We start from the raw sequence: 56,925 nt of genomic DNA on the forward strand, positions 1-56,925 counted from the left end.
AGTGCATCTAACGGTTTCCGTGTGTTTCTTAAATGGCTTATAAACACCTTCCACGCTGCAATTGTTTTCGCTCCAGCACACGATCTCAGATCAGGTCACTTGCTATGCAAGTACATCTCCGTAACTCTTACTATTGTTTCATGCAAAATCTCAGGCAAAATGCTTAGTGGCATTACGTCCGTCTTTACGTTCTAAGTTTAAATTCTGCTGAGGTCGACTTTGCTCTTCATCTTTTCGGGGTCGATGAATCAGATAGTAGTTGACTACTGGGGGTCGATGTAATCGACTATTCCCTTCTCCCAAACTTTTCAGGCTTTGTGCCTTTATTAGAAATGATTATTGTTATGCAGCACGGAATTTTGTCAGTGAACAGGTCTCAGTCTCAAAGCGACGAAAATATTTTCAGAAATTAAATTTAAATGTTGAAGTGAATCTAACGGTTTTTGTGTGTTTCTTAAATGGCATATAAACACCTTCCACGCTGCAATTGTTTTCGTTCCAGCATACGATCTCAGATCAGGTCACTTGCTATGCAAGTACATCTCCGTAACTCTTACTATTGTTTCATGCAAAATGCTTAGTGGCATTACATTTGTCATTACATTGTGAGTTCTAATTCCACCAATCAACTTTGCCTTTCCTTCTTTCAGGGTTGATAAAATAAGTACCAGTCATGCACTGGGGATCAACGTAACTGACTCATCCACCTCCTCCAAAGTTGCTCACCACATGTCAAAATTTCAAATCGAATTGAACCAGCCAGGATCCCTGGTCTGGTGGTACGTAAAAAGCACTATGCGACTCGTGGCCGATGCCAGCGCCGCCTCGACTGGCTTCCGTGCCGATGGCACATAAAATACACCAATCCGACCATGGCCGTTGCCAGCCTCGCCTGGCACCAGTGCAGGTGGCACGTAAAAAGCACCCACTACACTCACGGAGTGGTTGGCGTTAGGAAGGGCATCCAGCTGTAGAAACATTGCCAGATAAGACTGGAGCCTGGTGCTGCCTCCTGGCTTCCCAGATCCCCGGTCGAACCGTCCAACCCATACTAGCATGGAGAACGGACGTTAATGATGATGATGATGAAGATTGATGCCATTTTAATAATAAGCACACAGGAAGATGTATTATTACTCATGCTCATTACTAACATCCCTTTTTATAATTTATTTTTTACTGTATCAGTTTTTAGTTATTATGTAATTAATCAACAATCACATACTCTTTACTTGTTTCAGTCATTTGATTGCGGCCATGCTGGAGCAGCGCCTTTTTTTTTTTTTTAATAGAGCAACTCGACCCCGGGACTTATTCTTTTGTAAGCCCAGTACTTATTCTATCGATCTCTTTTGCCGAACCGCTAAGGAACAGGGACATAAACACACCAGCATCGGTTGTCAAGCAATGCTAGGGGGACAAACACAAACACATACACACACACTTATATATATATACATATATACGACAGGCTTCTTTCAGTTTCCGTCTACCAAATCCACTCACAAGGCTTTGGTCGGCCCGGGGCTATAGCAGAAGACACTTGCCCAAGATGTCACGCAGTGGGACTGAACCCAGAACCATGTGGTTGGTTAGCAAGCTACTTACCACACAGCCACTCCTGTGCCTATGTTTATCATTATCAACTTTATTTTAGTGCAAATTACTATTTTCACTAAAATAAATGGGGGTTTTTTTTCCCTGCAATACCCTTTTACTCTTTTATTTGTTTCAGTCATTTGACTGCGGCCATGCTGGAGCACCGCCCTTAGTCAAGCAAATCAACCCCAGGACTTATACTGTGTAAGCCTAGTACCTATTCTATCGGTCTCTTTTGCTGAACCGCTAAGTTACGGAGATGTAAACACACCATCATTGGTTGTCAAGCAATGTTGGAGGGACAAACACAGACACACAAACATATACACACACACGCATATATATATATATATACATAAATTACAAAATAAGAGCAAAAGAAATTGGACCAATACGGTAATAACAAATTTTTTAGAGATTTCTATCGGTTTGTTTCGGGACGCATAAATTATAATGGTTATTGAAAAGTTTTGTTTTTTCCAGCATATTTGGCATTAGAATTTTTCTTTTGCCCTTATCTTGTAAACTATTTATAAATTTAACCTTTACAGGTATTTTTTCATATGCTGGCCATTGACAAAATTTTTTTCCTGAAAAAAATTTTATCCTACATTAAGTTACATATATATAGTGTGGTAAGTAGCTTGCTAACCAACCACATGGTTCCGGATTCAGTCCCACTGCGTGGCATCTTGGGCAAGAGTCTTCTGCTATAGCCTCGGGCCGACCAAAGCCTTGTGAGTGGATTTGGTAGACGGAAACTGAAAGAAGCCTGTCGTATATATGTATATATATATATGTGTGTGTGTGTGTGTGTGTTTGTGTTTGTCCCCCAGCATTGCTTGACAACCAATGCTGGTGTGTCTACGTCCCCGTTACTTAGCAGTTCAGCAAAAGAGACCGATAGAATAAGTACTGGGCTTACAAAGAATAAGTCCCGGGGTCGATTTGCTCGACTAAAGGCGGTGCTCCAGCATGGCTGCAGTCAAATGACTGAAACAAGTAAAAGGGTAAAAGAGAGAGTGTATATATATATATATATATATATATATATACATATATATATACATATATATACACATATATATACACATATATACATACATATATATACACATATATACAACTGGCTTCTTTCAGTTTCCGTCTACCAAATCTACTCAAAGAACGAGAGAATCCGGAAGTGAACACCGAGGCTATAGTAGAAGACACTTGCCTAAGTTGCCACACAGCGGGACTGAACCTGAAACCATGTGGTTGGTAAGCAAGCTACTTACCACACAGCCATTGAAGCATCCGGGATGCTTCAAGTATATACACAATAAACAAACCTATTTTTAGGTACTTTTATATTTTATGTGTTTCAGAGTTATTAGACTGCCGCCATGCTGGAGCACTGCCTTAAATGGTTTAGGTGAACAAGTCACACCCATTATTTATGGGCTTTTTTCAAGCCTATCAGTCTCTTTTGCCAAACCACTAAGTTACAGGGATGTAAACACACCAACACCAGTTGTCAAGCAACGGTAATGGCACACACACACACACACATAGACACACAAATACTCACATGATGGGCTTCTTTAAGTTTCCATCAACCAAATCTCTTTACTCTTACTCTTTTACTTGTTTCAGTCATTTGACTGCGGCCATGCTGGAGCACCACCTTTAGTCGAGCAAATCGACCCCGGGACTTATTCTTTGTAAGCCCAGTACTTATTCTATTGGTCTCTTTTTGCCAAACCGCTAAGTGACAGGGACGTAAACACACCAGCATCGGTTGTCAAGCAATGCTAGGGGGACAAACACACATACACAAACACTCACACACACATCCACTCACAAGGCATTGGTCGGCCCGGGGCTATAGCAGAAGACACTTGCCCAAGATGCCACGCAGTGGGACTGAACCCGGAACCATGTTGTTGGTTAGCAAGCTACTTACCACACAGCCACTCCTGCGCCTAAATCTACTCACAATGCTTTAGTAAGTCTGGGTCTGTAGACGCCACTTGTCCAAGGTAACCCAGAGTGGGACGACTAAACTTGGAACCAAGTGGTTGGGTAGCTAAATTTTTACCAAACAGCCATTGCCAGTACCGCCTGACTGGCCCTCAAACCGGTGACACCTTGACCCTTTAGTGTTTGCATAATTCTACCCAAATTAATCCTTTTTTATCCGCTTTGTTTTGAACTAATCATGTATTATCTTGTAGCTTTGAGAATTTGATGAGGTATCTGTTAATTTTTAAAATGATATTGTAGGGTTGGTGTGAGAGACCAGATCTGGCCAGTTTGAACATAAAACAAGCAGAATCATCATCATCATTGTTGTTCGACCGTGGTCGAGACAATGGAATTTACTATTTTACGCCAGACTTCACGGTCCATCATAGCATTACAGAGGTCCTGTTGCTGGATGCCTGTATCCCTGGAGATTACATCAGGGTAGGAGAGTGTGCGCCCTCTGGTATTGCAAGTAGATGGCTTCCAGAGGAGAAGAGTAGAAATTACTTCTTTTTCAGCTCTACAACAATGTCCAGCAAACTGGACTCTCCTACCTTTCACAAGAGATGACACAGGTGGTAGTTTCCCATATATTTGCATTTTGGTTGGATGGCGCTTCCACGAGAGATTTTGAGCTCTCATAAGGAGGCGAGTGTAGGTTCCATCCAACCGCCTCTCAAGCTTCTTTGATAACGTCCAGGTTTCTGAGCCATATAGTAGAATTGGTTCGACTGTGGCTTTGAAGATTTCAAGTTTGAAATCTCTACTTAGGTTTGATGACCAGATCTTATGCATGTCATTACAGGCTGACCAGGCCATACCCTTTCTAGTTAGAAAGTCTTTTCCAGATGATGATATGTATGACCCAAGATATTTATAATCAGAATACTTTTGGCCGGATATGGCTGGTTTAAATGCTAAAGGGTTAAAAGCATCAGATTGTAACCCAGAAAATTGCCAACAAAATCTTAAGAATTAACAGTGTAAAAAGGATTAATAGGAAAAAAAAATGCTGACAAACTCAGAGTTTAAGAAATCAATGGCTTTTATTATTTAATCCTTCATACATACTGAGAATAATCACTAAACATAGAATCATCTTGTTAGAAAATCTCACACACACACACACACAATTTTTTTTTTTTTTTTCATAAATATTTAATGTTGTTCCCTGTTGCTAACCTTCTAAACCTTTCCTTGGTTTTTGAAACAAGGGGTCTCTTATTCCATGCAGCTTCAAAGATATGAAATAAGGGAGATAATTTGTCGACCAAAGAACTAATAACAACATTGGCATCACCTATTACATCACCTACTGTACAAGTGATCATGGATGTAAACAAACAAACACACACACACACACACACACACACGGACATGATGGTCTTTCAGCTTTTGTCCACCAAATCCACTCACAAAGCTTTGGTCAGCCCAGCCTATAGTAAAAGACACTTGCCCAATGTGCCACATGGTGGCACTGAAACAAAAACCACACAGGCAAATGAACCTCTGTCAATTCCCCCAAAGAATATTCAGTCAGGTGATCAAATGAATTAGCATAAAAGTGGCTGAGTATTCCACAGTTATGTATGATCTTAATGTATTTATCCATGGTGGAGGAGTGCGGCTTAATGGTTAGGGTGTTAGGCTCATGATAATAAGATTATGGTTTAAATTCCTGGACTGGGTGACATTTTGTGTTTTTCAGCAAAACACTTCATTTCATGTTGTTCCAGTCCACTCAGCTGGCAAAAATGAGTATTCGCGCAACAGACTGACATCCTATCCAGGGGGAATATATACACCACAGAAACTGTACAATTCAATGCATAACAAAACCGAGCCATTTTGAATTACAGATACAATCCATGAGCTGGGATTCCACACAGTTTCCTTCTATTGGCCCAAGAATCTGCAAACTGGAACCAAATGCACGATCTCATTGTTTGCAAACTTATCAACCATTCAGCCATGCATTATGTCCACACACCCAAATATTTAGCCAGGCTGTGTTCATACACTCAGAGATACTCAACCATCTGGTCACATTGTATCAACACACATAGCGACATACACTGAATTATGTCATACCGTTCCCCCCAGAGACATATGGCTATGTTGTATGTCCACACAGCCAGAGATGCACTCTCAAAAATTTGACACCAGCATCGGTTGTCAAGCGATGTTGGGGGGACAAACACACACACACACATATATATATATATATATACTTATACATATATACGACGGGTTTCTTTCAGTTTCCGTCTACCAAATCCACTCACAAGGCTTTGGTCAGCCCGAGCCTTTAGTAGAAGACACTTGCCCAAAGTGCCATGCAGTGGGACTGAACCCGGAACCATGTGGTTCGTAAGAAAGCTACTTACCACACAGCCACTCCTGCGCCTGTAAATTTTTTTACCGGCATTTTTCTCCTTGAGGTAGAGACAGCTATTCTGAAGGTCTGTCAATCCCCTAATAGACCAGTCTAGTGTAGCAGTTTATTTATTAATCCTTTAGTAGATAAAAAAAAATAATTAGAAAGTACCCCCCCCCCACCGGTCATTTGGTTACGCTGTTTCCACACACCTAGAGATACACAAATAGCAATACAAATACACACACACACACACACACACACACCCTGGTTCTCCGTCAGTTATGACAAGTGTTCCAGTAGCCCCAATCAACAGAACAGCCTGTTTGTGAAATTGACGTGCAAGTGGCTGAGTACTCCACAGACATGTGTACTCTTAAGGTGTTTCTCAGAGAGATTCAGTGTGACACAGAGGGTGACAAGGCTGGCCCTATGAATTACACATACAACTCACTTTTGCCAGCTGAGTGGACTGGAGCAAAATGGAATAAAAAGTCTTGCTCAAGGACACAATGTACGGCCAAGAATCGAACTCACAACCTTATGATTGTGAGCCAAATGACGTAACTGCTAAGCCACACGCCTGCACAACACACACACACGCAAAGGGGACACTTAACACAGCCATACAAACCTACAAAAATAACTACATTTAGTTAAGATGGTCTACATTTGAGATCTGTGTCAGGAAGAACTGGTTTCTTGCGCTGGAAAATAAAAGAAAGAACAGAAGCCATGAAGATCTGTGAAGACAGGCATGATTGTCATTACATCTACATGAAACATTTTACATATCATCATCATCATCATCATTTAGCGTCTGCTTTCCATGCTAGCATGGGTTGGACGGTTCAACTGGGGTCTGGGAAGCCAGAAGGCTGCACCAGGCCCAGTCTGATCTGGCAATGTTTCTACGGCTGGATGCCCTTCCTAATGCCAACCACTCCATGGTTTCAAAATCAAATTCGATGACTGGCATCCGTGCTAGTGGAGCACTAAGAGCACCATCTGAGTGTGATCGTTGCCAGAGCGGCCGAGTGGCGTTCGTGCCGATGGCACATAAAAGGCACCATTCGAGCGTGGTCGTTACCAGCGTTGCCTTACTGGCAATTGAGCCAGTGTGCAGGTGACATGTAAAAAAAAAGATTCGAGTGAGGTCATTGCCAGTACTGCCTGACTGGCCCTCGTGCCACCGGCACGTAAAAGCACCCACGACACTCTCGGAGTGGTTGGCATTAGGAAGGACACCCAGCTGTAGAAACTCTGCCAGATCAAGATTGGAGCCTGGTGCAGCCATCTGGTTCACCAGCCCTTAGTCATACGTCCAACCCATGCTAGCATGGAAAATGGACGTTAAACGATGATGATGATGAATATACAACAACTTAGCTGGTAGAAATGTTAGCATGCCAGACAAAATGCTTAGCAGCATTTCATCTGACTCTGCGTCTGCCTCTATGGGCGGTCAATGAAATAAGTACCAGTTACGCACTGAGGTTGATGTATAATCCACTATCCTCTTCCCCTGAAAAATTTCAGGCCTTGTGCCTATAACCGAAACGATTAATTACTCTTTTACTTGTTTCAGTCATATGACTGTGGCCATGCTGGAGCACCGCCTTTAGTTGAGCAGATCGACCCCAGGACTTATTCTTTGTAAGCCTAGTACTTATTCTATTGGTCTCTTTTGCCGAACTGTTAAGTTACGGGGATGTAAACACACAAGCATCGGTTGTCAAGCGACGTTGGGGGGACAAACACAGACACACAAACATAAACACACACATACATATATATATATATATATATATATATATACATATATACAAAGGGCTTCTTTCGGTTTCCGTCTACCAAATCCACTCACAAGGCTTTGGTCGGCCCGAGGCTATAGTAGAAGACACTTGCCCAAGTTGCCACGCAGTGGGACTGAACCCTGAACCGTGTGGCTCGGAAGCAAGCTACTTACTACACAGCCATTCCTACGCTTAAATTGCATACCAAAATCATATTCAGGCTGTACATGACTACCCACAAACTACCCAGAGCTGTCTATGCACAGAGTAGCTATTATAATAGCTATGATTGATAATCTGTGGCCTGGACAGAAGAGCAAGAAACATTTTGTTAGTTCTCCATATCCTTTACTGGGTTTTGTCATGAGATTGCAGCCAAGCTGGGGCACCGCCTTGAAGTTTTAGTCAAATGAATCAACCCCCAAGCTTTTATTTTAAAGCCAGGTACTTATTCTATCAGTCACTTTTGCCAAACTGCTAAGTTATGGGAACATAAAGAGACCAACACCAATTGCTAAGCAGTGGTGATGGTAACAATCACATACACACACTGGGATTCATTCAGTTTCCGTCTATCAAATCCAATCACAAGGCTTTGGTCAACCCTAGGCTATAATCGAAGATACTTGCCCAAGGGACCACATAGGGGTCTGTACTAATTCTTGTCCTCTCTTTTACTCTTTTACTTGTTTCAGTCATTTGACTGCGGCCATGCTGGAGCACCGCCTTTAATCGAACAACTCGACCCTGGGACTTATTCTTTTGTAAGCCCAGTACTTATTCTATTGGTCTTTTTTGCCAAACCACTAAGTAACGGGGACACAAACACACCAGCATCGGTTGTCAAGCAATTCTAGGGGAACAAACACAGACACACAAACATATACACGCATATATATATACATATATACGACAGGCTTCTTTCAGTTCCCGTCTACCAAATCCACTCACAAGGCTTTGGTTGGCCCGAGGCTATAGTAGAAGACACTTGCCCAAGGTGCCACGCAGTGGGACTGAACCCGGAACCATGTGGTTGGTAAACAAGTTACTTACCACACAGCCACTCCTGTGCCTATCCTCGTGCATTTTTTGGGGGGAGTTAGTTTTTTCTTCAAAGAATTTAAGCAAACGGCAAGATTCTTTTGCTTAAGTTAAGACAGCTCTTTGTGTTTGTGGTTACCTAAATTGTGATGTGAATATATGCACATGAATTGGTGTGTAAATATCTCTCTATATATAAACGGCAGTTTGTCTGTGTGTGTGTCTGGCAGGTTGTACCCTCACCCTGACCACGGCTTTCAACCGATTCTGATGAAACTTGACACACTCATAGCCCAATGTCATAATTCAAGACTAACGCAGCGAAAATTTTGAAAAGTTCCCCCAGTTCTGAAAAAAATCGATAAATTCGACATGGGGTCGAGAATCTAAGCTTTTTATATGCAACACATTTTCTGTTGTAGTTTTCGCAACTTGCAATCAATTTTCACCAAACTCATTGTGAAGCTTAATGTTACCCTAAGAAACTTAATTCTGATGTTAGTTTTCCATGCAATACCTTACCATCAGAAAAAATCAATAAAATCATGCCATTTTGGGAAATCGCATTCAAATTCAAGATGACATATTTTCAACAATATCTTTCACAAATTGGCAGGAATTTTTTAAAAATTCACAGCGAGCATCATGTCTGCTCCAGGGGCTCTTACATACCCAGGAAAAGCCGGGCTATGCTGCTAGTCTATGCATAAATTGATGTTTGAATATGGATGCATGTTGTGCACGTGTGTGCAAAGTTGACTTCAGCGGAATTTGAACTCAGGACATAAAGACAGACAAGATACTGCTAAGCATTTTGCCCAGCATGCTAACGACTCTGCCAGCTCACCACCATAATAATAATTATAATAATAATAATAATTGCAAATTTTGGAACAAGGTCAGTATTTCCAGGGGAGGGAACAAGTCAGTTACATCAGCCCCCAGTACTCGACTGGTACTTATTTTATTGACCCAGCACACTAATGATTCTATTATAATTATTATTGATGATGATGACGATGAGGAGGAGGAAGGGCAGCAGCAGCAGAAGAAGGCAGAGGAGGAGGGGAGGAGGGGGAAGAAGAATGAAGAAGGAGGGGGGAGAAGAAGAATAATGAAGATGAAGAAAAAGAAGAAGGCGGAGGAGGGGGATGAGGAGGAGAAGAATGAAGAGGAGGGGAGGGGGGAAGAAGAAGGAGGAGGAGGAGGCGAAAAGGAAGAAGGTGGAGGAGTGGGATGAGAAGAAGAATGAGGGGGAGGAGGAGGAAGCGAAAAGGAAGAAGAAGAAGAAGAAGAAGAAGAATCTGAGACATAATAAATTAGAAATTACCTTCAGATGCCACTCTGTTGGCGCATTCATTAAATCTCTCCAACTGCGCAGAACACTTCTGCACGTGGATAGGGTTTGAAACTAGACACTTTTCGTATTCCTCGTATTTTTCAGTGCATTGTTCCTTCACTCTTGTAACAATTGGGCTGCAGGTTCAAATAGAATGCAGGGAGAGAGAATAAAAGAAGAACATCTTATATTTAAGAAACAGAAATCACAACTTCAACAAGAATTTATTGTTTTGCTATATATAAGGGAATATATTTGTACAGGGTGTGTGTGTGTGTGTCAACTGCTCATCATCAGTCTGGAGTAGCATGGCCTGAAGGACACAGGAAATGTGTCAAGGCTGACAGGAAGCGTTGATGCTTCCTAGGGCTAAATAGCAGTAGTGTGATTCCCTTTATGGGACTGTCACGTTAAGTTGACAGTATACAACTACTCTATCATACCACCACTGCTTATATCTCTCTGAGATATTTAGAAATGTATTATTTCAATTTTTGTAATCAGTGGATTTATTTCACTGGAATTCTTATATGTTTATAAAGGCTAGATAGGCATCTTCAGCTAGCAGGCCATGCTACTCCAGACTGATGACGGGCAAGACTCAGAAACTAATCTCTGGATGCAGGCTTAGCTGGGTGGAGGTGCTTATCTCCCCTTTGTAAACATAAGGACACAGGAAAAGTGTGTCAAGGCCGACAGGAAGTTTGATGCTTCCTAGGGCTAAATAGCAGTAGTGTGATTCCCTTCATGGAACTGTCACATTAACCCCTTACCCAACAATTATTTTGAAAATAAATGTATTTTTTCAGACATATTTTTTAATTGTTTTATTTTACTATGTTTTGAATGGTGATTTCGAGGTATATTTCAAACCTTATTTATTATGAATTTTAATTCAATAATATTGATTCTAAATTACCGCTTTGGGCAGAAACGAGTTAACCCGTTTTTTTCATAAATCATATTACTTTTACAAAAAAATCATGTTATTATATTTGGTTATCGACATGGTGGGGTTATAATATCTCTCTCTATATAAACGGCAGTTTGTCTGTCAGGTTGTACCCTCACCCTGACCACGGCTTTCAACCGATTCTGATGAAACTTGACACACACATAGCCCAATGTCATAATTCAAAACTAACGCAGCGAAAATTTTGAGAAGTTCCCCCAGTTCTGAAAAAAATCGATAAATTCGACATGGGGTCGAGAATCAGAAACACAAACCACAGACTGTCTAGGGGACGCAACTCGACCTTTTTAACTCATTTTGCTATTTTTTGGCTATAACTCTCTAAAAATGCTTTATAGTTATTTCCCTTACAAACCCGAGCAACGCCGGGCGATACTGCTAGTAAAGGTATAAAAAAAAAACAACGTAAAAACAAAGTGAATACTTCTATTCATAAAATGTGCCTTCCAACCCTTCGACTGTCTCCAGGTGACTAAATCATACTCGGTCTTCAATGCCTTACTCAAGCGAAAGGTGGCAGAAATCGTCACTGCCAGACGTATAAAGTGAGCGAATATACTCGTATATCTCAAAAAAGAGTTTATAATAGACGAAGGAACTCGTTTGCTGTCGATTTTGGCGAGTCTATCTTTTGACGAGTTAACTCGCCAGAGATAGAAAAAAACGATTTCAGTCAAAACGCATATATTCGTTACTGCCGGGTAAGGGGTTAAGTTGACAGTATACAACTGCTCTTTTAATAATGATTTCTCCCATGCTACTCCAGACTGATGATGAGCAAAAACTCAGAAACTAGTCTCTGGAAGCAGGCTTAGCTGGGTGAAGGTGCTTATCTCCCCCTTGTAAACATAAGGCCACAGGGAATGTGTCCTTATGTTTACAACCAAGAATACACTACTCACTGAGTAACACAATAAAAAAGTGTGTGTGTGTGTGAGCAAGATGATCATTATCTTTTAATGTCAATGTTGCATGCTGGCAAGATCTGCATGATTTGACGGGGTCAAAAATGTCCAAAAACTATGTCATATTCCACTGTCTGATTTGGCAAGGTTTTGCATGGCTGGATGCCATTCCCAAAGACAACCACTACCACAGATTGTACTAGGTGCTTTTTTCTTTTTCTTCATGTCACCATCACTTGGAGTTGCCATGCAGCTTGCAATTCTAAGACCTGCCTTTGACTGAGAAGAGGGCTCAATTCGGAGGGAGGTGGTTTTCAGCAAGGAGATACGAACCTAATATATGAAAGAAGGGACCAAAACAGAAAAACAGGGGGTATATATATATAATATATATTATATATATATATATATATATATATATATATACTAGCAGTATCGCCTGGCATTGCTCGGGTTTGTAAGGGAAATAACTATAAAAGCATTTTTAGAGAGTTACTTCCCTTATAGATGCCAATTTGGGCTTTCTTAGCCATTTCTGTTTTGGTGTCTTCAAGCCATGAAGTCGTTGTTCTAAAAGAACGCTGGTCTCCTTGACAACGCATTACGACGTTGATTTCCTTACACTCCCTTCCCCACAGCTTCACGAGGGAGGGAAGAAGGGGGAGAAGCAAACAGGTGCAGGTGTGACCATGGACGCCAACTCCGCCGCCATCGACACACGAAAAAATATGCATTAAAATGGAATAAAAAATGATGTTAAATTATTTTTAAAATCGTAGACTCATCGTAGACGCGCGCTAATAGCCAGACAGGCTCGATATGAATCACGACTATAAGATACCCGAATTTGTTGTTAAACTGTGCACGCAAAATGTGGGAGTAGTAGGAATCTAAATCGAAGGGGACAGACACTCACACAACTACAGTTTTATATATAATATATATATTATATATATATATATATATATATATAGGCACAGGAGTGGCTGTGTGGTAAGTAGCTTGTTTACCAGCCACATGGCTCTGGGTTCAGTCCCACTGCGTGGCACCTTGGGCAAGTGTCTTCTACTATAGCCTCGGGTCGACCAAAGCCTTGTGAGTGGATTTGGTAGACGGAAACTGAAAGAAGCCCGTCGTATATATGTATATATTATATATATATATATATATATATATATGCGTGTGTGTGTTTGTGTGTCTGTGTTTGTCCCCCTAGCATTGCTTGACAACCGATGTTGGTGTGTTTATGTCCCCGTTACTTAGAGGTTCAGCAAAAAGAGACCGATAGAATAAGTACTAGGCTTACAAAAGAATAAGTCCCGGGGGTCGAGTTGCTCGATTAAAGGCGGTGCTCCAGCATGGCCGCAGTCAAATGACTGAAACAAGTAAAAGAGTAAAAGAGTATATATATATATATATATATATATACACATATATATACATATACATATATATATATACATATATATATATATGCCCCTGGGAGCTCCTCTATGCTGATGACCTTGCTCTAATTGCTGAGTCACTATCAAAACTGGAGGAGAAGTTTCAGGTGTGGAAGCAAGGATTAGAATCGAAGGGCCTTAGAATTAACCTAGCCAAAACCAAAGTCCTAATAAGTAGGAAGGTAGACCAATCACAAACGCCTTCAGGTAGATGGCCCTGCTCGATCTGTAAAAAAGGTGTAGGTAGAAACTCTATAAGGTGCACCAAGTGTAAGCTATGGACGCATAAGAGGTGCAGCAATGTCAAAGGAAGGCTAACTAGGAAAATAGTTTTTGTCTGTGGCAATAAACACTGAAAATGTGCAGAGACCAACTTCTACCAAGTTCCAGGGAGACAAACTAGAAGTAGTTGATAGCTTCCGCTACCTAGGTGACCAAGTCAGTAGCAGGGGTGGGTGTGCTGAAAGTGTAACTGCTAGAGTAAGAATAGCCTGGGCAAAGTTTAGAGAGCACTTACCCCTGCTGGTGACAAAAGGCCTCTCGCTCAGAGTAAAAGGCAGACTGTATGATGCATGTGTACGTACAGCCATGCTACATGTGTTATGTGTAGTTTGGGTTCTAACGGGATAGACAACCAAATGAAAACCATTGTTATTGTTTACGTGTTTATTGACTTTTGATGTTACACGGACTCGACATTCAGCGTAGTGATACATAATATACTTTACACACAGTTGTACTGTTCACTAACAAAATAGTGCCAAGAGTGGGGATGTAGTTTGGCATACGTAAACACATTTGGTTGTCTATCCCATTAGAACCCAATCTACACATAACATGGTGGCAGCAGTAAATAATTAATCAGGAACTGTGCCTTTACAACGAAACAGAAACACAACGAACAAGGAATTAACAAACAAAACATCGCTTCGTCTTAGGACAACAAACACGACGATCCAAGATGGTGACCCCCGTCGCTGTACAGATGAATCTACATCCGATTATGAACTGGGACTCCGATGATATCGTGGAAGCATTCAAGAAATTTAAACAAAAAACTCAACTGGCTTTCAAAAGTTTCCTGAAAGGCACAACTGACGATGAGAAGGTAAGCTATATCCTTTTATGGTCAGGTAATAAAGGAATAGACCTATTCAATAGCTGGGATATGTCAGAATAGGACTGCAATAATCCAGACACACTTCTTGAGAAATTTGAAAGGCACCTAGAGCCCAGGTCGAATCATAGAATTCACAGATACGAATTCCAGGGCCTGAAACAAGACCCACAAGAAACGATTGACAATTTCCTGTGCAGACTGAAGAATGTTGCCGAAAAATGCAAATTCAAAGATAAGAACGAAAGAATTGTTGATCAGTTACTATGGGGGTGTGCTCATAAAGAAGTTCAGAAATCCCTCATAGGTAAGGACGCTCTCCAGTTGATAGAAGCAGTAGACACTGCAAGAGCATTCGAAGCCACTACCAAACAAATGGCCTCACTTACCTTACAAACAAGCTCACTAGGCAGCAGTGTAGATATTGTATCTAGGCACAGGACGAAACATACCCGCAAACAAAGAACATGCCAGTACTGTGGTACAGAGCATGAGTTCGACAACCGGAAGAAATGTCCTGCATTCGGTACACACTGCAAAGCATGTGGAAAACCTAACCACTGGGGGAAAATGTGTAGGTTGGCAAAATCCCAGAAATACAAGCCCCAATTTTCAAAGAGAAGACAAAGAGATATACATGCACAACTACAGGAACAAAACACCTCAGAGGAGGAATTCTTGGCAGTCGGCACAATAAATGTGCATGAGATGGGGAATGGCGACCAGAGAAAAAATGAGGCATACACAACAATAAGAGTACAAAAGAAGTCTGGCAAGAAACGAATAAACATTGACTTAAGGCTGAAGATCGACACTGGAGCCGAGAGTGATATCTTGCCTGTCAACCTCTACAAAAAGATGTTCCCAGAACACATGACACAAGAGGATAAAGTCAAAGAAGGAATCCTCACACCAAGTGATGTAATCCTCACTGCGTACGGAGGTACCAGGATTCCACAACTGGGCAAAACAACAATCACAGGGACACACAAAGGAAAAACAATCAATTCTTGGACTAAATACCTGCAAAAAGCTAAATATTGTGTCAATCAATGGTGAAGTGAAGGCAACTCCGAGCAGGATTGACAGAGATATGCCTATCAAAGACCAACCACCAATCACAAACAAACAGGAGATGGAAGGACCAAGCATAAAGGTCCACCACATTGTAAATGTGACAACCACAAAGCTAGCGGAAATCAAAGAGGAGACCAGCAAAGATGAAGAACACCAGCTCCTTACTCAGATGGTGATTCAGGGGTGGCCAGAAAAGAGACATCAGGTGCAGCCCCTCATTCGTGAATATTGGGCCATCCATAATGATATATCAGTGGAGAATGGAATCCTGATGGCTGGATCCCGAATAATCATACCCAAGTCAATGCAAAAAGAGATTCTTGACAAAATCCACCAAGGGCATCTAGGAATGGAGAAATGCAAGCTCCAAGCCAAGTCAGCAGTATATGGGGTAGGCACGTACAAAGACATAGAAAAGACAGTTTCTACATGCCACATCTGTCAAAAGTACAGAAATTCACAACAAAAGAAGGAAATGATATCTAGTGACATCCCATGAAAGCCATGGCAAACTATTGGAGTAGATCTGTTCACAGAAGGCCAAGAATGGTATTTGATAATGGCCTGCTACTACTCCAAATTTCCATTTGTGAGAAAAGTGAAAGACCTGAGAGCCAAAACAATCACTACAGTGGCTCGAGGACTTCTAGCAGAGCAAGGAATACCAGAGCAGATCATATGTGACAATGGAACCCAGTTAACATCGCAAGAATTCAAAAAGCTAGCCGATGAGTATGGGTTCAATATTACAACTTCATCTCCACACTACCCCAAAGGTCATGGGTTTATAGAAAGACAGGTGCAGACAGTGAAGAGAACACTAGTCAAATGCCGAGAGACTAAGGAAGACCCACACCTGGCACTTCTGTCCCTACGAGCGACACCACTGAGAGCTGACATGAAACCCCCAGCAGAATTGCTGAATGGCAGGAAGTACAAAACTACCCTGCCAACTAAGATCCAACCTTCTATTGACCAGGAAGAGACAAGGGCAAAGTTAGCAGCCACTCGAGAACAATCACAGAAATATTACAACAGACATTCACAATACTTACCTGAGATACTTGGAGGACAACATGTGCATACTGAAGATCCCATAACTAAAGCATGGATTCCAGCACAGGTTGTCAGTAGAGCTGAAACCCCAAGATCGTATATAATAGTAACGGAATCTGGTGGGCAGCTGAGACGCAACAGGGCCCACATCCGCCCAACACCAAAGCTGTTGAGGACAACGTGTACAACACCTGCTGCATCATCATCCCAATGGGCACCACCCACCCATCAGCAGCCCAACAACACACCACAGACACCGGTGCGAAGCACAAGATCCACCAGATGGAGAAAGAACATCCTGCCACCGGTTCGATACCGCTAAAGAAAAAAAAACAAGACAGGCTGACAATCCATGGAGCAAGGGAGACTACTCATAATTGTCTTCACTGCCAGAAGACCCCTTTATATTTTTTTCAAGAAGAAGGGATGTTACACATTCATATCTGTGTATACGTGCATCCCCACTCTTGGCACTATTTTGTAGTGAATAGTACAAACTGTGTGTAAAGTATATAATGTATTACTACACTGAATGTCGTCGTCCGTGTAACATGTAAAGATAATAAACACGTAAACATAACAATGGTTTTCATTTGGATGTCTTTCCCATTAGAACCAAAACTACACACATAACACTAGGTGACCAAGTCAGTAGCGGGGGTGGGTGTGATGAAAGTGTAACTGCTAGAGTAAGAATAGCCTGGGCAAAGTTTAGAGAGCTCTTACCTCTGCTGGTGACAAAGGGCCTCTCACTCAGAGTAAAAGGCAGACTGTATGATGCATGTGTACGTACAGCCATGCTACATGGTAGTGAAACATGGGCCGTGACTGCTGAGGATATGCGTAAGCTCGCAAGAAATGAAGCCAGTATGCTCCGATGGATGTGTAATGTCAGTGTTCATAATCGACCGAGTGTAAGTACCATGAGAGAAAAGTTGAACCTAAGAAGCATCAGTTGTGGTGTGCAAGACGGACGTTGCGCTGGTATGGGCATGTGGCGAGAATGGATGAAGATAGTTGTGTGAAAAAGTGCTACACCCTAGCAGTTGAGGGAACCTGTGGAAGAGGTAGACCCAGGAAAACCTGGGACGAGGTGGTGAAGCACGACCTTCGAACTTTAGGTCTCACCAAGGAAATGACTAGAGACCGAGACCTATGGAAGTATGCTGTGCGTGAGAAGACCCGGCAAGACTAGTGAGGCCATAACCCATGGCCTCTACCTGGTATGTAGCCAGTCGACTTATACATACCTTTCCTTCTTGGGACACAAAACTCCACTTGTGAAGACCCGTTGAGGCAAGTGAAAATCAACAAATCAAAATCAAATCAGATATCAGAAAGCAGAACCAAAATCGAAGTCGATCAACATCAATGGAAATTGCAGCTGTGATACCAGTGCCGGTGACAAGTAAGCGAACCATCCGATTGTGGCCGTTGCCAGCACCGCTGCGACTGGCCTCCGTGCCAGTGGCACGTAAAAGCACCATCCGTTCGTGTCCGTTGCCAGCCTCGCCTGGCCCCCGTGCAGGTGGCACGTAAAAGCACCATCCGTTCGTGGCCGTTTGCCAGCACTGTCTGGCACCTGTGCGGGTGGCACGTAAAAAGCACCCACTACACTCGCAGAGTGGTTGGCGTTAGGAAGGGCATCCAGCCGTAGAAACACTGCCAGATCAGACTGGGCCTGATGCAGCCTTCTGGCTTCACAGACCCCAGTTGAACCATCCAACCCATGCTAGCATGGAAAACGGACGCTAAATGATGATGATGATGACGATATATACATATAAAGTTAATCCAAACATGAAAACACCAAGAGAAAACACAACAACGCGAGTATTATTGGACGCTTAAGAAGGAAGGGAAGGAGGGTTTTACACTTTGAGCGGAGCTCTTCGTCAGAAACATAGGAAAAGGAAAGATCCAGAGAAGGGAAAACGGAGGAAAAAAATCCCCAACAGTACACACGTGGTCACATTTTGAATGGATATATATATATATATATACATACATACATACATATATATATATATTTTTTTTTTTACTTGTTTCAGTCATTTGACTGCGGCCATGCTGGAGCACCGCCTTTAGTTGAGCAGATCGACCCCGGGACTTATTCTTTGTAAGCCCAGCACTTATTCTATCGGTCTCTTTTTGCCGAACCGCTAAGTGACGGGGACATAAACACACCAGTATCGGTTGTCAAGCAATGCTAGGGGGACAAACACAGACACACAAACATACACATACACATACATATATATATATATATATATATATATACAACAGGCTTCTTTCAGTTTCCGTCTACCAAATCCACTCACAAGGCATTGGTCGGCCCGGGGCTATAGCTGAAGACACTTGCCCAAGGTGCCATGCAGTGGGACTGAACCCGGAACCATGTGGTTGGTTAGCAAGCTACTTACCACACAGCCACTCCTGTATATATATATACGCACAATTGCAACGTGGAAAATGTTTATAAGCAGAAGTAGATAAAAAAATAAATGGAGAAGGCTAAGAAAATTAGTGAGTGGCACCATTACTTTGATTCAGCACATTTAGCAAGCTTCATTCGGGACAGTTCACAGTCGATGTGCCAAGTTTCTGGATAATTCTCTACACACGTAGAATACAACTGGATGTATTTCCCACACTGCTGTAACACAACTTGCATTGCAGAATCCATGATTGGTCTACCTGGAAAAAAAAAACAAAAACAAATAATGACTACAGGTGTGCATAAGCGTGTGGGCATGCACGCGCATATATATATATATTAAAATTATAAATTAGGGTATCTACGAGATAACACCATGCTGAAAATAGCAGCCATGATCCGACTCTAAAACCACCTTAAGTGTTCATATAGCAACATGGAGAGAGGACAGAGAGACAAGATGAAACTAGTAAAAAATTACTGGATAATTCTAGATCCCGGATTTCTGACTTTGCATTTAGGAATACTTTGCCTCATCAGTGGAATACACTGGTGGAAGCACTCCGTCGGTTACGACAACGAGGGTTCCGGTTGATCCGAATCAACGGAACAGCCTGCTCGTGAAATTAACGTGTAAGTGGCTTAGCACTCCACAGACACGTGTACCCTTAACGTAGTTCTCGGGGATATTCAGCGTGACACAGAGAGTGACAAGGCCGGCCCTTTGAAATACAGGTAACAGAAACAGGAAGTAAGAGTGAGAGAAAGTTGGTGGTGAAAGAGTACAGCAGGGATCACCACCATCCCCTGCGGAGCTCGTGGAGCTTTTAGGTGTTTTCGTTCAATAAACACTCACAACGCCCGGTCTGGAAATCGAAACCGCGATCCTATGACCGCGAGTCCGCTGCCCTAACCACTGGGCCATTGCACCTCCACCCTTGATGCATACGTGCATATATATGTATGTATACGTCCGTATTTGTAAGTATTCGTATGTTGTATTTATATACTCTTTACTCTTTTACTTGTTTCAGTCATTTGACTGCGGCCATGCTGGAGCACCGCCTTTAGTCGAGCAACTCGACCCCGGACTTATTCTTTTGTAAGCCAGTACTTATTCTATCGGTCTCTTTTTGCGAACCGCTAGGTGACGGGGACGTAAAACCACCAGCATCGGTTGTCAAGCAATGCTAGGGGAACAAACACAGACACAAACACACACACATATATATATATATATATATATATTAAAATATAGGACAGGCTTCTTTCAGTTTCCGTCTACCAAATCCACTCACAAGGCATTGGTCGGTCCGAGACTATAGTAGAAGACACTTGCCCAAGATGCCACACAGTGGGACTGAACCCGGAACCATGAGGTAGGTTAGCAAGCTACTTACCACACAGCCACATTTCTGTGTGTATTCCACTGATGAGGCAAAGCATTCCTAAATGCAAAGCCAGAAATCTGGGATCTGGAATTATCCAGTAATTTTTTACTAGTTTCACCTTATCTCTCTGTCTTCTCTCCATGTCGCTATATGAAAACTTCAGGTGGTTTTAGAGTCGGTTCATGGCTGCTATTTTCAGCATGGTGGTATCTCGTAGATACCCTAATTCATAATTTTAATAATTATTACCTTTGAAGGTTACTTTTTCCATGCTGACCACTTGATAAGATCGTTATTATATTTTTAATTAACGATCTTATCCTTATTTAGATATATATATATATATATATATATATATATATACACACACACACACACATATATCTCATCATCAATTAACATCTGGTTTCCATGCTGGCATGGGTTAGATGGTTTGACTGAAACTGGTAAGTTGGAGGGCTGCACCAAGTTCCAGATTGATCTGGCTTGGTTTCTATGGCTTGATGCCCTTCCTAATGCCAACCATTCCAAGAATGTAGTGGGGTGGTTTATGAGCCAGTTATGTGACACAGGCAAGTTACGTGACACCAATATATATATATATATATATATATATATATATAGGCGCATGAGTGGCTGTGTGGTAAGTAGCTTGTTTACCAACCACATGGTTCCGGGTTCAGTCCCACTGCGTGGCACCTTGGGTAAGTGTCTTCTACTATAGCCTCGGGCCAACCAAAGCCTTGTGAGTGGATTGGTAGACGGAAAACTGAAAGAAGCTTGTTGTATATATGTATATATATATATGTGTGTGTATGTGTTTGTGTGTCTGTTGTTTGTCCCCCTGCATTGCTTGACACACCAATGCTGGTGTGTTTACGTCCCCGTTACTTAGCGGTTCGGCAAAAGAGATGATAAAATAAAGTAGTACTGGGCTTACAAAGAATAAGTCCCGGGGTCGATTGCTCGACTAAAGGCGGTACTCCAGCATGGCCGCAGTAAAATGACTGAAACAAGTAAAAGAGTAAGAGTAAAAAGAATATACACACACACACATATATATATATATATATATATATATATTACACACATATATATACGACGGGCTTCTTTCAGTTTCCGTCTACCAAATCCACTCACAAGGCTTTGGTCGGCCCGGGGCTATAGCAGAAGACACTTGCCCAAGGTGCCACGCAGTGGGACTGAACCTGGAACCATGTGGTTGGTTAGCAAGCTACTTACCACACAGCCACTCCTGCGCCTACATCAAAATAAAAATCAAATGGAAATTGTAGTTAAGACACCCGTGCAGGTGACACGTAAAAAGCACCGTCCGAACGTGGCAGATGCCAGCGCCGCCTGGCTGGCATCTGTGTCGGTGACACGTAAAAGCACCATCCGATCGTGGCCGTTTGCCAGCCAGCTCTGGCCCCTGTGCCGGTAGCACGTAAAAAACACCCATAACACTCATGGGGTGGTTGGTGTTAGGAAGGGCATCCAGCTGTAGAAACACTGCCTATTTCTTTATTGCCCACAAGGGGCTAAACACAGAAGGGACAAACAAGGACAGACAGATTAAGTCGATTATATAGACCCCAGTGCGTAACTGGTACTTAATTTATCGACCCCGAAAGGATGAAAGGCAAAGTTGACCTCGGCGGAATTTGAACTCAGAACGTAACGGCAGACGAAATACGGCTACACATTTCGCCCAGCATGCTAACGTTTCTGCCAGCTCGCCACCTATAGAAACACTGCCAAATCAGACTGGAGCCTGGTACAGCCTCCATGGCTTACCAGACCCCGGTCGAACCGTCCAACCCATGCTAGCATGGAAAACGGATGTTAAATGATGATGATGATGATGATATACTTTTTTCGGAATTAGATGGGAGGGGCACCAATCTGAAGTTATACCCACATATTGTTATAAAACACCTGTATCTAAATCGAAAGATCACCAATCTTCAGTAATCTGTCAGTCTTTTTTACATATCCAAAAATTCACTAGGGTTTCAGGGAGAATTGGCCACAGGAATGGCTACAGACACAGGCATGGCTGTGTGGGTAAGAAGCTCACTTTATAACCAGGTAGTTTCAGGTTCAACCCCACTGCATGGCACCTTGGGCAGTCCTAGGCAGATTAATGCCTTGTGAGTGAATTTGATAGATGGAAACTGTGTGGAAAGCCATTACACACACACACACACACATGCAGAAATTTATGAAAGATGTGTGTGTCTGTGTGTCACTCACTGCCACTGTTTGGCAATGGTTATTGCTTTGTTTACAGCACCATAACTTAGCAACTTGGCCAAAAAAACAAAAAAAAAAAGTGGATGTGTGGTAAGTAGCTTGCGTGCCAACCACATGGTTCTGGGTTCAGTCCCACTGCATGGCACCTTGGGCAAGTGTCTTCTACTATAGCCTCGGGCCGACCAAAGCCTTGTGAGTGGATTTGGTAGAAGGAAACTGAACGCCCATCATATATATGTATATCTATATATATGTGTGTATATGTTTGTCCCCCAACATCGCTTGACAACCGACGATGATGTGTGTACGTCCCCGTAACTTAGCAGTTCGGCAAAAGAGACCGATAGAATAAGTACTAGACATACAAAGAATAAGTCCCGGGGTCGATTTGCTCGACTAAAGGCGGTGCTCCAGCATGGCCACCGTCAAATGACTGAAACAAGTAAAAGAGTAAAAGAGAATATGAACCCAATAAATAAATAAATAAAAGTCGGTAATCCTTCAGTTGATCTTCCCCTTTAATCTTTATTTACTTTTTTAACCACCACATACAGAAGAATTACCAAAAAGTTCCATGTCGATTTGTTCCAGCAAGACTTTTGTTAGCCGCTCTCCAGCCATCTATTTAAAACTGTATACAGCTATGGTACGACCACACTTGGAATTCGCATCATCAGTTTGGAACCCCTATCTTGCTCAGAACATTCACCTCCTGGAATCTGTTCAGAGACGTGCAACCAAACATATACCCTCCATCAGACACCTACCATATTCTGAGCACCTTGTTTCCCTGGGCATGGATTCACTAAGGCTCCGGCGTCTGGCGACGGACTTGGTAAACACCCACAAAGTTATCAACCACCTCACCAACAACAACACTGAACACCTTTTTGATCTCCATGTGTCCAACACCCGTGGACATGTTTACAAAGTCAGAAAACAACACAGCTCCTTCCATGACTTTCGGAAACATTTTTTCACGCTCAGAGTTGCTGAAGCATGGAATAAACTGCCTGCATCAGTTGTTGACTGCCATGACACTGCATCCTTTAAGGCCCTCATGCTTTCCGAAATCCGCTGAAACTACACCTGATAATATAATATATAATGAAATTATTGTATACAGTGCTCAGGTGCACCACAACTTGTCAGAAAGTGCATATAAAGTACATGCGTAATGTAGGAATGTCCGAAAGTGAACATGCTTGTGTGTGTATGGAGGGGAGAAAATCAAGTGGTAGTGTTGGTGAATCTCAGGAAGCATGGAATCTTTAAGGATTGCAGTGCTCCGACAACTAACAACCGATGCCGGCAGTCTGTTCATGCTTCAGCGTGTGTATGGAGGGGAGAAAATCAGGTGTGTAGTGTTTGCGAATCTCAGGAAGCATGGAAGTTTTGAAGGATGCAGTGCTCCGACAACTAACACTGATGCCGGCAGTCTGTTCCATGCTTCAGTGCGTGTTATGGAGGGGAGAAAATCAGGTGTAGTGTTGGCGAATCTCAGGAAGCATGGAAGTTTTGAAGGATGCAGTGCTCCGACAACTACCAACTGATGTCGGCAGTCTGTTCCACATGCTTCAGCGTGTGTATGGAGGGGAAGAAAATCAGGTGTAGTGTTGGCGAATCTCAGGAAGCATGGAAGTTTTGAAGGATGCAGTGCTCCGACAACTAACAACTGATGCTGGCAGTCCTGTTTCCATGCTTCAGCATGTGTATGGAGGGGGAAAATCAGGTTGTAGTGTTGGCGAATCTCAGGAAGCATGGAATTTTTGAAGGATGCAGTGGCTCCGACAACTAACAACTGATGCCGGCAGTCTGTTCCATGCTTCAGCGTGTGTATGGAGGGGAGAAAATCAGGTGTAGTGTTGGCGAATCTCAGGAAGCATGGAAGTTTTGAAGGATGCTGCTCCGACAACTAACAACTGATGCCGGCAGTCTGTTCCATGCTTCAGTGTGTGTATGGAGGGGAGAAAATCAGGTGTAGTGTTGGCGAATCTCAGGAAGCATGGAAGTTTTGAAGGATGCAGTGCTCCGACAACTAACAACTGATGCCGGCAGTCTGTTCCATGCTTCAGCGTGTGTATGGAGGAGAGAAAATCAAGTGTAGTGTTGGCGAATCTCAGGAAGCTGGAAGTTTTGAAGGATGCAGTGCTCCGACAACTAACAACCGATGCCGGCAGTTTGTTCCACGTTTCAGCAACTCTCAGCGTGAAAAAATATAGACTTTAGATGAGTTGTAGTGCACCTGAGCACTGTACACAATTATTATTATTATTATTATTATCAAGCCCTTCAAGGTGATGCTGTAGCATGGCAGTAGTCCAATGATCGAAGCAAAATTAAAGAGACACGGATATATATACATACGAATTATTTCTTTATTGCCCATAAGGGGCTAAATATAGAGAGGACAAAAGGATTAAGTCGATTACATCGACACCAGTGCATAACTGGTACTTAATTTATCGACCCCCAAAAGGATGAAAGGCAAAGTCGACCTCGGCGGAATTTGAACTCAGAACGGAACGGCAGACAAAATACCGCTAAGCATTTCGCCCGGCGTGCTAACGGTTCTGCCAGCTCACCACCTTTTATTTATATATTTATATTTATATATATATATATATATATATATATATAAATTCAACAACAATTGAGGAATGGCCTAATAGGCCATTCGACACCCACTAGAAAGAGCAGCCAGGACTCAAACCCGCAATTAAGTAGTAATTCAGAAATTAAAAGAAAATTTTAAAACATTTACCCTAATTCATCTTTAGACAATGCATTGATTCGGTGTTTTTAATGGCAAACCAGCTTAATTAATTAAATTAAACTAAATCAATCCACTAAAGGCTACACCTCATCAGCGAATTTTTTGCTACCCTATATTGATTAATATATATATATATATATATATTTATTATATAGAAGGCTTCTACAGGACTAGTACTGTTTCATTCAAGAGAATCTTCAGTTCCTGAGATTTCTCTTGAAGAAAACAGTACTAGTCCTGTAGAAGCTCCTTCTATATAATAAATTAATTTTACTCTGCTATGTATTGAGTACCTTACTACTGTGGTTGACCCCGATCAACCCGGTACCTACATATTTATATATATATATATTATATAACCCATGCGAGCATGGAAAACGGACGTTAAATGATGATATATATATATATATAATACGCTAATGTAAGGTCTGTGTGCATTATTGTTACAGTAAAGACGGCAAACTGGCAGAACTGTTAACCCGCGGTACAAAATGCTTGGCGGCATTTCATCCGTCTTTACATTCAGAGTTCAAATTCCGCCGAGGTCGACTCTGCCTTTCATCCTTTCGGGGTTGATTAAATAAGTACCAGTTACGCACTGGGTCGATATAATCGACTTAATCCCTTTGTCTGTCCTTGTTTGTCCCATCTGTGCTCAGCCCCTTGTGGGTAGTAAAGAAATAGGTTCTACTTAAGAAGAGTGGTCCTGGTGCGCGCACACGCGCATCCGCACTAGCTAATCGTGATTAGGCGATCCTTACTTTGTGTTTTTGTGTTTTATTTACCTTACTCTTTTTACTCTTTTACTTGTTTCAGTCATTTGACTGCGGCCATGCTGGAGCACCGCCTTTAGTCGAGCAACTCGACCCCGGGACTTATTCTTTTTGTAAGCCCAGTACTTATACTATCGGTCTCTTTTTGCCGAACCGCTAAGTGATGGGGACATAAACACACCAGCATTGGTTGTCAAGCAATGCTAGGGGGATAAACACAGACACACAAACACACACACATATATATACATATACACGACAGGCTATATATTCATTTTTGGGGGTACTATTTAAGAAGAGTGGTCCCGGTGCGCGCACTCGCGTAGTCGCGCAAGCTAGTCGTGACTAGTCGATCCTACGACTACCTAGCAAAGTAAATAAAACACAAAATAAATAATTTTTTTACACAAAGTAAATAAAATGCAAAAACACAAAGTAAGGATCGACTAGTCATGACTAGCTTACGCGAGTGCGCGCACCAGGACCACTCTTGTTAAGTAGTACCAATACGGTTTACAAAAAAATCGTCCCTCAAATACAAATTAGTGTCCATCCAGAATATTCTGAAACATCCCGAGACATCAAAATCTGCTTGCAATGCCGGTTTCGAATCTACGAAACTATGCCAAATCTACATTAAAGTCGATATTATTATTATTCAACACGTTCTGAGTTCAAATTCCACCGAGGACGACTTTGTTTTTCATCCTTTCGGGGGTACTAGTTAAAAAGAGCGGTCCCGGTGCGCGCATCCGCACTAGCTAGTCGTGACTAGTCGATCCTACAACGACCACCTAGCAAAGTAAATAAAACACAAAGTAAATAAAATGCAAAAAACAAAAAGGATCGACTAGTCACGGCTAGCTAGCGCGGATGCACGAGTACGCGAGTGCGCGCACCGGGACCACTCCCTCTTAAGTAGTACCAGCTCATATATTTTTACCAACATTTTCTTTCTTTTTTTTTTCATCGTACATAAAAACATTTCTAAAGCCAAGATTATCTTCGAAGGTGGTGGTCACTGAAGAATTAATATTCCAAAAATATAATTTCCCCCCCCCCTCATCTGAACCGCTCCACTACACGATTGTTACCCTAATTATGGGCCTAATTGCAGGTCGTGACGAAAGAATGCCAATTAGTGTATAAGAACATGCGTAGGGAATGAATAAAATGCCCCCAAAAAGCACTCACCCTTGTTACGAAGAAGCTTAATGGAAATGACTTTGGTTTAAGCGTGAGGTTTTCTGTCAGCGAACGCCATGATGACGGTGAATCGTTGAAATGTTTCCCTTGTTGAAATATTTTCCGGATATACTGGAAGGAGGAAGATAAGGGAGATAACATATTTTCTTCTTGAAGGCCAGATTTTCCTAGTTAACTAAGGAAATTTGAAAAGATTCGAATATTTATTTGAATGACAAAGTAAGCTTTGAGTTGCTGTGGAAAGAGATGTGTTCTAATGTTCCAGCAAGAATTATGTATCGTGTGTCTGTGTGTCGATATATATTTTGGGTATATGGGCGGCGAGCTGGCAGAAACGTTAGCACGCCGGGCGAAATGCTTAGCGGTATTTCGTCTGCTACTACGTTCTGGGTTCAAATTCCGCCGAGTCGACTTTGCCTTTCATTCCTTTCGGGTCCGATAAATTTAGTACCAGTTACGCACGGGGTCGTGTAATCGACTTAATCCGTTTGTCTTCCTTGTTGTCCTCTCTGTGTTTACCCCTTGTGGTAGTAAAGAAATAGGTATTCGTCTGATTTCTGGGTTCAAATTGACTTTGCCTTTCATCCTTTCGGGTCGATAAATAAGTACCAGTTACGCACTGGGTCATGTAATCGCTAATCTTCGTGTCCTTGTTTCTCCCCTCTGTGTTTGGCCCCTTGTGGGTAATAAAGAAATAGGTATATTTTGGACATATATTTGCGTGTTTGTATGTATATGTATGTGTGTGTATGTATACATACGTGTGTATATCTGCCCAAGACTATATGTGTGTGTGTGTGTGTGTGTGGATATATATTTGCGTGTGCATGGGTTCGTGTATATTTGCGCGTATATATGTGTGTGTATAGGCGTAGGAGTGGCTGTGTGGTAAGTAGCTTGCTTACCAACCACATGGTTCCGGGTTCATTCCCACTGCGTGGCATCTTGGGCAAGTGTCTTCTACTATAGCCTTGGGCCGACCAAAGCCTTGTGAGTGGATTTGGTCGACGGAGACTGAAAGAAGCCCGTCGTATATATGTATATATATTTTTCAATAATAATAATAAGGGTAAAATTAATCAATTAATTAATTAGTAATTAATAATTTGGACAAGGAGACTAAAACACAAAAACACAAAGGAAATAATTTTTCTAGACAAAGTAAATGAAATACAAAAACACAAGGTAAGGATCAAATAGTCACGACTAGCTAGGGCGGATGCGCGAGTACGCGAGTGCGCGCACCGGGACCACTCTTCATAAGTAGTACCCTAGTTTGGATCTTTTCCTTTTGAACGGCAGTTTGTAACATAATTTCTAGGTAACCAAAAAGTTTTAAACTTCGTATACTGGTAGAATTACGTTAAACAAACAAATTACATTTTTCTCAAGAAAGCCAAGAGAAAAAAAATGTTTTATTTTGACACATTCTACCAGTATACGAAGTTTAAAAGTGTTTAGTTAACTAGAAATTGTCTGCCGTTCAAAAGGAAAGACCCCCCCCCCCTGGTTTTATTTTATAGTTTTAAACTTCGTATACTGGTAGAATTACGTTAAACAAACAAATTACATTTTTCTCAAGAAAGCCAAGAGAAAAAAAATGTTTTATTTTGACACATTCTACCAGTATACGAAGTTTTAAAGTGTTTGGTTAACTAGAAATTGTGTGCCGTTCAAAAGGAAAAGATCCCCCTGGTTTTATTTTAATTGACGCCGCTATAGGTAAAGGTTGCCTGAGGCGGCGTTAAAACGTGTGTGCCAGAATGTATGTGCGTGCGTGCGTCTGTGCAGAATAGCGTGTACTGTGACATACACACACACACATACGCACACACACATTGGTCTTTGCAAAGCACCATGGTGACAATGTACAGCGCCACTCAGCGGACACTAATCCGTTACGTTGTTGTTGTTAGTGTTACCATGGAAACCGGCCGAGACTGATACATGTTACATACAGACAGAAGAGCTAATATTTTGCATCAAAAACCGGTATGTATATATTTATATGTATATATTGGAAGGTCTGGAGATGATGTACAGGTATTATATATTAGAAGAAATGAGGTTATCAGAAAATCGGATGGTTTTATATTTATAGATATTTATTTGTATACTCTCTTTTCTCTTTTCTCTCTTTTACTTGTTTCAGTCATTTGACTGCGGCCATGCTGCAGCACCGCCTTTAGTCGAGCAAATCGACCCCGGGACTTATTCTTTTGTAAGCCCAGTACTTATTCTATCGGTCTCTTTTGCCGAACCGCTATGTGACGGGGACGTAAACACACCAGCATCGGTTGTCAAGCAATGCTAGGGGAACAAACACAGACACACAAACAAACACACATACATATATATATACGACAGGCTTCTTTCAGTTTCCGTCTACCAAATCCACTCACAAGGCATTGGTCGGCCCGGGGCTATAGCAGAAGACACTTGCCCAAGATGCCACGCAGTGGGACTGAACCCGGAACCAAGTGCTCCCTCTCTCACTTTCTCCTCATCCATCACCCTCTTGTGCTGTCTTATATTCCTCCCCACCACTACAAACTCAATACCACTATAAAATAGTCAAAACTCTTCACACAGGAACTTAGTTTGATTTGAAAACCCCACTAGAATGGGAGAAAGCGCTAATACATGATCTAAGTTATATGATATATAAAAAAACATGTTATATACAAATAAATATAAACCATCCGATTTTCTGAGTACCTCATTTCTTCTAATATATATATTTATATATATATATATAATATATATATATTTATATATATATATATATATCTATATATATATGTGTGTGTGTGGTGTGTGTGTGTAAATTATATATTGTATACATTATATCGTTTTATATATATACCTATATGTATTTGTGTTCGGACGTCTCTGAATCTTCAGAGAACATTTTGTTGTTTGTGATGGTGGTGATGATGATGTCAATTATTGTTTACCAATTTCAAGCCATCTCTGTCCGTTGGATTTATGATGATTATTCTGTTTTGGTTATAATTATTCTGTTTCGATTTTAGCTAAGGTCTTGATGTCATCCGCCGCCGTCGCCTGGCACGCAGCGGCAACAGAGAAAACTACGTTTCGTTCATATGTGTGTGTATGTGTCTGTGTGTGTACTAGTTATAAATATTCAAATCATATCACACATATCTCACACGCAGACACATACATACACGTACACATATTTTATTATATTATGAAAAACGATAAACGTCGCCCTTTTCATGGGCCCAGTTTCCCGGTTTCTGTGACTGCGAAGACCCAACAAATAATGTGAGTTCATGGCTGCTTTCTGCACCAGTTTCACATAGCAACCCCAGCCCATCCAAAGTACCTTGGATCGCAGAACGGCCTGCTGTGCTTACCTTGGATCGTAGGGTGACCTGCTGTGCTTGAGGAGACCTACTGAGTCAAGTACATCAACATCAAAATAAAAATCAAATGGAAATAGCAGTTGTGATCCCTGTGCCGGTGGCACATAAAAAGAACCCACTACACTCACGGAGTGGTTGGCGTTAGGAAGGGCATCCAGCTGTAGAAACACTGCCAGATCAGACTGGAGCCTGGTGCAGCCTCCTGGCTTCCCAGACCCCGGTTGAACCGTCCAACCCATGCCAGCATGGAAAACGGACGCTAAACGATGATGATGATGCTCATTGCTCTTGTGCATTTTCCACTTACAAATACTACTTTCTCCATTAGCATTCCTGTGACCCCAATGCACTTCTTGTGTACCATAGCTTGCACTTGGTACATCATATGGAATTCCTGGCCACACCTTTCCCTAATTCCGAGCAGAATCATTTACCTGAAGAGAATAGAATCCTGCCTCTTTTCCTACTTAGTAGAACTTTAAGGCCTTTGGTTCCAGGTTTTGTTTCCACCCTTAGCTTCTTCAGAGACCACTATGTAACAGCAGAAATCGATTTATAATCAATATTATGATTTGTGGTTTTGTACCAATTGTAACGGTAGAGATTGATTTGTAAACAATATTGATGAAATGTTGTGGTCAGCAGATGCAACGATCAAAAGCTCTTGTTATAATTGTTTACTGTCGGATGTGTAAGATAGACAATGCATAAAGTTTTAAGAAAGTATTCATTTACTGTTACGTTACAAATGCCTTGGCTCGACAGGCAGGTTATGATAAATCCAAAAGCATGCGAAGTAAAGTTTGAGTTTGTGTCTTCTTCATTGTTTAGTAGTAATTAGAGAGAGAGAAATAGAATGATGTTGTAAGAGAACAGAATTAGAGCTAGAGGGGAATTGTAGGGTGTTGTCTTACACTCTCTTTTACGTGTTTCAGTCATTTGACTGTGGCCATGCTGGAGCACCGCCTTTAGTCGAGCAACTCAACCCCGGAACTTATTCTTTGTAAGCCCAGTACTTATTCTATCGGTTCTTTTTCCGAACCGCTAAGTGACGGAGACATAAACACACCAGCATCGGTTGTCAAGCAATGCTAGAGGGACAAACACAGACACACAAACATACACGCACACGTACATATATATACATATATACGACAGGCTTCTTTCAGTTTCTGTCTACCAAATCCACTCATAAGGCTTTGGTCGACCCGAGGCTATAGTAAAAGACACTTGCCCAAGTGCCACGCTGTGGGACTGAACCCGGAACCATGTGGTTGGTAAGCAAGCTACTGACCACACAGCCACTCCTACACCTACAGTTGCTTTCTCCCTCTGACCAAGGTTCTAGCTGGTCAGCCAGACATTGTTGCATCATCACCGACTGTGACTAACTCCATTGAGTCATCACAGACTGTGACAAACTGATTTTTGCTTGGGGTGTGCTTGCTTTTATAACTATCCAGAAGGATAGATATATAGCATTGAGGACAATAGATTTAGTTGGTGGTCTTGTTATCTCTATTCTAGCTTTTGGTGAAGTAGAAGAGGTTAGAAAGGGTCAAGTGTTGAAGACATTATTTCGGCCTAGCTAAAGGCATCTGGAAAATGTAAAACTGCTGTCAGAGAAAAACCATTGTTCCACCATGGGAACAGTTCTGTTGCAGCGTTGATTTAAATTGGAATTTAGCTATGGTGGATCAAATCCACATCATGCACACAAGATTCACTACAACTATATCTGAGAACAAGGGATTCTGTTGAAGGCTTTCTCTAGGTCAATGAATGCCAAATACATTGACTTATTCTTAGTTAAATACTTCTGACAAAGAAAACGGTGTCACTAATACTTCTTGCTGCATCTCATCTAGTTTTGATTCTATCCCTAATAAATTGGGCTATGACCCTTGCTGTTAGTGTCATGACTTCGTCCAGCAATTTGATATCTCTGGTGCCACATAAAAAGCACTGGTGATGGTGCCTTGTAAAAAGCCAAGTCTGGTTAGTTCACTGTTATCAGTTCACTGCAGGGAAAGTTCACCATAAGGAATGTTCACTGCAGGGAAAGTTCACCAGAAGGAATGTTCAGTGCAGGGAAAGTTCACCAGAAGGAATGTTCAGTGCAGGGAAGGTTCACCAGAAGGAATGTTCAGTGCAGGGAAGGTTCACCAGAAGGAATGTTCAGTGCAGGGAAAGTTCACCAGAAGGAATGTTCACTGCAGGGAAGGTTCACCAGAAGGAATGTTTAGTGCAGGGAAGGTTCACCAGAAGGAATGTTCAGTGCAGGGAAAGTTCACCAGAAGGAATGTTCAGTGCAGGGAAGGTTCACCAGAAGGAATGTTCAGTGCAGGGAAAGTTCACCATAAGGAATGTTCACTGCAGGGAAAGTTCACCAGAAGGAATGTTCACCACAAGGAATGTTCACTGCAGGGAAAGTTCACCATAAAGAATGTTCACTCCAGGGAAAGTTCACCAGAAGGAATGTTCCGTGTGAAGAATGTTCACTGCAGGGAAAGTTCACCATAAGGAATGTTCAGTGTGAAGAATGTTCACCACAAGGAAAGTTCACCATAAGGAATGTTCACTGCAGGGAAAGTTCACCAGGAGGAATGTTCAGTGTGAAGAATGTTCACCACAAGGAAAGTTCACCATAAGGAATGTTCACTGCAGGGAAAGTTCACCAGAAGGAATGTTCACCACAAGGAATGTTCACTGCAGGGAAAGTTCACCATAAAGAATGTTCACTGCAGGGAAAGTTCACCAGAAGGAATGTTCACTGCAGGGAAGGTTCACCAGAAGGAATGTTCACTGCAGGGAAAGTTCACCATAAGGAATGTTCACTGCAGGGAAAGTTCACCAAAAGGAATGTTCAGTGTGAAGAATGTTCACTGCAGGGAAAGTTCACCATAAGGAATGTTCACTGCAGGGAAAGTTCACCATAAGGAAAGTTCACCAGAAGGAATGTTCAGTGTGAAGAATGTTCACCACAAGGAAAGTTCACCATAAGGAATGTTCACTGCAGGGAAAGTTCACCAGAAGGAATGTTCACCACAAGGAATGTTCACTGCAGGGAAAGTTCACCATAAAGAATGTTCACTGCAGGGAAAGTTCACCAGAAGGAATGTTCACTGCAGGGAAGGTTCACCAGAAGGAATGTTCACTGCAGGGAAAGTTCACCATAAGGAATGTTCACTGCAGGGAAAGTTCACCAGAAGGAATGTTCAGTGTGAAGAATGTTCACTGCAGGGAAAGTTCACCATAAGGAATGTTCACTGCAGGGAAAGTTCACCATAAGGAATGTTCACTCCAGGGAAAGTTCACCAGAAGGAATGTTCCGTGTGAAGAATGTTCACTGCAGGGAAAGTTCACCATAAGGAATGTTCACTGCAGGGAAAGTTCACCATAAGGAATGTTCACTGCAGGGAAAGTTCACCATAAGGAATGTTCACTGCAGGGAAAGTTCACCATAAGGAATGTTCACTGCAGGGAAAGTTCACCAGAAGGAATGTTCAGTGTGAAGAACGTTCACCACATGGAATGTTTATGGAGAGAAAAGTTCACAGTAAAAGAATAAAGAAAAACTTTCTTCACCGCGAATTGATGGCAGTAAACACTCCTGCGAGTAAAGAGGCTGGTACTAGAAAGGGCACCCTGCTGTAGAGCAAGCCAAAAATGCTAGCTCCTGTCAAGCCGTTCCACCCATGCTGGCATGTAAAATTGATGTTAAATGATGATGAGGATGATGATGATGTAATTGTTTCTATATAAAACAACTCTTTTACTCTTGTAACGGCTGATTAAAATGGAATTTAGGAAATATTCATATATACATACACACACTCAAACAACACATATATACACACACATGATATACATACATTCATATGTTATCATCATCATCATTTAACGTCCATTTTTCATGTTAGCATGGGTTGGATGGTTCGACTGGGGTCTGGGAAGCCAGAAGGCTGCACCAGGCTCCAGTCTGATCTGGCAGTGTTTCTACAGCTGGATGCCCTTCTTAACACCAACCACTCCGTGAGTGTAGTGGGTGCTTTTTACATGCCACCGGCACAGGTGCCAGGGGAGGCTGGCAACGGCCACGATCAGTTGGTGAAATATATAGATATATTGTTGGCATCCTTTTTGTCTCGGGAGACAATGGAGTTGCGCATAAAATAGTCCAGTCCGGCTTTTACATTTCATGTCCTGATACATTTCCTGCTGTGGCTGTGTAGTCCTATCCTGACAAACACTCCCTCTGGCAGGTACCGCAAATGTAGCGAAGACTGTTCCTGGCTGGTTGTAATGTCATAGTTTCTTGTTGACGTCTTTTCTTGTCTTTCCATTTCTCTCTGTCACTCCTTTGTGTTCCCTGTTTTACGGTACGTCGCCAATCTCCACGGTTGCTGGCAACTGCTTCCCAATTGCTAATATTGATGTTGCAGGCCTTCATGTCCCTTTTGCAAACATCCTTGTAGCGTAAGAACGGTCTACCCACAGACCTAGTACCCCTAGCAAGCTCTCCGTAGAGTATGTCCTTGGAGATTCTGCCATCTTTATATATATATATATATATATATTTATATATACTCAGACACATAGGTATATATGCCTATATCAGGTGATAAGGAACCATAACAACATATTTTGATTCCAAAACAAAATATAAAAATTCCAATAAACACATGCATGTGTGCCTGTGCACACACACACAACAAATACACACACACACACACAACAAATACACACACACACACACAACAAATACACACACACACACACACACAACAAATACACACACACACACACACACACAACAAACACAAACACACACACAAATTCTTTGCCAGCCATCAAGCAAAATCATATTATCAGCTGATTGATCAAAATGAAAGTGAACTTAGACTCAAGGCTTGCTCTATAATTGTTCAATGCATGTGATTTGACAGAAATTTTGGCTGTTGTTTCTGGCAAAGGAATTTCTCAAGCAGGGACTCTGTTGAAAGCTTTTTCCAGGTCATGTTCCTTCTTCTCGAGTCACGCCAGGCTCATAAGGGCCACTTTCCCAATTTCCTTGGCGTATAGGTTCCCCACCTGGACGGGATGCCGGTCCGTCGCAGGTGAGCTGCAAGATGCAGGAGGAAAGAGTGAGAGAAAGTTGTGGCGAAAGAGTCAGCAGAAGTTCGCCATTTCCTTCTGCCGGAGCCGCGTGGGGCTTAGGTGTTTTGCTTGTAAACACACACATTGCCCGGTCTGAGATTCGAACCCGCAATCCCTCAACTGCAAGTCTGCTGCTCTAACCACTAGGCCATGTGCCTCCACACACACACACACACATGTTGTTGTTGTTTGTTCCTTTTCGAGCCATGCCTGGCTCATAAGGGCTAGTTTCCCGGTTTCTTTGGCTTATAGGTTCCCCACCTGGACGGACGCTGGTCCGTCGCAGGTGAGCTGCAAGATGCAGGAGGAAAGAGTGAGAGAAAGTTGTAGCGAAAGAGTCAGCAGAAGTTCACCATTACCTTCTGCCGGAGCCGCGTGGAGCTTAGATGTTTCGCTCATAAACACACACATCACCCGGTCTGATATTCGAACCTGCAATCCCTCGACCGCCAGTCCGCTGCTCTAACCACTAGGCCATGTGCCTCCACCAGGTCATGCTCATTGCTCCTGTGCATCTTCCGCATACAGGTATTACTTTCTCCATTAGCATTCATGTGATCCCAGGGCACTTCTTGTGCACCGACCCCAACCCACCTAGTCGCAATAGTACAACCCTTAGAAGCCCCACCTGACTCAATAATACCAACCTTAAATAATACTACTCATATAATCACATATATCAGTGGCCATCCCTCCTCCCAATCCAACACTAGTATTGATAATGTCCCCTGCTCTTCTCTACTGGTAACTAACCATACAAATTTGATGTTAGGCGCAGGAGTGACTGTGTGGTAAGTAGCTTGCTTACCAACCACAGACAGAAACGTTAGCACGCCGGGCGAAATGCTTAGCAATATTTCGTCTGTCGTTACGTTCTGAGTTCAAATTCCTCCAAGGTCGACTTTGCCTTTCATCCTTTCGGGGTCGATAAATTAAGTACCAGTTACGCACTGGAGTCGAAATAATCGACTTAATCTCTTTGTCTGTCCTTGTTTGTCCCCTCTATGTTTAGCCCCTTGTAGGCAATAAGAATTAAGTAGCTTGCTTACCAACCACATGGTTCCAGGTTCAGTCCCACTGCGTGGCATCTTGGGCAAGTGTCTTCTGCTATAGCCTCAGGCCGACCAAGGCCTTGTGAGTGGATTTGGTAGATGGAAACTGAAACAAGCCTGTCATATATATATATATATATATATATATATACATATATACGACGAGCTTCTTTCAGTTTCCGTCTACCAAATCCAAGGCTTTGGTCGGCCTGAGGCTATAGTAGAAGACCTTGCCCAAGGTGCCACGCTGTGGGACTGAACCTGGAACTACGTGGCTGGTAAACAAGCTACTTACCACACAGCTACTCCTGCACCTATATATATATATATATATATATATATATATATATATATATATAGTAGAAATATATTACAAAAAGAAAATATAAAATACACGTGGAAATGTAAGGGGAAAATATGAAAAAGCAACGAAAATGCACATTGTAAATAAAAAAAGAATAAGCTTTTTATGAAAGGTAACGACAGATGTATACATTTAGATGGGCTGAGGTAGTAATATATGTATATATATATAGCTCTCCTGTGTGACCCTTCTGTTTGGCATTCATCATGATGGATTGCTAGCCACTACACATCTTTATTTTCTCTCCTTGTTCCTTTCTGTGGAAGAGCGTAGGCTCGAAACATTAAAGACTTTTTCCCTTCCAGAGCGTTATACTAATACACCTGTTTGTTGTCTACACCACCTGTCTTCATCTTTTGGGTTTTTTTGTGAATTCTCCCCCTATATATATATATATATATATATATAAAACATTATTGGTGAATTGAAGAAATGGAGCTGAACGCAGATTGAACAGAAATCGTTTTATTTCATTCTACACGTGTTTCGAAAGGCACAAATTACCAAAATCCGATTGAATAATGGGACCATATTGTGTCTTTCTCTTCAGGAAGAAAATAGGAACCCGTTGAAAAACAAAAACAGAACAGAGGCGGAGCAAAAACAAATCGAACTATGCTCCTAAGAGCCCATGGCGAAACTGTTTATCAGTGTATGTTGAGAACCGGTGGCTGAAGAATTTAACGGGTCAGGCATCGGTCAATCATGTGGGTGAGGGTGTGTGGATATTCTTTGTGACCGAGAATAAAGTTCTGACTATTTAAGGAATATTGGATGTTTTATAAGGGGCGAGAAAAAATCTACTTAGAGACGTGTGTGTGTGTATACTGTTCTATATATGTGTGTTGGCGTAGGGGTAGAAAACATTTTTTGTGTACGTGTGTGCGTTTGATCGTTCGGCTGTCAGTGGCTACTGCCGCGAGAACCGTTGGGTGGCAGAAAAAAAAATATATATATTATGTTTTATGTGTGTGTGTGTTCATCTAAGCCTGCCTTGTCAAGGAAACCCCCCGTTGTGAAAAAAACCAAGCCCCGTTTGTCTAACAGGAGTAATTCCCCTTGCAGTGGTTAATCGTAGATATCTTAAAGGCTATTTCAGAATTTGTTACCAGGGCTATGGGTGCCGGTATTATTTATAAACGCTATTTAAAAGCCAGACAAGTGTAACGCCGCCAATGGGGGCATCGAAATGCCGACTGTAAAAGCCCGTTTACCATCCGGCCTCTGGCAAACAATATGGAAGAGTTCGGAGACACAAAGGTTGCACTGCCTTCTGCCCCTATCAAATGGGAGGGCCACCGACAAAATTGACCATTCCAGCCTGTAGCTTAAGTTCGTATCCTTCAGTCGCCATATTAGCTTACTGAGTCCCGTGGTCTGGCGCTTGTTCATGTCCCGAAAAGTTGCGTAATGGTTGGAGACACGCAAAGACAATCTTGAGGATGAGGCCCCTACATAAGTGAAGACATCTGAGTCCGTGTAAACCTTGCATTGGTAGACGGCGTTTTTGATCTTGGAGTTCGCCGACGTGAATCTTATTCTGCTAGGATTAGTTTCTGAAATTAGAACTGCGTTCCTGTCACTATATTCGTTCCGCCTGCAGCCGCTTACTACTCTATTTTCCACTACGTCACTATTAACTATAGGAATAACCCCTGATTCTCCACTATCTATCAGGGTGCTGTCATTGCTACTGCCCGTGGTGCTGCTATTGCGGGAAATGATGCTGGGGATGCTATTGGGGCTCTCTACCCTACTCCCATTGTTACCGTCAACCACAACACCCCTATTTATAACTATACCCCTAGTGGGTACTCCCTGGCTGGAGCTGAGATTATGTGTCACTGTACTGGCTCTCATCATTATTACTACTATAATTATTCCTACTGAGCATTAAACCGGGAGCGGAAGAGGCTGTGCCTCCGGAAAAGGTGATAGGGTCTTAGTAAGTAGCTTATTATTATGGGAGGCGATTATCTGGGCGAGGTTTTTAGTGTTGGAGAAAGCTATCCTAACTTTATGCGAGTTAACCGTGGAGTAATATTTGGAATTTCTGGGGAAGTTATTGGCGATGGCTTGTCTAAACATGAGGGGGAGGTTAGTTCTAATCTGCTTACCAAAGGGGATTACAAACCATATATGCTTATTCCTATCAGTGTGATGGGTCGGGACGCCAGCTCTCGCGTTCGGGTGGGTGATTCTCGGATGAATAACGGGTCTTGGGTTAGTGTAAGACCTCCCAGACCGATAATTATCCTTGTTCGCTAAATTAAATGCGGGAGCGACTACCCCGGCATCCGCCGCGCTCCCGTCCTTACTTAAAATGTTAATGTTATTATATACGGCCCTATCCTGATGACCGAATGATGGCATTGGAAGGGCCGGATCAATATAAATTACCTTCTGCCTATAACCGGCCTTGGATAGTGCGGCGTTATAAAATTCCGCTTTCTGCATAAAAATATCGGCACTGGCGGACAAGCCAGACAATCTTAGAGAGATGTTTTTAACCAAATTGTCTGTTACGGTTTTGGCATGATTTGAGAAGACACTGACATACTTCAAATTAGTGGAAGGCTTATGGTAAGGGCAGTATGAGTCGCTATTAAGGTTAAGTGTAACGTCTAGGAAATTAGCCTTGGTGAGTTCATTATCAAAAACTATACTCATGCCCATTCTATTAAAAACCTAGCTAACCTGCTCTTAGTTTTCTGCACTATTCTGTTCGTGGTGTTTTGCAGGTAAAACAGACAATCGTCACGATACAGGCCGCCCGCGATCTCCGGGAATTGGTCGGACAATTCGTAGAGAATATATATTCCGACCAAATCGGCTATCTGCGCACTATCCGAACTACCCATAGGCACATCAAATTCATTGGGAGTATCTTTACGGATCCACAACTTATTATCAAACTTAATAAACGATTTCCTGGCAACTAAAATGATATCTATCTCTTCTCTGGTGAGGCCAGCCTTGTTGTGAGCATGCCAGAGGGCCTTATTTAGCACACTAGGGTTAATCGAGGGGTAGAAGCTGGCGATATCAAACTGAATGAACCTAGTACGGTTCTTATTGGGGATGGAAGAGAACCACTTCACTACCTGCGAGGAGTTGGCCCAGAGGCTGAGCTTCAGCTTGTTTACTAAACTAGAGATATTTTATCTAAAATGTACTTACTGATTATCCCGATATCAGATCTAGCAGGGCATATGAGTCTTAGCGCTGGGTTGGTGTGGAAGTTCGGTTTATGGTCCTTCACTATAAATCTGGGTTGCTTAGGGCTAAGCGGCTGAGTTCTCATTTGAATTCGGTGTTTAAATATTATTTCCTTAATTTCCAAGTTTACCTTCCTCAGGGTACTCCAATTGGTTTTTCTATAATTTTTCTTGATCTCTTTACCGAGTAAATCTAGGTACTGCTTAATGGGCATCTTGTATGTGTTCCTGGTCTTGTCGGACTGGACCAGGATTCCGTCCGTTCTATTAATGTCCTTGGTAATTTTATCTAGGTATCTGAGGTGGGCATTTCTCCTGGGTGACTTCCTGAACTTAATCTTTCTAACTATGTCCCACAAGTCGTCCGTAAGCTCAGTAAGCTAATATGGCGACTGAAGGATACGAACTTAAGCTACAGGCTGGAATGGTCAATTTTGTCGGTGGCCCTCCCATTTGATAGGGGCAGAAGGCAGTGCAACCTTTGTGTCTCCGAACTCTTCCATATTTTGTTTGCCAGCGGCCGGACGGTAAACGGGCTTTTACAGTCGGCTTTTCGTTGCCCCCATTGGCGGCGTTACACTTGTCTGGCTTTTAAATAGCGTTTATAAATAATACCGGCACCCATAGCCCTTGGTAACAAATTCTGAAATAGCCTTTAAGATATCTACGATTAACCACTGCAAGGGGAATTACTCCTGTTAGACAAATGGGGCTTGGTTTTTTCACAGCGGGGGGGTTTCCTTGACAAGGCAGGCTTAGATGAACACACACACACATAAAACATAATATATATTTTTTTTTTTTTTTTTTTCTGCCACCCAACGGTTCTCGCGGCAGTAGCCACTGACAGCCGAACGATCAAACGCACACACGTACACAAAAAATGTTTTCTACCCCTACGCCAACACACACATATATAGAACAGTATACACACACACACGTCTCTAAGTAGATTTTTTCTCGCCCCTTATAAAACATCCAATATTCCTTAAATAGTCAGAACTTTATTCTCGGTCACAAAGAATATCCACACACCCTCACCCACATGATTGACCGATGCCTGACCCGTTAAATTCTTCAGCCACCGGTTCTCAACATACACTGATAAACAGTTTCGCCATGGGCTCTTAGGAGCATAGTTCGATTTGTTTTTGCTCCGCCTCTGTTCTGTTTTTGTTTTTCCAACGGGTTTCCTATTTTCTTCCTGAAGAGAAAGACACAATATGGTCCCATTATTCAATCGGATTTTGGTAATTTGTGCCTTTCGAAACACGTGTAGAATGAAATAAAACGATTTCTGTTCAATCTGCGTTCAGCTCCATTTCTTCAATTCACCAATAATGTTTTAATTTCAATTATCCGCACCAACGCACGGTTGCAACACCATATGGTTGTACCTCCAACCGTGCTGTTTACTGCTGTGATTTTTGCTACTAAGGTATCGGTTAAACTTTTGATTAATCTACTACAAGATTATTCATCTTTCTATTTCACAAATTATATATATATATATATATATATATATAATAAAATTAGGGAGTATAACTCCAAACTTACAGGGGAAAATTCAATTTAGTATTAAATCAAATTTCACAATATAAATATATAAAATATAAATTAGAGAAAAAAACCCCACTATTATGCAATTCAAACAATGATAGACATAAACGAAATCATAAATAACAAATAAAATATATTTTTATAAAACATATAACTAGATCACAATATGCTTTTTGTGATCTAGTTATATGTTTAATAAAAATATGTTTTATTTTTTATTTATGATTTGGTTTATGTCTATCATTGTTTCAATAGCATAACAGTGGTTTTTTTCTCTAATTTATATTATATATATATATATATATATATAATATATATATATATATGCCTGTACTTATATAATAGTGACCATTATTATCAAATAAAAGAATAAAGAGATACAAAGACACGTCAAGAACATAATGTTAGTTATTGATTAATTATTATAATGGTTTGAGACAAAGAGCTGTGTGTTTCATTCATTACAACTTGCATAACAAGTTGAAGCACGTAAGAGAAATCATAGCGAAGGCTATGGAAACATCTAGACTACAGGAGGAATTTCAACCGTGTTTTGTGGTCTGCTATCACAACAGCTCCTTTATAGGATCCAGTTAGCTCAAGACATCACAGGGCCGTCACTAAGCCCTTGCAATCCCTCCGGTCACAGGGGGGCCTTTGCGGTTGAGGGGCCTCATGTTAAAATCAAAGCACGTAGATGAGCCATGTATTTACTTTGGTTAAAATGTTGAAACAGAATTAAACGATGTTAACTGAAAATTTCAAGAAATAAAATAGGGGGTAATTTCAACTGTGTTTCGTGGTCTGCTAACATAACAGCTCCTTTATAGGATCCAGTTAGCTCAAGACATCATCAGGAGGATCCACATCTGGTTTCGGCCCCTACTCCTCTACTGTTTTGACATGGCAGGGCCCCCACTTTCGGAGTTGTCTTTAGCTCTGGTGTTGGGTGCATGTCTTCTTTCTTCTTCTTTCTTCTGTTCCCTGGCCTCTTCGGTGTAGCGTCAACGAGTGTCAATGGGCGACTGACTGTCTTGTCAAATTTCCCTTTAAATACCTGCTGCTAGGCTCCAGCAGGCAGCCCCAGCAAGTTGTCACATGACACTGTCCAAAACGTGAGTTAAAAAATCTCTGTATTTATAAATCATGCTGCACAAAGGAGAGTTAACATCATATTCAAAATGTTCAAGTGCACTTGGATGTGCGAAGGTCTTCTGATGCTGAGATAGTCTCAGGAGAAAATTCCTTTCTTGGATCATCAACATCATCATCAACCTTTATCATCCGCTTTCCATGCTGGGATTGGTTAGACAGTTGCACTGGAACTGGTAAGCCAGGGTCCTATACCAGGCTCCAGTTTGATTTTGGCTTGCTTTTTACAGCCGGATGCCCTTCCTGATGCCAACCACGCCAAGAGTGCAGTGGGATGTGCCACTGGCAGGTGTGCTCTTACATGTTAACAGCACGGGTGCTTTTACGTGTCACTGGCTTGGGTACCGCTATGTGTCGCTGGTATGGGCACCTTGACATACCACCAGCACAGTTGCTTCTATGTGTGACCATCATGGGTGCTTTTATGTGTCACTATTACTGGCTGCAACTCTGATTTCACTTGGCAAAACAGGTCTCCACAAGGACAGCAAATCGTTAAAGGTCTTGATCACTTGTCATCGTCTTTCTAAGACCCAACATTTAAAGATCATGCTTCACCACCTCATTCCATGTCTTCTACAGGTCCCTGCCATAGAGATCAGCACTTCTTTATGCAGCTGTCATCAACCAATTTTTCTATATATGTGTGTGTGTATATATATATATATATATATAATATATATATATATATGCCTGTACTTATATAATAGTGACCATTATTATCAAATAAAAGAATAAAGAGATACAAAGACACGTCAAGAACATAATGTTAGTTATTGATTAATTATTATAATGGTTTGAGACAAAGAGCTGTGTGTTTCATTCATTACAACTTGCATAACAAGTTGAAGCACGTAAGAGAAATCATAGCGAAGGCTATGGAAACATCTAGACTACAGGAGGAATTTCAACCGTGTTTTGTGGTCTGCTATCACAACAGCTCCTTTATAGGATCCAGTTAGCTCAAGACATCACAGGGCCGTCACTAAGCCCTTGCAATCCCTCCGGTCACAGGGGGGCCTTTGCGGTTGAGGGGCCTCATGTTAAAATCAAAGCACGTAGATGAGCCATGTATTTACTTTGGTTAAAATGTTGAAACAGAATAAACGATGTTAACTGAAAATTTCAAGAAATAAAATAGGGGGTAATTTCAACTGTGTTTCGTGGTCTGCTAACATAACAGCTCCTTTATAGGATCCAGTTAGCTCAAGACATCATCAGGAGGATCCACATCTGGTTTCGGCCCCTACTCCTCTACTGTTTTGACATGGCAGGGCCCCCACTTTCGGAGTTGTCTTTAGCTCTGGTGTTGGGTGCATGTCTTCTTTCTTCTTCTTTCTTCTGTTCCCTGGCCTCTTCGGTGTAGCGTCAACGAGTGTCAATGGGCGACTGACTGTCTTGTCAAATTTCCCTTTAAATACCTGCTGCTAGGCTCCAGCAGGCAGCCCCAGCAAGTTGTCACATGACACTGTCCAAAACGTGAGTTAAAAAATCTCTGTATTTATAAATCATGCTGCACAAAGGAGAGTTAACATCATATTCAAAATGTTCAAGTGCACTTGGATGTGCGAAGGTCTTCTGATGCTGAGATAGTCTCAGGAGAAAATTCCTTTCTTGGATCATCAACATCATCATCAACCTTTATCATCCGCTTTCCATGCTGGGATTGGTTAGACAGTTGCACTGGAACTGGTAAGCCAGGGTCCTATACCAGGCTCCAGTTTGATTTTGGCTTGCTTTTTACAGCCGGATGCCCTTCCTGATGCCAACCACGCCAGAGTGCAGTGGGATGTGCCACTGGCAGGTGTGCTCTTACATGTTAACAGCACGGGTGCTTTTACGTGTCACTGGCTTGGGTACCGCTATGTGTCGCTGGTATGGGCACCTTGACATACCACCAGCACAGTTGCTTCTATGTGTGACCATCATGGGTGCTTTTATGTGTCACTATTACTGGCTGCAACTCTGATTTCACTTGGCAAAACAGGTCTCCACAAGGACAGCAAATCGTTAAAGGTCTTGATCACTTGTCATCGTCTTTCTAAGACCCAACATTTAAAGATCATGCTTCACCACCTCATTCCATGTCTTCTACAGGTCCCTGCCATAGAGATCAGCACTTCTTTATGCAGCTGTCATCAACCAATTTTTCTATATATGTGTGTGTATATATATATATATATATATATATATATACAGTGGGGGGAAATAAATAATTGTATATAAATTCCTTAGTTACTATAATTTTTTAGTCTTTTGCATATTCTTAGTTTATGCATGTATATGCAAATATAGTATTGGTATATCCCATTTATGTTCATTAGAAATTAAATAAAGAATTTTGACATGTGCGAATATTTATTCCCCCCCCCCCAAGGTATATTTATATATATATATTATAGAGAGAGAGAGAGGAGAGAGAGAGAGAGAGAGACAGAGAGAGAGAGAGAGTCAGAGAGAAAGAGAGAGAGAGAGAGAAAGAGGAAGATAAAAGATACACAACTCAGTGATTAGAGTGTCGAACTTACGATCATGAGGTTGAGCTCGAATCCCGGACCGAGCTGCGTGTTGTGTTCTTGAGCAAGACACTTTATTTCATGTTGCTCCAGTTCACTCAGCTGTAGAAATGAGCTGCGACGTCACAGTGTCAAGCTGTTTGCTTTTCCCTTGGATAACACTGGTGGCATGGAGAGGGGAGGCCGGTATGCATGGGCGACTGCTGGTCTTCCATAAACAACCTTGCCCAGACTTGTGCCTGGGAGGGTAACTTTCTAGGTGCAATCCCATGGTCAGAGTCATGACTGAAGGGGGTCATATATATATCATTATCATAATCATTGTTTAACGTCTGTTTTCCATTTTGGTATGGGTTGGACAGTTTGACTGGGGTCTGTGAAGCCAGGAGGCTGCACCAGGCTCCAATCTGTTCTGGCAGTGTTTCTACAGCTGGATGCCCTTCCTAACGCCAACCACTCCAAGAGTGTAGTGGGTGCTTTTTACATGCCACCAGCACACAAACCAATCAGGTCGCACTGACATCGACCATGGTCATATGCTGCTTTTTTATGTGTCACCGGTACCCTCAAATGGTGCTTCCCCATGGTGGGTATGTTGAATCATAGGACACGTATTTCTGTGTTGAAATATATTCATGCAAAATTGTGTATCTTTTATCTCCCTCCCTCTCTCTCTCTCTCTCTCTCTCTCTTTCTCTCTGTAGATGTATATATGTATATATATATATATATATATATATATATATACATACATATATATATATATATAAATAGATATATATGTATGTATGTATGTATAAATATGTGTGACAGGCAAATTCGTGAAGCATTCCATAATTTTTTCGAGTGTGATCGTTACCTGCATCGCCTTACTGGCACTTGTGCTGGTGGCACGTGAAACATTCAAGCAAGGTCGTCACCAGTCCCGCTGGAGTGGCTCCTGTGCAGGTGGCACATAAAAAGCACCATTTGGGCGTGGCCGTTGCCAGTACCACCAAACTGGCCATCATGCTGGTAGCACGTAAAAAGCACCCACTACACTCTCGGAGCCTGGTTCACCAGACCTCAGTCAAATCGTCCAACCCATGCTAGCATGGAAAGCAGGCATTAAACGATGATGATGATTATATATAATATATAAATTTATACAAATAAGGATAAGATCGATATTTAAATATCGATCTTATCAAGTGGCCAGCAAGAGAATAAAAAGCTTCAAAGGTAATAATTATTATTAAAATTATAATTTAGTGTATCAAGGCAGCGAGCTGGCAGAACCGTTAGCACGCCGGGCGAAATGCGTAGCCGTATTTCGTCTGCCGTTATGTTCTGAGTTCAAATTCCACCGAGGTCGACTTTGCCTTTCATCCTTTTGGGGTCGATAAATTAAGTACCAGTTACGCACTGGGGTCGATATAATCGACTTAATCTGTTTGTCCTTGTTTGTTCCCTCTGTGTGTAGCCCCTTGTGAGTAGTAAAGAAAATATAATTTAGGGTTTTTAAGAGATACCACCACGCTGGAAATAGCAGCCACAACTTGACTCTAAAACCATATATATATTTACATATCTTTCTCAGATATGACGAATCAACAATGGTACAAAGACAGGTCCAGTGCTTTAAAGAAGATGAAAGCGAAGTAAGTATTTGTTTTCTTAATTTTTGTTATTTTTTTTATCGTTGTTTCTATGGCAATGGATTGGGCAGAATTAATTAAACATCAGGCAAAATGCTTGGTGGTATTTAATTGCTTTCTTTTCAAGATGGACATTGCCATTTTATTCTTCTGGAAACAATAGTTAAGAAGTCTTATTGTTCCATGACGAAATTCCAGGGTTGATTCCATTGCCTGGCCTCTTTGAAGCAGGTCGGTCCAAGCCTTTTCGGTTAAATCTGGACGACTCTGTAGAAGTTGGAAGAAATGGCATTGAGTATTCTATCCAAGGAACTACCAATTCTGCCCACTCATTTGAAATGGAATTGGTGTTTGTGTCTCATATTCACAAAAATGACCATTCCAAGATGCACACACTCACACACACACATATGCATGCATGTATATATGTATGTATGTATCATATATATATATATATATATATATATAATACAAATAAGAAATTGGAGAAGCAAATTCAGTTTGTTCATCAACTTACGGATGTTAAAATGTTAGATTATTTATTCATTTTACAAATGAGAACATCAAAAGCATACAAAATATTATATATATATATATATATATATATATATATATACATGTATGTATATGTAACAATGTATACATATATAGTGTGTGTGTATGTGTATATATATATATATATATGTAGATGTATATATATATATGTGTGTATATATATATACATCTATATATATATGTTATATATATGTGTGTGTGTATATATATATAATATATATATATATATATATATTATATATATATTAGTCCTCCAGGCAATTACGGAGGAATTCAAGACAGGCTGTCCGGGAGCTCCTCTACACTGACGACCTTGCTCTTATGCTGAGTCACTATCAGAACTGGAGGAGAAGTTCCAGGTGTGGAAGGTGGGTTTAGAATCGAGGGGCCTTAGAGTCAACCTAGCTAAAACCAAAGTACTAATAAGTAGGAAGGTAGACAATCCACAAATGTCTTCAGGAAGATGGCCCTGCTCAATCTGTAGAAAAGGTGTAGGTAGAAACTCTATAAGATGTACCCAGTGTAAGCTATGGACACATAAGATAGTTTTTTGTATGGGAAGATAGTTTTTGTATGTGGCAGATGCTCGGGAGCATTAACCTCCGAAAATCTGCAGAAAACAACTTCCGTCACTTTCCAGGGGGAAAAACTAGAAGTAGTTGATAGCTTCCGTTATCTAGGTGACCAAGTCAGTAGTGGGGGTGGGTGCGCTGAAAGTGTAACTGCTAGAATAAGAATAGCCTGGGCAAAGTTTAGAGAGCTCTTACCCCTGCTGGTGACAAAAGGCCTCTCGCTCAGAGTAAAAGGCAGACTGTATGATGCATGTGTACGAACAGCCATGCTACATGGCAGTGAAACATGGGCCGTGACTGCTGAGGACATGCATAAGCTCGTGAGAAATGAAGCCAGTATACTCCGATGGATGTGTAATGTCAGTGTACATACTCGACAGAGCGTTAGCACCTTGAGAGAAATGTTGTACCTAAGAAGCATCAGTTGTGGTGTGCAAGAGAGACGATTGCGCTGGTATGGTCATGTGGCGAGAATGGATGAAGATAGGTGTGTGCGAAAGTGCCAATCCCTTGCAGTTGAGGGAACCCGTGGAAGAGGTAGACCCAGGAAAACCTGGGACGAGGTGGTGAAGCACGACCTTCGAACTTTAGGCCTCACTGAGGAAATGACCAGCGACCAAGACCTTTGGAAATATTCTGTACGTGAGAAGACCAGGCAGGACAAGTGAGCCCAGCCCACTTATGAATGCCTTTCCTCCCTTGGACACAAAGACCTGTTGAGGCAAGCGAAGTCGATATAGAACCTCATCCGACGACAGGCACCCATGCCAACCCCCTTTGCTTGCGAAGACATGTTGGGGCAAGCGAAAGCGAAATCAAAATCGAATTGAACCAGCCAGGATTCCTGATCTGGTGGTACGTAAAAAGCACTATCCGACTCGTGGCCGATGCCAGCACCGCCTCCACTGGCTTCCGTGCCGGTGGCACGTAAAATACACCAATCCGACCATACGACAGGCACCCATGCCAATCCCCTTTGCTTGCGAAGACATGTTGGGGCAAGCGAAATCGAAATCGAATTGAACCAGCCAGGATCCCTGGTCTGGTGGTACGTAAAAAGCACTATCCGACTCGTGGCCAATGCCAGCACCGCCTCGACTGGCTTCCATGCCGGTGGCACATAAAATACACCAATCCGACCGTGGCCGTTGCCAGCCTCGCCTGGCACCTGTGCCGGTGGCATGTAAAAAGCATCCACTACACTCACGGAGTGGTTGGCGTTAGGAAGGGCATCCAGCTGTAGAAACACTGCCAGATAAGACTGGAGCCTGGTGCAGCCTTATGGCTTCCCAGACCCCAGTTGAACCGTCCAACCCATGCTAGCATGGAAAATGGACATTAAATGATGATGATACGTAGTTATGTGTGTGTGAGTGTAGTCAATTAAAAAAAAAAAACGTAAAAAACAAACGTGAAGACGTGTGCAAGAAATATATTAACTTGACACTCAGTGAAAGGAGAGTTATATTCTTACATATATGTATATGTATATATATATACTTTATTTAAAGCAGCAGAAAATTCAACAAAATCTGTTACTCTGAGTTTCTCGTTGCCGTTCATCAGACAGTTTTTGCTAGAATGTATATATATATAAATGTATACACACAGATACACACACACACACATTTGTAGATTTATATAATCTATAAAGTTATGCTGTGTAAGAGAGTGATTTTGCATTTCAGGACTTTAGGAATAATGGGAGCTGGTTTTATTGCTGACGTGGAAACCAGGAATATGGAAGAACGACTGAATGTGATGAAAACAGCAATAGAAAGGGACAAGGAAGAGCGGAAGTGAGTTTGCACCTTCTTTTTGTTTTTTTTTTCTTGAGTTAATCTTTAATCTTGAATCCTAAATTTCGGTGGCACGTAAAAAGCACCGTCCGAATGTGGCTGATGCCAGCGCCACCTGACTGGCGTCTGTGTCAGTGACATGTAAAAAGCACCAGCCAATTGTGGCCGTTTGCCAGCCTCTCCTGGCCTCTGTGCCGGTGGCATGTAAAAAGCACCATCCGATCGTGGATGTTTGCCAGCCTCCTCCAGCCCCTGTGCCAGTGGCACATAAAAAGCACCATCCGATCGTGGATGTTTGCCAGCCTCCTCCAGCCCCTGTGCCGGTGGCACGTAAAAAGCACCATCCAATCGTGGCTGTTTATCAGCCTCTTCTGGCCCTGTGCTGGTGGCATGTAAAAAGCACAATCCGATAGTGGTCCTTTGCCAGCCTCCTCTGGCCCCTGTGCCAGTGACACATAAAAAGCACTAACCGATCGTGGCCGTTTGCCAGCCTCCTCTGGCCCTTGTGCCGGTGGCATGTAAAAAGCATCCACTACACTCATGGAGTGGTTGGCATTAGGAAAGGCATCCAGCTGTAGAAACACTGCCAGATCAGACTGGAGCCTGGTGCAGCCTCCTGGCTTCCCAGACCCCAGTTGAACCGTCCAACCCATGCTAGCATGGAAAATGGACGTTAAACAATGATGATGATGATGATGAGGGAAACCAGATAATTGTTTTTTTTTAAACTTGCTTTTATTTGAATTTATCATGTTTTTATAAGTGCTATAAGTATGAATTTTTGATTTTGTTTAGCTTTTACCTGTTTCAGTCATTAGACTGCAGCCATGCTGGAGCAACACCTTGAAGGAATTGGCTCCAGGAAATATTTTTTAAACCTGGTACTTCTACTATTGGTCTCTTTTGCTGAACTGCTAATTTACGGGGACATAAACACACCAACACCAGCTGTCAAATAGTGATAGACAGGGGGAGAAATACAGACACACACACATAGATATATATACATATATATATGACAGGCTTTTTTTAGTTACCATCAGCCAAATCCACTCACACGGCTTTGGTCGGCCCGAGGCTATAGTAGAAGGCACCTACTTGGATTTGGTAGACGGAAACTGAAAGAAGCCCGTAGTATATATGTATATATATGTATGTATGTGTGTGTGTGTGTATGTTTATGTGTTTGTGTTTGTCCCCACCCCTAGGATCTCTTGACAACCGATGGTGGTGTGTTTACGACCCCATAACTTAGCGGTTCGGCAAAGGAGACCGATAGAATAAGTACTAGGCTTACAAAGAATAAGTTCTAGGGTCGATTTGCTCGAATAAAGGCAGTGCTCCAGCATGGCCACAGTCAAATGCCTGAAACAAGTAAAAGAGTAAAGAGAGAATATATTCATTTTTCTGACTCACCTTTTTGGCACTCCTGCTCATGAAATCAACATGAAAGTGGCTGAGTACCCCACAGACATGCATATCCTTAACATAGTCCTCAGGGAGATTCAGTGTGACACAGAGTGTGACAAGGCTGGCCCCTTTGAAATACATGTATCACTCATTTTTGCTGAGGGGACTAGAGCAGCATGAAACGGGGGAGCGTTCGAGACATGGGTAGAAACGACGGGGACTTAGCAGTTCAGCAAAAGACACCAATAGAATATATACCTATTTCTTTACTACCCGCAAGGGGCTAAATTCAGAGAGGACAAACAAGGACAGACAAATGGATTAAGTTGATTACATCGACTCAGTGCATAACTGGTACTTATTTAATCGACCCCGAAAAGATGAAAGGCAAAGTCGACATCGGCAGAATTTGAACTCAGAACGGATAAGCATTTTGGGCAATATACTCTCTCTTTACTGAAAGAAGCCCGTTGTATATATGTATATATATATATATATGTATGCATGTGTGTATGTTTATGTGTTTGTGTTTGTCCCCCCACCATCACTTGACAACTGATGCTGGTGCGTTTATGTCCTCGTAACTTAGCAGTTCAACAAAAGAGACTGATAGAGTAATTACTAGGCTTACAAAGAATAAGTTCTGGGGTCGATTTGCTTGACTAAAGGCGGTGCTCCAGCATGACCACAATATATATATATATACATACCATGCTTTAAAAAGTAAGGTACTACAGTTCATTCATTTGGCTAAAATCTTTTCAAGGCGGTGCCCCAGAATGGCCACAGTCTAATGACTGAATCGAGTGAAACCCAGGGACACAATGCATTGCCAGGAATTGAACTCATGACCATAAGATTGTGACCCAGACACCCTTACCACTAAGCCACGCGCCTTCACTCTTTTTTCTTATATTTTTGTTATAATTTTTTTTTTTCCAGAAAGCGAGGCGGCCTTTACTGGACATCAGGTCAAAAGGGTAAACTGAACAAATATGCAGATAAAATTCTAACAGCACCCAATTACAAAATGGTAAGGGTCTAAACGATATTTGTCGTCATCATCATCATCGTCATTTTTATCAACACCATCACTGTCATCTTCATTGTCACCATATAGATGTACACCCATCTATCATCACCATCATCACCATCATCATCATCATCATCATCGTCGTTTAACGTCCGCTTTCCATGCTAGCATGGGTTGGACGGTTCGACCGGGGATCCGGGAAGCCAGAAGGCTGCACCAAGCTCCAGTGTTTCTACAGCTGGATGCCCTTCCTAATGCCAACCACTCTGTGAGTGTTGTGGGTGCTTTTTACGTGCCACCGGCACAGGTGCCAGGCGAGGCTGGCAACGGCCACGATCGGTTGGTACTTTTTATGTGCCACCGGTACAGGTGCCAGGCGAGGCAGCGCTGGCAACAGCCCCATTGTGATAGTTCTTTTACGTGCCACCGGCACTGGTATCGCAACTGCAATTTCCATTGATTTTTGATCGATTTCGATTTCACTTGCCTCAACAGGTCTTCGCAAGCTGAGTTTTGTGTCCCAAGAAGGAAAGGTATGCATAAGTGGACTGGCTACATCCCATGTAGAGGCCACGGGTTATGGTCTCACTTGTCCTACTGGGTCTTCTCACGCACATGCATATATATCATTGTCAGCATCATTTACTGTCCGTTTTCCAATCTGGCATGGGTTGGACGGTGTGACAGGAGCTGGTGACCCAGAGGGCTGCACCAGGCTTCATTTGTTCTGTTTTGGCATGGTTTCTAAGGCTGGATGCCCTTCCTAATGCCCCAGCCACTTTACAGAGTATGTATATATATGTATGTGCGAATGTGAGTGAGGGTGTGTGGATGTGTATATGTGTATATATATATATATAAATATATATATATGTCCCTTTTTAAAGTAGAAGAAATAGCTAAGGTCTTTGGCTGCTATTTCTAAACTTCGGTATGTGGTAAGCAAATCTTTGCTGAACCCTAATTATCAAGTATTACTTAAGTTACCGTGAAATGGTCCTTTTTTCATGCCGAATTCTACTTGGTGAAATTATTGATTACTTCTTAATTAATTAATTTTACCCTCTGTTAATATTGATATATATATATATATAATATATGTATGCATGTGTGTATGTTTATGTGTTTGTGTTTGTCCCCCCACCATCACTTGAACAACTGATGCTGGTGCGTTTATGTCCTCGTAACTTAGCAGTTCAACAAAGAGACTGATAGAGTAATTACTAGGCTTACAAAGAATAAGTTCTGGGGTCGATTTGCTTGACTAAAGGCGGTGCTCCAGCATGACCACAATATATATATATATATACATACCATGCTTTAAAAAGTAAGGTACTACAGTTCATTCATTTGGCTAAAATCTTTTCAAGGCGGTGCCCCAGAATGGCCACAGTCTAATGACTGAATCGAGTGAAACCCAAGGACACAATGCATTGCCAGGAATTGAACTCATGACCATAAGATTGTGACCCAGACACCCTTACCACTAAGCCACGCGCCTTCACTCTTTTTTGTTATAATTTTTTTTTTTTCCAGAAAGCGAGGCGGCCTTTACTGGACATCAGGTCAAAAGGGTAAACTGAACAAATATGCAGATAAAATTCTAACAGCACCCAATTACAAAATGGTAAGGGTCTAAACGATATTTGTCGTCATCATCATCATCGTCATTGTTATCAACACCATCACTGTCATCTTCATTGTCACCATATAGATGTACACCCATCTATCATCACCATCATCATCATCATCATCATCGTCGTTTAACGTCCGCTTTCCATGCTAGCATGGGTTGGACGGTTCGACCGGGGATCTGGGAAGCCAGAAGGCTGCACCAAGCTCCAGTGTTTCTACAGCTGGATGCCCTTCCTAATGCCAACCACTCTGTGAGTGTTGTGGGTGCTTTTTACGTGCCACCGGCACAGGTGCCAGGCGAGGCTGGCAACGGCCACGATCGGTGGTACTTTTTATGTGCCACCGGTACAGGTGCCAGGCGAGGCAGCGCTGGCAACAGCCCTTGTGATAGTTCTTTTACGTGCCACCGGCACTGGTGTCGCAACTGCAATTCCATTGATTTTTGATCGATTTCGATTTCACTTGCCTCAACAGGTCTTCGCAAGCTGAGTTTTGTGTCCCAAGAAGGAAAGGTATGCATAAGTGGACTGGCTACATCCCATGTAGAGGCCACGGGTTATGGTCTCACTTGTCCTACTGGGTCTTCTCACGCACATGCATATATATCATTGTCAGCATCATTTACTGTCCGTTTTCCAATCTGGCATGGGTTGGACGGTGTGACAGGAGCTGGTGACCCAGAGGGCTGCACCAGGCTTCATTTGTTCTGTTTTGGCATGGTTTCTAAGGCTGGATGCCCTTCCTAATGCCCCAGCCACTTTACAGAGTATGTATATATATGTATGTGCGAATGTGAGTGAGGGTGTGTGGATGTGTATATGTGTATATATATATATATAAATATATATATATGTCCCTTTTTAAAGTAGAAGAAATAGCTAAGGTCTTTGGCTGCTATTTCTAAACTTCGGTATGTGGTAAGCAAATCTTTGCTGAACCCTAATTATCAAGTATTACTTAAGTTTACCGTGAAATGGTCCTTTTTTCATGCCGAATTCTACTTGGTGAAATTATTGATTACTTCTTAATTAATTAATTTTACCCTCTGTTAATATTGATATATATATATATATATATATATATATATTGTTGTCGTCCTTGATGCCCTTTTCAAGCCTAGCCAGGCTCATGGGCCCGGTTTCCCAGTTTCTGTGACGTATGTGTTCCCCCCAGCTTGACGGGACGCCAGTCCATCGCAGCGTTACTCAAGAAACAGGAAGAGAGAGTGAGAGAAAGTTGTGGTGAAAGAGTACAACAGGGGTCACCACCACCCCCTGCCGGAGCCTCGTGGAGCTTTAGGTGTTTTCGCTCAATAAACACACACAATGCCCGGTCTGGGAATCGAAACCACAATCTTCCGACCATGAGTCCACTTGCCCTAACCACTGGGCCATTGCGCCTCCATACATATATATATATATATGTGTGTGTGTGTGTGTGAGGTATACTTGCCATCTCAATATGCCTAACCACTAAGGGTGGGTGTTACTGTAGCTTGTAGCCCCAGGAGAACACCGTCTCCAGCTGGCTTTAGGCACACTTTCTGTGGAGACGGTGTTCTCCTGGGGCTACAAGCTACAGTAACACCCACCCTTAGTGGTTAGCCATATTGAGATGGCAAGTATACCTCACATTGTCGTGCAGTTACTGTTTATACCTCGTTCAGAGATTTATTATTGCTTATATATATATAGTTGGAATTTACAAAAAAATAAAAGGCGAAGACAGGTGTATAAACAACAAACAGGTGTATTAGTTTAATGCTTGGGAAGGTGAGAAAGTCTTTTACATTTCGAGCCTGCACTCTTCAACAGAAAGGAACATGAGGAAATAAACAGAGAAAGAATAAAAAAGGCTTTAGTGGCAGGTGGTCAATCATGATGGCTGGCTGGACAGAGGTGGTCAGACAGGAGCACTAGGAAGAAGGGGAGATAATAAAGTAGGGGGATCCCAAAATGAAGTTGTGCATGTGGATAGGGGCTAGTGACCTTGACGTGTGGATATGTAGGTATGTGGATGAAGGCATGGGTGCTGGGAAGTGGTCAGTGCTAGTGTGTGTAGGGTGCTGTGATGTGGTGTGGTATGTGGTGTGGTGGTGTTGAAGTGTGGTGAAAATCACTGTATACAATAATTTTATTATTATTATGGAAATATTTGCATTTTTGCCTGTCTTAAACGTTTTTCTGCTTGTTTTCCTTTTTACTTCTTTTGGCAGATGAAGAACTTGAGATTGCTAACGGACGAAAAAGTTGGTAAGTACAGCCATCACCGTTGCCATCGACTTTGTCATTGCTGTCAT

At 42.0% G+C, this 56,925-nt stretch overlaps 1 protein-coding gene across 1 annotated transcript; it reads right to left on the reverse strand.

The window, feature by feature from the left end:
- Positions 1-6,415: 6,415 nt before the first annotated feature.
- Positions 6,416-27,676, reverse strand: LOC115230350 (coiled-coil-helix-coiled-coil-helix domain-containing protein 5). Its single transcript, XM_029800555.2, has 4 exons — positions 27,560-27,676; positions 19,276-19,429; positions 10,151-10,296; positions 6,416-6,690 (listed from the first exon to the last, which is right to left on the reverse strand). The coding sequence occupies exons 2-4, from the start codon at positions 19,416-19,418 to the stop codon at positions 6,668-6,670; spliced, it is 312 nt and encodes a 103-aa protein (XP_029656415.1). The 5' UTR covers positions 19,419-19,429; positions 27,560-27,676; the 3' UTR covers positions 6,416-6,667.
- Positions 27,677-56,925: the final 29,249 nt, after the last annotated feature.

This window comes from Octopus sinensis, unplaced genomic scaffold (assembly GCF_006345805.1).
Source record: "Octopus sinensis unplaced genomic scaffold, ASM634580v1 Contig15411, whole genome shotgun sequence".
Lineage (NCBI taxonomy): Eukaryota > Metazoa > Mollusca > Cephalopoda > Octopoda > Octopodidae > Octopus > Octopus sinensis.

Excerpts from the sequence above, each read along its gene's own strand:
- LOC115230350 (XM_029800555.2), bottom strand. The coding sequence starts at position 19,418 with ATGGATTCTGCAATGCAAGTTGTGTTACAGCAGTGTGGGAAATACATC. Across the intron at positions 10,297-19,275 it reads GCTAAATGTGCTGAATCAAA|CCCAATTGTTACAAGAGTGA; the intron begins GTAATGGTGCCA and ends TTGAACCTGCAG. Across the intron at positions 6,691-10,150 it reads CAACAGAGTGGCATCTGAAG|CGCAAGAAACCAGTTCTTCC; the intron begins GTAATTTCTAAT and ends TTTATTTTCCAG.